The sequence below is a fragment of the Miscanthus floridulus genome, chromosome 18 (assembly GCF_019320115.1).
Source record: "Miscanthus floridulus cultivar M001 chromosome 18, ASM1932011v1, whole genome shotgun sequence".
Lineage (NCBI taxonomy): Eukaryota > Viridiplantae > Streptophyta > Magnoliopsida > Poales > Poaceae > Miscanthus > Miscanthus floridulus.
In genome coordinates this window covers 3074156-3145395 of record NC_089597.1, presented here as the reverse complement: position 1 = coordinate 3145395, position 71240 = coordinate 3074156, and the positions used below count along the sequence as shown (strand labels likewise).

The window sequence follows — 71240 nt, the reverse complement described above, 5'->3', positions numbered from 1 at the left end:
TAGTGACATACTTCTCCACATCGGTAATAGGCATTGGGATTGTTGGGTGCACCACTCTTCACAGAAGTATTGTTAGGCACTCCCTGGCATGTTGTAGGATTGCTGGTCTGTTGTGGGGGACGTTGATTTCCAAACTGTTGCTGAAACTGAGGGCGTTGCTGGAACTGGTTCTGCTGGGGATACTGACCATGGTTTCCCTGGTGAGTTGGTCCTTAATTCCTCTGCTGGAAACCTTGCTAGGGATAAGCACATGGGCGAGTGTTCCTTCTAGAAGCTTGCCCTTGGAGCCTTCTCTTCTTAGCTTCCATCTCCTTGCGCTTATCATCAATCACGATTGCGTGATTCACCAAAGACTAGAAGTTAGGATAAGTATTAGACATCAGCTGGAGCTACAGTCCATCATAGAGTCCCTTGAGGAAAAGGCGTTGCTTATCCTTGTCATCCGCTACATCATTAGGAGCGTAGCGTGATAGTTGTGCGAACTTGTCCCGATACTCCACCACAGTCATTGATCCTTGCTTGAGAGATCTGAATTCTTCCTGCTTCAGTTCCACTAGTCCATCAGGAATATGGTATGACCGGAAATTGTCCTTAAATTCCTGCCAAGTGATAGCAGGAGCATTGTTGGGACATCCAAACTAGAATGATTCCCACCAATCCTGAGCAGCTCCTTGGAGTTGCCCAGAAGCGTACAACATCTTCTCAAGGTCGTTGCATTGTGCTATATTCAGTTATTTCTCCACAGCACGCAACTAATCATCGGCCTCCATAGGGTCTGAGGCATGGGTGAACACTGGTGGATGACCTTTCATAAACTCTCCACGCTTATCTCTAACCTGGACAGGCGGTGGCCCTCTTGCAGGTTCATTGTCTAAGCACTGCATCATAGCTTGCATCAGCTGCGCTTGCATTCCCAATATCTGTTCCATGGTCACCGGTGGCGGTGGTGGATTTATAAGAGCATCACGCCCATGACCACGGCCTCTGCCTCTTCCTCCTCTTGCGGCCATCTGTTTTCCAACAAATGTGCAAAATTTAGAGATTTTTCCAATTATAGAGAGCTTACAAAAGATAAGAAAAAATGCTGAGAATTTTCTGGACAAGATTCAAATTTAGCATTTCAGTAAAACTGTTATAACTCGAGTTTCAGAGATCCAACAGAGGTGCACCAAGATTTATTAGAAATCTTAGGACATCAGCTACAACTTTTATTTAGACCACTTTTACAGATTCGGACTCACACATAGTCAAAAGTAGAGCTAAACCGAAATTGTTCTGAGTTCCAGACAGCGCAGAAACATCAACTTGTGTCAGCTAGATCTCCCAAACCTGAACAGCTATTGACGTGATTCCAGAGACATTTGAAAGATACAGAGGTCTAGTTATCTCCACAAAAATTTCAGAATTTTTATCATCCCAGATTTCGAGATACCAGAAAAAGAACACAGGCTGCTCCAGAAATCAGCACAGCAGAGATAAGATAAAGCGAAACATCTGCATTAAGATTTCATTCTAACTAAAAGTTCCAAACTAAGGAAGTTGTGGACATGCCCACAAACTTCCAGCAATCAAGCAAAATACTAAATCAACCAAGTTCACAAATTAAACATCTAATCAACCAATTTCACAAGACCAACAAGACTAAATAAGAACACGAACTAACGACGTGGTAATCTAGATCAAGGCATCTAACACCTATGGAGCGGTGTCAATCATGGTGAAGGACTGGCGCTTCTTCTTGTAGATGGAAGGCTGTCCAAGTTGTGCTTGAAGTTCATCCACTTGTTTCTGAAGATGTCTCTGTGCCCTCTGAGATGCACGCAGTTCTCCTTTGACTTCATCATCCACTTCCTGCATAGCGTGGACATGCTGCACCATTGCCTCCAGAGTTGGGTCATTCTCTGGTGGAGCTAAAACCTACCAAACACCCTCATGATCATTTTGAGGAAGGAATCTGAAGCGATCCTCCCTCATGGCCTCAAAGCGACGACCATGGTAGTGGATGTATGCATTCTATGCTGCATCCTCCATGCCATCCAAAGCATGGGCTCTCCTTGCAGGGGCACAGTGGACAGTCTCCACCTCATGTTCATTCTTGATATCGTTCCAAGCGGTGACCACCAGCTCTACCTTCTAGAAGGTAGCCTCCAATGGGTGCTGGTACTCGGCGCAGTGGTAGCTGATGGAGGCGTGCAAGTCGGGGAAGTAGTCGTCCAGCACGTGGGTGAGGAGAGTGTGGTAGTAGGCTGTCTCTAGAGCTAGCTTGCAGTAGTACTTGCACTTCCAGCCAATCTCCTTGTCCTCCACAGGGGCAGCTAGGGATGGTGCAGGTGTAGGGGAAGTAGCCATCGACTCCTCAGGTGTAGCTACAACAGGATAGACGGGCATGGCGACTGGCATAGGAGTAGGTGTAGGCGTTGTGTAGCCATCTCCTCGTCGTTGGAGATGATCACAATCTCCCTCTCCACTGGTGGGGCACGCGGGGTGAACATGGCACGATAGCCGGCGGTGCTGAGTCGAGCAGTCTTTGGATTATGAGACATCTATAGATTTAAAGTGAGATAGAATTAGAATTAACAATTTTAAATAATAGATTAAGGTATGAAAAGCATAAATGTTTTATTAAAATAACAAGAATAAGTCAGTAAGCAAGAAACCAGAGGAGCAAAGATGCTAAAACGACCATTTTCTAACTAGGCTTGTGTCCTACAGTCAACACGGCTTTGATACCAATTTGTCACACCCAATTTTAAGGATAAAATTGAATGCACAAAACTCATGTGTGCCCAGGAATCAATCACACACACAAGCTAACAAATTACATAAAGTACCATCACGGTGTCTCATACATCAGAGTTATAATAAAACTTAGTCTTATACATCACAGCGGAAAAATAAAAAGATAATAAAACTCTCATGGGCGTCATCACAGGGAAGGTCAACTGGTTGACCACAAGCCTAATAATCCTCCGGGAAGTCCTCATACCCGTTGTCATCTGTTACCCATCCGAGATTTTTATCCAAGTAAAGAAAATAAACAAGTGTAAGTACATTCCGTACTTAGCAAGCTAACATGGGGTTATGAAGCTCAAAAAGGATAGACTCTGGTTTACTGCAGATAGCATTTTTAATAGGTCAAGCTTCTATTCTCAAGTATTATCAAGTTATGCTTAAGCTCCCATTTAATTCCCATAAGAACATATATCGGGGTCAAGTGTACCATATATCATCATTGAACAACTTTAAATGATCATCAACAAGTAACCAGTTATTCTATGAGTTTTCCGGGCCGCTCATAACCGTGAGCACGGCTGTTATAACAGTTTGTTACCCTCTGCAGAGGTGGTGCACATTCACCGCGAGTCGTGATCCCCATATGCCCGGGTTAATTACTCCCATGTCACTACCAAGGTGAGCGGGCAGGGTACACTATGAAGCCATTTCATAGGTTTCCCTAACAAGTTAGGGCCGCTAGGTTTCCTTGGCAGGCAGATGTAGGGACCCCCTTTCCTATGGCACATATCTATCGCGGCTATACTCATAGGAACAGAGGCAGCCCTATACCCAACGTGGCAAGCCCCATTTGCGCCAAAAAGGTAACCTCTAACTAGCTAGCAAAGATCCTATTACTGAGCTAAAGTTAGAGCCATATGACTCTCCCGGTTGCACTGTCAGTCCCAGCTTTTGCCGACAGATAAGTCCTTATGGAGGGCCGGGAGCAACATGAACAAAGGTCATTTGCACTTTCGCCCTATGGAACAGTTGTTATAAATCATGTTACTCACTTTGTTCCATAGTATCATTCATGAACATGTGTATCAAGTTTAGTTAGAGCACTAGCAATCTACCCATATGCATTTAACCCATAGGATACAAGGAACAGGATAAACAATCACTAGGTTGTCCTTACGGGTATCAAAATTAGACACATACAAATGAGTAATTGATTAAAGTGAAATAGGACATCAAGGAAGGCCCATGCTATACTTGCCTTGGTTCACAAACTCGTGCTGGTCCTGCTGGTCGTCGAAGAGTTCTTGGTCTCCAACATTTTCCTCACCGTCTAAACGCGACCAACACAGCAACATACAACATTCCAAAAGCATTCATGCAAAGCAAACATTCCTATCATTAGAACAGTACACCAACAGTATTGAAATCAAGATAAAATGTTTGTAAAACTAATCTACGTCTCGCTACGATTACGTCAACGTGAAGTTCACGAAAAATGGAGCTAAAATGCGAAAGTTATGATTTAAACGGGTTTTCCTATAGCCATATATTTAATTAAATCTAATTATGAAATTAAAAAGTTCCAAACTTGACTAATAGTATCTTCAACATGTAGCTTATGAAATTACGAAGCTAACGCGATTTGAATGGATCAATTCGGAGCTAAAACGACCATTTTATAAGCGAAACAGTTCAAATGGCATTTCTATAAATACTGAAAACGTATTTTTGACTTAAGCCGTGGAGTTTACGCTTTCCAAACAGGATTGCGCATTCGGGGAAATACGCCTTGGACTGTGGGTTAGGACTTAGAAAAGTCTAGGGACTCTTTTGAAAAACAGCCACGCGAAGGGGTATCGGCTGATCACGGCCGTCGGATCAGAAACGAGCGGTTCGGATTAGACCTAGGGAGGGAGAGAGGGGAAATCCGGCCAGCCACAGTGACGCCGGTGGTGAGGCGCCATTGCCGGCGGTGTGAAGGTCTCGGTCGCGCGCGGTTAGTGGCTAGGGTTCACCAAACGGAGATCCTAGAGCACCGGTGAGCGCGGGGGAGGAAGGGGGTCGCGGCCATGCCGTTACGGCGGCTGGGAACGGCGGCTAGCGCGGTGGCCACCATGGCCGGCGACCACGGCTCACGGAGCTCGCGGCCAGGGCCCGAGAAGCCTAGAAATAAGAAACGAAAATCATGGGAGGAGAGGGGAGAGTACAGAGATGCTCACCACAGCGAAAATCAGAGCGGAGGCGGCTCGAGGATGGTGGTTCGCACGGAGGCGGACAGCGGAATCTGGCGACCTCGAAGCGACGGTTGCTGGGGCCTCCGATGCGTGAGCGAGGGCGAAATTGGAGCGGGGAGCGAGAGAGGGACGCGCGGGAGGGGCTCGGCTCTTTTAAATCGAGGCCGAGGAGCGGGTGATGCACCCACGATGTGCGAGGAGCGGGCGCGGTTGTGGCTCGACCGCCGCTGTGGTTGCGGGTGGCGCGGGAGGAAGGTGGGGGGAAGAGCTAACCAGTAGGCCTGGCTGGCAGCGGCTGAGAGCGAAGGAGGCGCGCCGGTTGGGCTGGCGCGGCTCGCTGGGCCGAGCGGCCGAGGTGCGCGGCGGTTGCGCCAGGGAGAAGGGGAGCTGGGCCGACGGTTGCCAGGGAAATGGCTTGCGGGCCGAAAACAAGGAAAGGAGGGGGAGAAGAAAAAAGAATTCTTTTCCTCTTTCCAACGATTTTCCAAATTTCATTTTCAATTAGATTTTGAATTCATTTGGAATTTGAATCAAAACCATTCGTCACAAAAATAAATATGCAGCAGCATGTATGCATCACTTGTAGCTAATCTTAATCTTATATTTGATTTTAGTTTTATAAAAATTATTTGTTTCCTATATTTCAATGCTCACCAAAATTGCTTAAATAAATCAATTTGGCTATTTCTAGAAAATGCAAATTTAGGGTGTTACAGATTGTGAGTGAGTGATTCTAGTGCGATTGAATTGTGAGATTGCATCGAGTGACACTAGGTGTTCGAGTTATAAGCCGGTGGTGCTTGTTACCCTTAGAGGTTGCCACCTCCTAAATGGGTTGGTGGTGAGTTCTCCGTCGTGAAGCACGCAAGAAGATTGTGCGGTGCTCAAGAGAAGGATTTGTGAGGGGTACCATGCTCACCCCATGGGAGCAGCGAAGAGCAATGCTAGTAGAGCGTGTCATTGAGCAACCCTCACTTGTGGGTAGGTTCTTGTGGTCCCCGATGTGCGGGCTTGGCGGCTGTTGCCAATTAGCCACCGAATCATCAAGTGAGCGGTTGACACAACGGGGACATAGCTTGGTGGCAACCAAGTGAACCTTGGGAGAAAATCACCGTGTCAACATTGTCTTCATCATCTTCTCGGTGGTTTGCATTACGCGCAACACAAGTTTGTATTACTTTCATTTACATTAAGCTTGTGTTGTTGCTCTTGTAATTAGTTAGCTTATGTAGCTTGTTAGTTACCTCCTTGCTTGTGTAGCATAGAAGTGACACCCTTGCGTGGCTAATTTGGTTTTAATAACCTTGTTAGTCACATTGCTTAGTTTGTGTAGCTAAGTAATTTGAGCTATCTAATTTGGCTTGTTTAGCCTTATTATTGAGCATTGCTAGTGAGCTTAGGTGGCTTTGTGCTTTTGCTTACTAGATTGTGTAGGAGCTCCCCTGATTGCCAAAGTACTAGTACATAGGTTTATGTGACCTTGCTCAAGAATTGATTAGGTGAGCTCTAACTAGTCCGGCACCTTTGTTGCCTAATTAGGATCTTCTCTAAGGTGCTTATAAACTTAGATAGAGGAGTGTAGTCTTGGCTAGACCGATAGTATTAATTTCACATTTGTTTTGGTTAGCCGGCGTGAATATTTTTAGAAAGGACTATTCACCCCTTTAGTCCATCATCTCTTGATAGTACGACCATGAACTTCTCTACATACCTATGACCACTAAAATGAAATGCTCTATAAATATACTTTTGCCTTGCGCATTCCATTCCATCTCCTTCAATGTTGATGCAACACATGCACCAACGTGATCACAAATAATATGATCCACTTTCATATCACCACATGACCATATTGGTTCATTCATCTTGACTTCACTTGCTCTTCACCGTTGCTTCGGTCCATCAGCGCCAAAGTCATCACTCAACTTGCCCTTCATACTTGCAACCGGTCCTTGATCTTCTCCACCTTGGTCACATGACTCAATGCCATGTTTCATATGCAATAAGCTCCTTCATCATATGTGTGAGCTTTGCAACATCATCGAGCCATTTTCACCTCTATGGCATATGTTGCTCACACACATATACATGTGGACTAATCACCTGTGTATCTCACATTAAACACAATTAGTCCACCAAGGTTGTCACTTAATTACCAAAACCAAACAATAATCTTTCAATGTTGCGCTGAAAGCATATGTTTAAAGTGTTTTAGATGTTTTAGAGTTATGTTGCAGTGTTTTATTTGGATGTTGCAAAAATAGATCCGGATATTGCATATGTTGCAAATATTTCGTACGTATGTTGCAAGTATTTCGTACGTAGGTTGCAAGCATTTGTTTAAAAACATTTCATCTATTTCAAACATATGCTGCAAGTGTACTGGATGTTGCATATGGTTCACACATGTTTCAAGCGTGTGTTCCAAATGTTTCAGTTGCTTCAGTCGTATGTTGCAGCAAGTGTTTGATCTGGATGTTGCATATATTTCACACATATGTTGCAAAAGTATGTTTCAGTTGTTTTAATCGTATGTTGCAGCAAGTGTTTTCATGTTGCAAGTGTTTCATTCATGTTTCAAGTGTATACTCTTGGATGGGACGGCCGAGTTTTGCGGTGCGCATCCGCAGGCGGGGTGCAAGCGCTCGGAGGAGGCGTAGGCGCAAGCGGTCCTCGTGTGCGCGATACAGAGTGGGCGCAGGCGGTCTCCACGTGCATGCGCGCGGGAAGTGGAGGGGGCACCGGCGGTCCCCGCATGTATGCGAGCGTGTGAAACGGAGCAAGCTCGAGTGGTCCCTGTGTACGCGTGGGCATGTGCGAGTGAATCGTTGGCGGCAGCGTTTCCCACGGGGGCGTGTGACATAGGAGGCGCGGATGTCCGTCCGGATGTTCGGGCGCTAGTATCTCCGCTCCTGTTTTGCCAACAATATTCGGGTCTGACTTGCCGGACCCAAGCCAAGCTTAGACCAAGTAATTATAGGTACGGGTTTGTGCATAAATTTGTGATTAGATTGAACTTTATGGATTACTAATATAATCCACACAAATGCATAATCCACACAAATTAAACCCATTTACGGGTTCACGGATAAACCCGCTTACATTCAGGCAAGGCAACCACCCTCTCTTGACTACGAGTAAATTTTCAATTCCCTCGCATACTTGCAGCCTACGAGTATGTAGCTATTTTGGTCCATGTAAAAGCTTATTGATTCCACACTAATGTAGGCCCATTACGAGAAATTCTCTTCTTTTTTCTTCCTTTATCTCCTTTTCATTTTTCCACTATTACATGAATTTTATTTATTTATATTTTTTCTTTTTCCTTCATAGTTTCATTTTTTATTTATTTTGTTTTATTATTTTTCTTCGTCTTCTTACTCCGAGGCTTAAGAATTATTCTTGTGCATATAAATGTTATTCTTCTAAATGGTGACATATATTATTACTATTTTAAATTTAGTTATTTTATTTATTTATTTTATTCTAATTAATTTGTTAATCTTGACCGCAATATTATTCTCTTAACTTGAACTATTATCAACTTCAATCCGAAATATTATTCTCCTAAATCTTGAATATTATTCTTCAAGACTAAAAGTAATCTTCACTGAAATGATCACACATCTCGCAATTCGCCTACAAAATAAGACACTAGCAATTTTTTCGTGTATAATTAGGCTATGCTTGATGTGTTAGAAGTATATATACGTATGGTTAGGCATAAAAGATAGAATCCTATAGAGATATACGTATGGTTAGGCATAAAAGAGGTAGAATCCTAGAGATATATAGATTTAGACCTTGTAAGAATTATACTATACTCCAAGAATCCAACTAAGTCACATACTAAAGTCCAACTATAACATATGCTAATCACTACTACAGAATTGGACATCATTGCTGGCTTCATCACTGCCAAATTTAAAAAACCCGATAGTGATAGACCATCACTGTCGGTTTTTGGCTAAAACCGACAGTGATAGGACCAACCGACACTGATATTCGGGTATTCACTGTCGGTTTATATCACTATCGATTTTAGCCAAGAACCGATAGTGATATTGGGTCATCATTTCTGGTTTTAGCCAAGAACCAACACTGATACTATCACTGTCGGTTCGTGGCTTTAACCGATAGTGATACGCTAAAAGAAAACTTCATAAGTTTCTCATATGATGTTCGATAAAGACGAACTTTATATCAAAATTGTAGTACTCGATGAGATCTACAACTTTATTGTTCAAACTTTTTTAATTTGAAATCGTTTGGATGTCCATCTGAAATAATCTATCTAACTAAAATTACGTTTGATTTCTAAAATTTAAAATTTGAATTTTTTCAAACAGCTTCAGATGGTGAAATGTCAAAAACAAAAGTTGTAGATCTCGAAAAGTTATGCAACTTTGTAGTTGAAAACTTTTTCATTTGAGATCATTTACTACTTGAAAATACTGTTTAAAATAAAAATTTAAAATTATTGAATAACTCTGATTTATATTTGTAATCTCTGTCTAAAACTTGTAACTAGTCTTTCTTTCTCATACTAACTTTAAATTTGATGATTTTTTTTCTAAAAATTTCTAAAATCATGCTCTGTTAATTTATTATGTTCTTACCACTATTATTTTATCCATCTTTTTATGTGACTGTGTTTTATATATTTGAATTTTGAATTTAAAAAAAATGGTAACTTTAAACGTTATTTTGGAATACTAAATGATTTAAGCTGAAAAAATCATAAACATAGAAGTTGTAGAACTTATCAAGATCTACAACTTTTATTTTGATCATTTCTTCATTTAATATAGTGGTAATAACATTGTTCATAAAATTTACATATCTCTCTTATAGTTTCATAAACAGTAAGAGGGATATGTAATATTTGTGAACAATGTTACTATCACTATGTCGGATGAATAAATAATTAAATGACCAAAATAAAAGTTGTAGATCTCGAAAAGTTATAAAACTCTGTAGGAGACAACTTTTTGATTTTTAATCATCTTGTCAATGAAAATTACGTTTAAATTTTTAAATTTAAATTTTATAAACGACCTCGGATGGAGAAACTACCAAAATGAAAGTTGTAGATCCCAAAAAATTATAAAACTTTGTAGTTGACAACTTTTTATTTGAAACCATCTTATCAAGGAAAACTACGTTTGAATTTCAAAAAAATTGAAATTTGAAAATTTTAAACTACATCGGATGGACAAACAACAAAAACGAAATTTGTAGATCTCAAAAAGTTATGAAACTTTATAGTTGATAACTTTTTGATTTGAAATCTTGTCATGGAAAACTATGTTTGAATTTCTTAAATTTGAAATTTAAATTTTGTAAACGACATCGGATGGAGAAACTACCAAAATGAAAGTTGTAGATCTCAAAAAGTTATAAAACTTTGTAGTTGACAACTTTTTCATTGGAATTCGTTTAGGATCCTAAATACTTATTTCAAAATTAGATAAACATAAAATGGCTAGGACGAAAATCTTATTTGGACATAAACAGCTTGCAGGTGGAGTGGTTAGGGGCCGAAGACGCGAGGCAAGACGACAGGGGTTCGAGCGTCGGTGGCCGCGAAGCACGAGTTTTCCGGGCAAAAAATCGCTTGACTTGTGACTTGCGATGCGCGACCGTGTGGCTGTCCATTGGGGCCTGTCCTGTTATTAAAAAAAATCTCTATTTTTTTAATGAATTTTTTGGCTTTTCTAAAAACCACTTCACTGCCGGTTCATATCACTGTCGGTTCATAAGAACCGATAGTGATGTCAATCGCTCATCACTGTCGGTTCAAAATCCGACAGTGAAGGGTTTTTTTTTGAACCGACAGTGATGTTAAGATCTAGGGTAGTGAATTGTATCGACTATGTAACGAACATAGTCGGCCACATAAGGGCTTAAGCTATTCCAAATCCAATTATTTATATATGTTGGTACTTATTGAAATGCAGAGGTGCTTTTGGTTTGGTCACCAAACGACAGAAAAGTTGGAAATCACCTAGATATTTCGAATGTACCCTGTTGTAAATATAATTTCAAGTACAAAATTTACATAGCAAGATTAATCGTGTTTTTCTACCCAACGCTAAATTGGAACTATTTCATTTGTATTGCAAAATGTTATATGAAAAGGAAAGGGAAAGGCAGAAAAATGTTATCATTTTATTTTTTATAATTCAACTTTGACAGATCTCCTAATACATTCTGATTTCGATGTTAAAACTGTGCTGCAACTTAAAAGATATGTTTAATTTTTACCAAGATCTAAATATAGATTCGGTGCACAAACTGAAAAAAGTTTGTCCGTTTTATTATGAAAGGAATCGATCCAGAAAACTGAATGCATGATCTTTGTTCGAAAACTGAACGCAGATCTTCGTTTTATTATGCAACGTAAAAGATATGTTTAATTATCTTTATTTAATTCCGCAAAAAATATGATTTAATATGATTAATATATCTTAGAAAAATCATATCTTTTTTGCGGTATTAAAAGAAGATAATGTTTATATGAGAATTATAGATCTCGACGAGATCTACAACTTTCTAGTTTTGAGTTTTTCTATTTGAAGTTGTTAAGATACTAAAAAAATTAATGGCATATTTAGACTTAAGGGTATTTTCGACTTTTCACACCTGCGGTTGACACCGTTATAGCCCAATTTGATGGCAGTGGCATGGAGGGCAAAAAAAAGTTAGAGCAATGGTGCTAAAGTCCGCTGAACTTTTTCAATGGCTCACAGGGATTGCGATCTTTTTTAATGGCTCACAAGAAATTCCTCCCAATATGTTCCCCATTTGATGGCCCAATTATCAGGACACGAATTTAATGTAGTGGTGAGGGCTCATATGCCTTGGGCCAAAAGAATTACTAGCCCATTGGAAATTTAACTTATGTTCATAAACCATTTTTTATTGCTAAAACCAAGTCACTTTTTGGAAAAACTTTTGAAATAGGGTGTTGCCAATTTATTTCCTGAAAAATAAAATTTACCGACTTGTTTTCAGCTTTTCCGATGAAATAAAACAAAAGCCCAACTTTGATTACCAAATGCTTGATAAGCAAATTGAAATCGACGTGTACAAGATTGCAACAGCTTGTAGTCTGCCAACTCTGAACTATTAGACCCATTCAGTTAAACATCGAATTTGTTTGTCTAACAAATTATTGTGTGTTCTGCGTGTGAAGCACACACATTGTCCAGGCAAGCGAGGCAGTGAGGTCAAACTTTCAACCCCCTATTTTGACCGCAGCTAACGTCCGTACCATTCACACCAAAGAACATCATCATCACAAGTATCATTTAGGCGCCTCAGCCCTACACAAAGACTTATATGCAACAATGTTTTTGATTCGTGCTATTACTGGTCTAACTTTTACTGCTCCCTCTAGTAAGAAAAGGATGGTGCCTTTTTCTCTGAGTCAATAGGATGCTATTCTAGTCTGCTGAACTCCAGAACCATATTTTCAAATGTGGGAGACTCAAATCAGTGGAGTATTTAATTGTACTAATTTATATGCACGTGCGGCACGCAGGTGTCTTAAAAAATTTCTTCTAGCGAAGAAATAACAAGTAAACATATAAAAATTTCCATGGTCCAGACATTATAATGTGAAAATTTCCAGGGTCTATGATTGTGAAAATTCAATGCGAATCAATATTCATTACAAACATATGGCCCCATTCGGCTTGCTGAAACTTGGCTGAAAAACACTGTTCTGGCTGAATTGTTGTGAGAGAAAAATACTGTTCCAGCTAGAAAAAAAAACAAGCCGAACAAACCGGTTTCTGAGTAAGCCGAATGGAGCCATAGATATATTATAATGTAGTGTTACTCTGATACATTTTACAAAGAAACATAAATCATACATTTCATTCAGAAGAGATTAATAATTCTAACCCTATAGTTCATACAGAAAAGTAAAAACATGCGATATCGTTTATTTAATGGCATGCCAAATTTGACCTCTTCTTTGTCTTCTCTAAAATTAATCTTTCCTTTCAACTTCTCCAAAATGATCCACCACCTCTCTCCTCTTCACAAAATAAGTTGTCCACCTGTACGCAGTGATATTACTTTCTAATTTCTTCTTCCGCGCTCCTGTTGAAGCCACAGGCTTATGTTGAAAGCTGGCACAAAACCCACAACTAATGCACAGCTCAAATGTACTATGTTAGTACAAAGTAAAAAAAAGGCAGATCACTTGTATACACTCAAATGCTGCCAATATTCTGCCCAAATATTTTTTTACTACCAAATGGTTTACACAAGTAATCACAAAATAACTTAAACTTCAAACGGAGTAAATCAAACTAATTATTGTCCATGTGGGTATCTTTTCAACTCGTCTAGGTTCACATTCTTATTAGCTCACTGCATGTAAAAAAACATGATCTATCGTATTATGAACACTCGACCACACCAAATAAGACTTTTTCTTTCTTTCTCACAAACTCAATCTAATAATGAACGCAATGCAATACTCTACAGTACCTTTGCTGCCAAATGTATCAGCTCCTTTTTGGCCATCAACGATAGCAAAACTAAAAACATGCTAATCCAAGTCATGTATGGCAGTGGAGCATGCAAAATTAAATTGAAGATGCAAAAGCTTGAATTGAAGCATCCAATAGGATTCACACACCTGTCATAAGGCAGATCACTTGTATACACTCAAATGCTGCCAATATTCTGCCCAAATATTTTTTTTACTACCAAATGGTTGACACAAGTAATCACAAATAACTTAAACATCAAACGGAGTAAATCAAACTAATTATTGTCCATGTGGGTATCTTCTCAACTCGTCTAGGTTCACATTCTTATTAGCTCACTGCATGCGACATGCACGTGTTTCTAAAAAGTATTTCAAATGCAATGGAAGTGTTAATTGAATTGTCGATATACAATAAAGGTAGATGGCAAGTGCTTGATCGGGTCATGAGGTTGAAATCGTTTGTTCGTTAGGATGCCTCAACTGCATATATCGCTGCACTTTGACTTGGACACCCTTTTAAACGGCTCGTGTTGTCCCTATCTTATCCTATTTTCATACTTTTGTCGATCCATTCTCGTATGGGTGGATAACCCGTCGTAGTCTCAGTTGTGCTACCGGAGACTGTAGGGGGGTCGGAGAAGAGAGCAGTTGTCTTGGAGTGAGCTTACTATTTTCAATCCTCTCCACGCTCATAACAGAAGATTACATGGGCTTGCGAGGTCCAGCTCAATATCAGTCCGGCTCAACAACTCTTGGATTGGGCTTCGAAGCCCGCTTGGCTGTAGCTCCTCCTCCATCCTTCTCTGAATCGGAAGCCCCCGCTTTGCCTGATGATGCAGTCACTCCCGTGCTGCGTTAGGGATGGATACGGCGAGTCAGAGGAAGCGGCATCTCTGGACAGTAATAGCTGAAGAGCATACGCAGTTCGGTCGAATTTTTTACAATTTGGCCCTTTTTTTAAAAGTTTCTCATAAATAGACCCCTAGCGGAAAGAATTTAGGAAATGGACCCTTAGCTCGGCGTCAGAGTGACTGGCGCCGAGCTAGGCGCCAGCATCTCTGGCGCTGAGCTACCGGGCACGGTGGGTGGCCTGCCAGGGAGCTCGGCATCATTCACTCTGGCGTCGAGTTTTCTGCCATTTAACCCTAACCAGCCTCCCTGCCCGAGCATTCTTCCTCTTCTTTCTCCTCCCTCTCCGGTTTTCTCTCTCCCCACTTCATCCTACCTCACGAATTGGCATATTGGACCTTGGAAACCTTGTTTTGATCCATAGATCTTCGAGAGCAAGGTATCCTCGCTCCTCTCCTAATTTTTTTCGCATCGATTCGGTATGTATTAGTCGGATTTTTTAACATTAGAATCATCATTACTTAGGGTTTCATTATATCCCTCAATAGTTGTATTATACAATCGTAGGATGATTCCAATGCGTGGAAAAGGTAGCAAACATAGGCGCATGTAGTTATGTTATGGGTTCGTTGTTGTGTATCAAATGGGAAACCCTAGGTTTCAGGTTTAATGATAAATGCTTGTGGTTCTTAGAACGAAATCAGTTGTATTGTAGTTATGGTTCTCATTGACATTTATTTGTGATATTTTGATTAATGTTTGTTAAATTACATCCGTTTTTTAGATGCAAGAAATGTTTCGGAAGGAGTTTTGGTGAAAACGAGGTCATCCTCGAGAATTATACCCCGACGCGTCTAGCAAAGATGCCCCCGTCCCTCCAGACCTTCCTGTCCCTAACTATGACTGTGGTTTCCTGGCCCATGTTTTTCAAGCGAAACATCCGGACACAACGGCGCGTTGCTTCTACACATGCAGTCGTTTTAATGTAAGAAATTGTTTGCACTATCCTTTTTCTTTATTTGTGTAAGTTTGGTACTAATATTTTGTTGGAATCTCATTCTGTAGGACCATGAGAGGTGCTTTTTCTTTTAGTGGATCGACGGTGCAGACAAGTTTGATCCTAGGTACCTCCATTTTGACGATTGGTTTAGAGGGAGACATCCACGTGAGCACTTCAAGCGGTGGGTTCCACCCCCCTAACCCTTCGCCAATGATGGCTAAGGAAAAGCACATAGCCATAGTTAGACGACTCAAGCAACCTTCTCTGTGCGATTGCGGGGATCGAGCTGTGATAAACCCTGAGAATACATTGGAGTTTGTGTGTCCAAACAAGCATGAAGTAAGTGCAAAGTGTATATGTTGAAATCTTGAGGTATATGTGTTCTTGTACTAATGTCTCATTATTTAGGTGTTTTCAATGGCGAAGTGTCATTTTAAGGAGTGGTTGTATGGTCCTAAGAACCAATGGCCAGAAGACCCGCGGAGGGTTAAGGAAAAGAAGAAAGAAAGGGTAATCTACAAAACACCTGCTGTCATGTGCAAGGGCAACAGCGCACGGGCACGACGGCATGGTGCGGGCTCGGGCGAGGGAGCAGCAGCGGCAGTACGGCGCGGCGAGGGCGCGGGCTTGGCTATCGAAGTAGCAGCGACGGCATGGCACGGCGAGGGCGCGGGCTCGGCCATCGGAGCAACAGTGGCGGCGCGGCGTGGCGAGGGCACGGGCACGGCCGCCGAAGCAGCGGCGGTGGCGTGGCATGGGCGCGGCGGTGGAGTGGGCAAGGGCGGCGGCGATGGCACGGGCAGGGGCAGGGGCAGCTTGGGCAAGAAAGGAAGAGGAAGAGGTATGGGCCGGATAGATATTTCCGAGCTCGATGCCATAGTGACTGGCGCCGAGCTCCCTGCCACCATGCCCGGTAGCTCGACGTCAGAGACGCTGGCGCCTAGCTCGGCGCCAGTCACTCTGGCGCCGAGCTAAGGGTCCATTTCCTGAATTCTTTCCGCCAGGGGTCTATTTGTGAGAAACTTTCAAAAAAAGGGCCAAATTGTAAAAAAAATGAGCAGTCCGATAAGTGGTGCGCCGGTGCACAGATCAGATTCTTAGCATGTTCCTTGGACCTTTCGAAGTAGTGTACGTTCTGACTGGCCTCTAGATCGATCGATTACTCGTTCAGCGCTTCGGCATCATGGATGTTACCGAAAGCAAACCATATTTTAATCCCTCCAAGGTAATTCTACGCCTCCATGAACTATCGCTAACCAACCGCAACGCAGCAGAAGATTTCGTTAAAACCAGGTGGCCGGATTGTTAATTGTTTTACCTTACGCCCCTCGATTCTGAACTGATGGAGCCTCATCCGATTCTTCTCGAGGAACTCCATGTTCATCTCCGGGTATGGCTCAGGGCATAGGTACCTTAGCGCGCTAGAACGTTTCAGAACGCCGCATGAGCACGCGGCAACTTTCGTGGTAATTCAAGAGAAGGCGCAGCATGGGGGAGCGAAAGAGATGCTTACATGATGGAGCGGAGGTTGAGGGACTAGAGGTATCTGGGAAGCCAGAGCGGAAGATGCCATCATCGACCATGGCGAAGTTGAGCGGTGGCACGAGCGCCGCCTCATTGCACGCCACCGCCGGCGGGAGCGGCGGGGCAAGGGGCAGATGCTTGGGGGTGGAAGATGCCATCATCGACCATGGCAAAGTTGAGCGGCGGCACGAGCGCCGCCTCATTGCACGTCGCCGGCGACGGGAGCAGCGGGGGCAAGGGGTAGATCCTTGGGGGCTTCTCGTGCTTCCGCAGGCCTAGGCCGCTCATCTCCATGGCCGCGCCTCGTCTTCCGCTGCCATGGGGGGATTGACTCACTCGACCGGGAATCTGGGATGTGTGGTGGACTTCGAGAGCATGGAGGCGGAACCGCCAAAGGGAGCGCGATCGCCTTGCTCGGAGTCGGCGTTTGATCAATCCAAAGAGAAGGTTTGTGAAGCAGATGGGTGATGCGGTTGATGGTGGTGGTGCGAGCCATGACTATGGGGTTTGTTGCCATGGTTGAAAGCTCTAGTTTGGTTTTGGTTAATTGATGAAACCCTAAGTGCTAACCTAGTTTATCAAGATGATTATGAGATAGGTAGCACTACTCCAAGTGATGAAGCAATGGCGAAGATCATGACAATGGTGATGGCATGGTGATGGTCAAATGCTTAAACTTGGAAAAGAATAAAGAGAAAAACAAAAGGCTCAAGGCAAAGATATAAAATGTAGGAGCCATTTTGGTTTAGTGATCAAGACACTTAGTAAGTGTGATCAGATTTAGGATAGATAGTTGTACTATTAAGAGGAGTGAAACTCGTATCGGAATGTGGTTATCAAAGTGCCACTAGATGCTCTAACTCATTGCATATGCATTTAGGATCTAGTGGAGTGCTAACACCCTTGAAAATGTTTGTGAAAATATGCTAACACTTGTGCACAAGGTGATACACTTGGTGGTGTGGGCACATCTACAAAGGAGGTGGTGTTTGCAGGGTTGAGATGGGTTTGGGGAAAATGAAATGCCTATTTTCTATTGCGCCGGATGCAAATTCTTGTGGTTGGCACATTGGATCAAGGGTGAAGAAGTTAGAAGTAAAAACGAGTTGATCGCGAAGACGCTGGCGTCAGTCAACTGACCGGACGCTGGGTCTGAAAGCACCGGACGCTGGTTTTTGCGTCCGGTCAAATTGACAGGTTTGCACAGTACCGAGGGTATTGCACCGAACGCTGGTCTGTGTCCGGTCAAGGTGGACCGGACGCGTTCGATCGAAGAAATACGCCTCGGGGAGCTTACTGGAAACGACCGGACGCTGAGGATTCTGCGTCCAGTCAGTTTTGCCGGAGCGTCCGGTCAGTTAATAGCCGTTGTGATCTGGCGGCTCAAGTTTAACTCAGAATGACATGTGGCTTACATCTGTGGACCGGATGCTGTGTCCAGGGTCCGGTCAGTATGACCGGAGCGTCCGGTCAGAGCGCGTATTGCCCAGTGAAGAAGTACAACGGCTCTATTTGATGGGGGCTCTATTTATAGCCCCATGACCGGCTCAAGGGATATCTCTTGCACATTCTCATTGATATAGCAACCTTGTGAGCTTAGCCAAAGTCCTCCCACTCATCTCCATCATTGATTCATCATCTTTGTGAGATTTGGAGAGAATCCAAGTGCATTGCTTGAGTGATTGCATCTAGAGGCACTTGTTATTCGTGTTGCGCTGTGGATTTCGCTTGTTTCTCTTGGTGGTTGCCACCACCTAGACGGTTGGAGCAGCGGTGGAGGATCGGCACGAGTTGGTGATTGTTCGTGGCCGTCTCCGGTGATTGTGAGGGGAGTTGTACCTTCTCCGGTGGAGCGCCGAAAGGTAACTCTAGTAAATTACTCGTGTTATTGAGTTACCTCACTTGTGGGTCGGTTCTTGCAGTGTCCTATCGTATGGACGAGGTTTGTGAAACACCTCTTAGCTGCCGAACCACCAAGTGTTGGTCGACACAACGGGGACGTAGCGTGTTGGCAAGCACGTGAACCTCAGGAGAAAATCGATTGTCTCTTGTCTTTGGCATTCTCCCAGTGATTGGCTATATATTCATCTTGTGATTGGTTCATCCCCTACACGTCGGTATAATCACCTTACTCATTTATTTACATTCTTGCAAACTAGTTGACACAAGCTCTTTAGTGTAATTAGAATTGAGAGCTTGCTTTATTATTTACATTCATCTAATTGAGCTCTTTAGAGTAGCAAGGTTGAGAGCTCTTAGTGAGTAATTACATAGCAAGTTTGTGTGCCTAAGTAATCGTTGCAACTAGAATTGTTGGATAGGTGGCTTACAACCCTTGTAGAGCTAGAACAAGTTTGCATTACGCTTTTTGTCATACTAATCAAATTGCTCTAGTTGATTTGTAGATTTTTTAATAGGCTATTCACCTCCCCTCTAGCCATATTAGGACCTTTCAGTGGTGCCGGGCGACGAATCCAGGTGAACTCGGCGGTTTCCGATTTTCTGTATCATGGTTGAACACGACGGTTTCCTATTTTCTCGATTCGAAAAAGGAAGTACACGCGAGCGCGGGTACCGTGGGCGGGTAGACTTCTTGACGGTGAAAAAAAATCTAACGCAAGACGCACAAGACACAGATATGGTATGTCAATCAGCCTGCTGGCTCGTTGATTTTAGCCAGAGCTTATCAGCTAGCCAACCGTATTTTTCTCTCACAACAAACCAGAATTAACCGGACTTATCAGCCCAAAAACCAACTAGCGAACAAGTTCAATGTAAAGAGTTTCCGACCTGTTTCTAACTGGGTCCGCTTGTCAGATTAGATCTAAGAGACAAGAAGCAAGGTGGGTACAAAATATTTGGGTGAAAGCCTATTTCTAATTAGTCCGCTCCTTTATAGCCTCATAGGTAAATTATATAGGAGTATATTGTAGTCTCCCTTAGTGCTAAGATGATATAATTACAAAAAAAAAAAACACATAATCTACCATATACGAAGATATCTCTAAATAACTGTAGCCGATTTCTATTTCCACATTTGAGACCGACAACTACTCTATCCGTTCCAAAATAGGTGTGGTTTTTGCTTTTTAACGAGTCAAATGTTTTTAACTTTGACTAAATATATATAAAAATATTAATATTTATAGTATATAATTGATATCGTTAGATAGATCATTGAATCTATTTTTATAATAAACTTATTTAAATATATAAATGTTGATGACATTTTCTACAAACTTAGTCAAACTTAAGAAAAATTGGTCAGTACGAATACCATAATAACACTTATTTTTGGACGAAAGGAGTAGTCGGTACTCTCACGTTGTCACAACAAATGCGTGCTTATACACAGCATAATTTAGCTCGGTAGTCGCTAGGTTCTATGTGTAGAGCTCGTGTCTGTAAACGTTTCGAAGACAGAAACACATCGCGAACTACAGGACGATGCAGGATGTCTTCGTGGCAATTGCGCGTGGGAGCCTCTTTGGGTTTGTAAGTTTGTTTATGTTAATTTTTGTCCTGTTTAAGTTTGAAGTAAATCCCCACCAAATCTTCCTCCCCTAAAATCGGAAAGTGATTTGTGGTGGACCCCCAAGTTTGGCAGTCAACCAGTGTTCAGACTACAGAGTAGTAGAGTTTGACTGGAAATGGTCAGCATACTGCATCTGTTGCCGTCCCCTGTAGACAGACTATTGAATTGTGCTTGTCCTTACTCGCCGGTGCTGAAAACTAGCTACTGTGCAGTCTACAGCATTGACCGTTTGGCGTTCGCTGCTTTGCTTGGAACGCAGCGTGTTGACGGTGGGCCGCCGCACGGATCCGTAGTTGGAAGCCATGTCCACTGGTGGGGTGGGGTGTGGCTCTCCGGGACACGTCAGGGTAGCCAGCCGGCCGCGAATAGTTGACACACGGCCTTGGTTGACTTTTCAGGGCCGCGGGCCCGCGATACAAATCACCCATTTCATTTTAGACATGTGCTCAATAAATCACTACTCTGATTTTTGTTCGATTTTGTTTCTTCAATCATTTCAGTTGCTCTAATCCACCATTGAATAATTTACGTTCTGAGGTTCGTTTGGCTTATAAGACGTACTTTTTCAGCAAATGAACAGTATTTTTCTCTAAAAAAAAACAGCCAACGGTATTTTCAGTCACAACTTATCGGTCAAACGAACAGTGCATTAGTTTTTGTTTCTCCACATATGAGATTTTTTTCTCTCTCGAAAGATCCGGCATTTCTCCAGCCAAATGGATCATACGTGAAAAATGATTTTGTCCGGGTTAAAATTTAAAGTATTGCCTAAAATTGTTATAGAAATAAAAGAATAGGTTGCACGTTTTTTTTATTTGTTCAAGTTCATGCAGAAACACGCAACTGCAAATCTGTTATGAACTCGAAAAACATGGTGCTTGGAAAGTTCTCTTTTTTTTTGAGAGAGGGGGGGGGGGGTGCGTTTGGAAAATTTCAATCATGCGCGAAATAGAAAATGGCACAAAAAAAAAAGGTGGAAGACCGCGTCACATTTTACACGCGGCCATCTCGAGTCGCCGGTCTCGCCGCTAGGTACGCACTGGCGCAACTAGTCCCTCTCGAGCCGCCAACAAAACTTGGTCCATCAAGAAGCCGCCGTACTTGCCGCGTCCCGCGTGCGCCGCGCCCCAGTACCCTGTACCCATGCCGTTCTCCTGCTTCCCCGCCGGCGCCCGAGGTGGCGATGCGTCCGCGGCGCCGCCATCCTCCTCGGCGACGTCCGTCTACTGGACCCACCTCGGCGGCGTCACGCTGACGTGGTCCCGCGCTCCGATCGGCCTCCTCCTGGCCGCGGAGCTCCGCCTCGCCGGGGACGACGGCGACACCGCGCCAGCGCGGTTCGCGTTCCGGCCGTGGCTCCCGTGGCGGCGGCGCGGGTCCAAGCGGTTCTCCGCGCCGGGCGGCCGCGCCGTCAAGTTCTCGTGGGACCTGTCGCGCGCGCGCTTCGCCGCCACGGGACGCCGGCCGGAGCCCGTGTCCCGGTATTCCCTGCACGTCACGGTGGACGGCGAGCTCGCGCTGGCCGTAGGAGACCACGCGCTGCCCCTCGCGTCGTTGTCCGCGGGGCTCCTCCTCTCCCGCCGGGAGAACGCCGTCGCCGACGACGGCCGAGGCGAGGCCTACTCGACCACCGTCAGCGTCGCGGGCGAGAGGCACGACGTGTCGCTCGCCGTGGAGGGATCCACCATGTGGGTCGCCATCGACGGCGAGAAGGCCCTCCAGGTGCGCCGGCTCCAGTGGAAGTTCCGCGGCAGCGAGAGGCTGGACCTCCCGAGCGGCCGCCGCATCCGCGTCACGTGGGACCTCCACGGCTGGCTCTTCTGCCCGGACGCGGCCGCCGTCTTCGTCCTCCGCTTCGAAACCTCTGACGCGGACGACAAGGACGACGTGGACGAGGACGACGACGGCGCCAGCCCGCACGTAGTGAGGCAGAGTTCTTTCAATTTCAGGAACCACCACGCACACGGCGGCGGCGGTGGCGGCGAGAGCTGGTACAGAAGCGACAGCGATAGAAGTGGGTGGAGGCGCGGCCCGTTCAGGTCGGGCTCGGACACATCGCCGTCGGTGTCGGTGGCGTCGACGTCGGCGGCGGCGTCGGCCGGCAGCGTGGCCACGGTGTCGGAGTGGGCGGCCGCGGAGGAGGCGGCGGCGCTGAAGGACGGCGGTGGGTTCTCCCTCGTCGTCCAGCTCTGGAAGAAGAGGAGATAGTGGTAAGTGCGTCGCCACTCGCCAATCCATTGCACTGCCTGCCTAGCATTGCTTGGAAGAAGATCGATCGATCTCGCTCGTGCTTGGAATTTGGAAAGCCAATGCATGTCGGACCGGAGAGGAAAGATTTTGTCGAACTGGATGATCAATCTGCGAGTAAAGTTTTTGATCTGCCGTGCTTTCTGTATGCGACTCGGTCCATAAAAGGGCAACGAACCTCTTTTGCCTATTTAATTCAACTGAGATTATATATATAAATGAGCTATCACGGGTACACTTCGAGTTTATAGCAAAATGGAATGGATATTGTTTGTGATACAGCTCTAAAACCTTCAGCCATAAGTCGTTTCTAGCAGTGCATTAGCTTTGTTATTTGGATTACCCTTGACTCCGTCACAACTCCCAAGCACAAGTTGTGCTGTGACTGAGAAAAGGTCAAGAGCCACGACTGGTGCATTAGCGGCGCGTTGCTCTAATTGCAAATTGCAAATTAAATTTCCCCTCTCACTCATTTGCCCATGCCTGATTCACCCTTCTATTGTCTTTATAATACTTCATTATCCGTCTAAAATAAATCAATTTCTAAAATCACCGCAAGTCAAACTATTTTAATTGAATAATATTTTTAGAAAAGAATAACAACATCTATGACATAAATAGGTATACTATGAAAGTATATTTCATAATATATCTAGCGATGGTAATTTGGTGCCATAAATATTAGTGTTCTTTTCTATAAAATTTGATCTTACTTAAAATAGTTTGATTTTGACCTTTTTATCATTTTAGGTACCGAGAGATACCTAAATTACAACTTGGATTTTGGTACATTGTGGAAACAATTATCCTAAATTGCAAGTAGAGATGATTCCAAGCGACACCATGAATGGCTGAGCTTATAAGAATAGTGGAGGTGGTTTTAGAGTTCTGAGTTCTGAGGTTCTCTAATATCCTCTAGTAGATTAAAAGAGGCCCGATAAGACAATAAGTAGCCTAGTTGTGGTTATGGGTGCAAGGGAGCTGCGATGAGGCAGCACACCCCTAGCTATGGGCAGTGTCGAGGCAGAGGTGAGAGGAAGCCAATGGTCTGTTCGCTTATCTGAATTCTAGAGGATTCTGGATGGTTTGGAGGAATGCTGGATGAATTTGTAAGAGAAAAACACTGTTTCGGATGAAAAAATAAGCGGATCAAGTCGAGTTTAAGGGCACGCGAACGGAGCGTGTGGGATGGGTAGTGAGCACAATTCTAGTGGAGGAGCTTGTAAGCTAAATTAAATATATCAATAAATAAATTAATGCATATGTGAAGGTCGGGCCTGGTGCAAGTAGTAGAGTCTTATCGTCAGTGACCGGAAGGTCCCGGATTCGAGTTGCGGTATCCTCGCATTGCACAGGCGAGGGTAATGCTTGCCACTAACACCCTTCTCCAGCCCCCGCACAGAGCGGGAGCTCTCTGCACTGAGTATGCCCTTTTTTTACAAATTAATGCACATGCAGCCTACTATATGTTACCTGATGAGTGTAAGCTGTTGCAAAATGAACTTCCGCTAATTGTCATTTGTCCTTCTTAAGCAGAACAAGAGAGCTAAATAGACGTACTAAAGTAACAGACTAATATAAGTGAAATATTACAATGCAGTTGCGTGCAACACAGGGGAAACAACAGCAGTACTCATTTGAAGCGGCCAGATGAGCTAAACACAAATGCTAATTAAGTTTTGTAATAATGCGTTGAAATATACTCCTAGCATCATCAGGATGGAAGCAGCTAGAATAAAAAAGAAGCTAATGCAAGTTTAGTCGTGGCGTAGATGAATGTATGTAGCTAGACCATGCAGTGATGCAGATGTGAGATGTGTGTGCATAGTTGCAACTTTCAAGTGTGCATACATGCTACTCAAGACACAGGCTCTCTTTGCAAATCTATTTCGAGCAAGGGGAGCCGGCGCCCAGGATGGCCTAACGTGGCTCCACCAGTGGAACCAGGGATGAGAGGAAGTTAAACGTAGGAGTAGAGAGTGTTGTTGTGGCACCTATGCCTACAGAGAAGGTACTGAATCGAGGAAAAAGAGAAGACACCAGCTATTGGATGGAGAATCAAGGGCTCGTATTGGTTGTGTGATGAAAACTTCATTTTTGAGACACCTGAAATATAATACTTTTTTAGTTGAAAATGTTGATCCAATCGCCCATAAATACTAGGGGTCTTAGGATTTTTAGGTCAATTTAAGGGAGGTAAGGAAAGTCAAATGTACCCCCACATCAAAGTAAAGTGTACAATCTTTGATTTGATTGGCCCAAATATGAGGAAAGAAAGAGGTAGGAGAGATACATTATCCTTAGGGTCCGTTTGGTTGGGCCAAAAGCCCAATCAAAGGGGCTGCTTTTTCAGGCGACTTTTTCAAAAGCAGCAGCTTTTCCGTAGTACAGTTTTGAAAGCTGGTTTGACTCTGCTTTTTGGCTTTTGGCATTCTGCTTTTCGAAATTGGTGGAATAAAAAGCTCTTCCATAGTTGTTTCAAGAGAGATAAAGATAAAATGTATATTTTATACTTGTTTAACCAAACAGCTTTCAGCTTTTCTACCGCTCATAGCCCACAGTAGCTTTCTCACAGCTCATAGCCCACAACAGCTTTTTTCCACGGCCACAGCTTAACCAAACACACCCTATAATTAGTGATGAAGGAGCCTTAGTTTACCCTAAACCCATTACATTCATGGGGGCAAACTTCAATCATCTCTTATCCTATTTGGAAGCAAGTACCTCTCTATTACCAAGAGTACCTACTGCATCATCCAAAACACGGCACCTGTCGGAAGCTTTTCCGTGAATGAATACTGCATCATCCAAAACACGGCACCTGTCGGAAGCTTTTCCGTGAATGAAGCGTTAAAAGACACTGTTTATTGTTGTTTTTTCCTCCAAAATGTCGCTCGCGGTCGCAGTTTGCTAGTGATGGCGTATTACGTGCGATCGCCGTCATCTGTGATTAGTAAAATTCACTTCCGCGTATAGAGATAGAGATGTCGACACTCTACGTCAAAGATTTTAAAAAATTTTGGCTGTACACGCTCAACAGCGACATGTACCCTTTTCTGGCTTTCTCGAACGACAGTCGACAGAGATGCCGCCGGCTGCATGCATATGCACCGCGTCGATATTCAAATCCGATGGTCCGTTCCACGGGTCTTCCAGTCCCGGGCAAAACAACAAACAGCCTGCTCAGTTGGCTGTTTCGTATCATTGTTGGTTTGTGAAGAGGTACTGCTAGTTGGTTTGTATGAGAGAAAAATACTATTTCGGCTGAAAATTTATGATCGTTTACGATAAGCCACAGCCAAACGAACGGGCCGAAAACCCAACCCCTATTTTGATCTGCAACGCCGTACGTATGGTGTGGTATTATTGTATGATCCACAGTCCACAGAGGGCGACCTCCTATTTTGTTTGAAAAAGCCTCCATGACTTCCTCCTCCGGTCTGACCACGCTGAGGCGGCGAGAGTGAACGCACGATCGGACCGTCGCCCTGAATTTTTTACATCTTGGTCCTTTTTTTGAAAGTTTATCACAAATAGACCCCTGGCGGAAAGAATTTAGAAAATGGACCCTTAGCTCGGCGCCATTGATGCTGGCGCCGAGCTAGGCGCCAGTGTCTCTGGCGCCGAGCTGCTGGGCACGGTGGAAATGCCTGCCAGGGGGCTCGGCGCCGGTCACTCTGGCGCCGAGCTCGACGCCAGTCACTCTGGCGCCGAGCCTCCTGCCATTTAAAAGTGCATGCAGTGCAGTGGCGAGTAGTACATGCTCACTTTTAAAAGTGCATGCAGTGACGTAGACTGATATAGCGCATTCAATTGGACTTGAAGAGTCACATCAGAGTAGTACATTCAACGGGGACCGTGCAGCGCATGCAGGAGCTGCACTTCAACATATTCAGGTTTCATATAACTATACCACTCAGTTTCACCCACCCCAAGCAAGAACAGAAACGACAGGCCTAGTGCTATATTTTGCACAATGTTAAAAGATGACACATACATTGTACAGTGAGATTAATAAAGTCACTCACTTGCTGTTCAATGTCCACTACTGCTGTCTTTCAGCATCCATTGACCTTAAGGCCTCACTAGCCTGCTGACGAGCACGTTCCAGTTCCTGCTGTGCTGCTAATTGCAGAGAAGCAGCCTGCTCAGCCTTCTGATTAACTTCATTAAACTGAGCTTCTAGGTCATCTTTTTCCTGTAAATGTGTAGGAAAAAACACTAAAGATCAACTTCTTCTTTCAATAATTTAGTATATTCACGAAACATGAGAAACAGGTAGCAAAGAGTCGATTACACCACAACAATCGTTTAATCAAATTGTACTAGTTTATTCTCAAACTAATGTGCACATAGGACAACTGAAAATTCCATATTTAGGGAGAGACTGAGGCAGTGAAGTAAAAGATCTACTATTTTTAAGTTAAAGTGAAGATAGGACAAATCAAAAATTGGTTACTTCTTACCTTTTGTATATCTTGTATACGTTGTTTTGCATGCTTGTGAAGCCTCAGAAACTTGGTATCCAGATCAACATATTTGTCGTCGCGTTCTTTTAGTTCTTTTTCTATTTTTTGTTCAGCTACATGCATGGAACTAATGATGAATTAGACTCGGAAACAAAAAAAAAGGGGGGCAGCAAGGACTAGGTTGTATTACAGATTATAACGACATATGTCATGACCTCATAAATCTATTCCAGCTTTCAATTTTAGTTCTTATTATCTACTAAATATTTTTCTCTATATTTTATGTTGAAACTCTAGTGAGTTGCCGTTGCTTTTATTCAAAAATCTTATTTCTTTTTTGATAAATAAGTATATTATAGGTCCTAAAATGCACTTTAGTTACTCAACAATATACAACCTGTTCAGCTGGGGCTGAAACGATCGTTTACGACCAAACGAATAGGGTGATAGACAACCATTTGGGGCTCTAGATATTGAATTTCTTCTATCGAATAACTTTATGTGTATTAGTAATTTCTCCTTGGCACCTCTGCTGTTTGTGCCATGTTTACTTTCGATTTTGCTTTTAGAAATCCACGGATTCTGTTGTTTCCTTAACTTTCAATCACATTCGGTCTTATTTTTAGTAAGAGCAGAGGAATAAGACTGAAATCACTGAGATACGGGCTTAAGACTGACCCTTGATGAAGTCCAATTTAAAACAGTGAGGGTAGATCATATTAGCATATTTAATTTCTCAGTGATACAACTATCTTAGCCACTTACCTTTCCTTGTACTGAGATGTAATCTACCCGTACAAGAAACAAATATACGCAAATAAACAGGGGCTAGCTGATGTGACTCTTCAAGTAATTAAATGCGCTGCACCATCTGCTCATCTGCATGCACTGCACGGTCCCCATTGAATGTACTACTCTGATGTGACTTTTCAAGTCCAATTGAATACGCTGTGTCAGTCTATGCCACTGCATGCACTTTTAAAAGTGAGCATGTACTACTCGCCACTGCACTGCATGCACTTTTAAATGGAAGGAGGCTCGGCGCCAGAGTGACTGGCGTCGAGCTCGGCGCCAAAGTGACTGGCACCGAGCCCCGTGGTAGGCATTTCCACCGTGCCCAGCAGCTCGGCGCCAGAGACGCTGGCGTCTAGCTCGACGCTAGCATAAATGACGCTGAGCTAAGGGTCCATTTTCTGAATTCTTTCCATTAGAGGTCTATTTGTAAGAAAAAAAAAAGACCAAGATGAAAAAAAATTCGGACCGTCGCCGTGGCATACTGCTCGTGCTCCCGTTAGCTGTTCCCGGTCTGCGAGTTGGATACTTCACCACCGGCAAGTACACGCGGTAAAGGGTGGGGGACACGCCGAGGGGGCCGGCAGTGGGCTTCTGGAGCTGGGCCGGCAGTGTAGGAAGTGAGGGAACGGCGCGCAGTGTGGGCTGATTCGGCGGAGTCCGCGGACCCCGGTGGCTGGGCTGCCTCGTGCGCCGAGTCCGGGCCGTCTCGTCTGCCTTGGCGCTAGCCAGGCCGCAGGCCGCGGGCGACGTGGCCGGCACTTGCGGCGCCCGAACGTTCGGACCAACGACGCCGTATTCCACCCACGAGCTGCTGCTCTACTACTAGTAGTAGACTACTACTGCACGACGCCGGAGCCGCAGCGCAAGAGGATCTGCACCCAGTTTTACCTTTTCAATCAACGAACGATATTTTTCTCTCGTACCAAACCAATCAACAGCCAAAACAAGCTTAAAACGAACAGGGCTTGCTCTGCTGGCGTCAACGCCACGCGTACGCGTACGTGCCGCCAACTTTTGCTCAGCTATCATCAGGCAGCGATCGCGTACCTGGGATCTGGATGGATGCAGCATTCCACGCGAGGACCGATCAATCTAACCTCGCTGCGCTTACGGGTACGGCCGGTCGGTCAGCGAGACAGGACCAGAGTGACGCGCATTAAACTCCGCCGGAGAATGCGTTGCATCAGCATCAGGGAGGTGGATGACCAGAGACCAGAGTGACGGGCACCCATGACGGACGGGGAGCTGAACATTTGCCCGCTGTTCCTGTTGGAGAGCGTCGGTGGGTGCGTGCATCCGAGTACAACGCCATGCCACCCCCATACCTACAGTACGTGATTAATTAGTGCTACAAGGACACTTTCCCTTGGCCTTCTGATTGAAAAATCCTGGACGTCATCTGCACAGTGCAGGCGGCGGTCTGGGTAGGAGCAAGCGCAAGCGCAAGCGCAAGCGCAAGCGCGAGCCAGCCAGCGAATCATTGGTGGCCTGGCCGCGGGGATTAGTTGGGGGTGCAGTGCACCGTGGCAGACGCGACTGCGGCAGCTGTAAAGGCCGCCCTACTCTACTCTCCATGGCCATGTCCGGTGTCCGATGTCCCATGGGGGCGGCCGGGCCAGTTGCGCGGCATACGGCATGCTTCGTCAGCTGGCGATGGATCAATGATTCGGTCCGGTGGCCGGCGGGGGGACAAGTGCGGAAAAGGCGCTGTCCGGTGTCCACACAAAGGAAAGGAAGCCCATGCCCCATCAGCATCCATGATTAGCCTTGCCGCCGCCGCTTTGGCCTGCCCAGACCCGGAGAGGTCTGAATCGGATCATCCTGCACTGTTCCGATGTACTCCTAGAATCCACACAACAAAGATACAGTATCGACTCACGTTCTTCAACCTGCCATGCCGATTGGATTCTCAGCGCCACTAAAACGACGCGTTCGTACACCGCAAGTGCGCCGTCCCACTCGACCCACCGGCACACATGGGCTAGGGCTGTTCTCCACGAATTCGCGTTAGTGGATGCATTCAGTCACCACTCTTCCTATATGCCTAGCATCGCCAAAGCGTATGTGCTGGGCTTCGATGCTTGCAAGTGCAGGCTCTGGTGTTGGATCCAAAGACGAGGAAAAGACGAATGCATCCCAAGTTGGTGTTGGATCACTCGACCAAAGAGAATATGGCCAAATCAAGCAAAAATACTGTTTCGGTTGATTTGTTGCGAGAAAAAAAATACTGTTTCCACTGAAAAAAAAAACAGATTATCAGAGAAGCGAACATGTCACGTCGTTGATCACAACCTACTATGAGTAACCACCAAATAGTGGTGGCAACTGGCAACAAACACACAATCACTAGCTCGTTCGGCCCACTGGATGATATCACTAGAGCCTAGCAGAATTAGTACCAACAACCAGAATTAAGACCCGAATTAAACACGGTTAGTGTACTACTCTTTTTTTTTTGGGAAACAAAGTACTACTCCTAGTAGGCACGCACTACTACTAGCAAAGATTGAAATAATAATATGCTGTTTAGTAAAAATCAGGTAAGAAAACTATAATAAAAGAAGATAATGTTCTGGAGGAACGGAGCCGTTTACGTGGTGGACCCCGACGACGTTGACGTCGAGGCGTCTGCCAGCGGCGGCGGTGGGGAGGCGGACAGCGGCCGGGGCATGGTCACGTTCTTGCGCCGGCCCACGGAGAGGGACCGGAAGAACGTCGTCCTCGGGCGCGGCGGCGCGGGCGAGGCCTCCTGGCGCGAGGACCGGCTCCGGACGCCGCCGCCCTTCCTGGAGGCGGCGGCGGCGGAGGATGGGCACGACTCGGCGCCTCTGCGGCCGCGCACGACGGCGCGGCCGTTGCCCGGGATGACACAGGTGAAGACGACCCCGATCTTGGCGAGGCGGTTGACCCAGCGCGGGATGCGCGCGCGGCCGGCGATGAGGCGGCGGCACGCGGCGTCACAGAAGTGGTTGCAGTTGCGGGACACCAGGTTGTAGGCGTCCCCGGGGAACTCGGCGGCGAGGTCGGACATGAGCGCGCGCACCTCGGCGCGGCCCAGCTCCGTCGTGCCCACCAGCACCGACTCCCGGAACGTGTAACCCGGGCACCGACGCGGCACCACCTCGAAGATCCCGCTGCTCGCGCCGTCGTGCGCCCCGTACGCGTACTCCACGCCGTGAACTGCACCACAGCAGCCAGTCAGGCGTCAGCACAGCACAGAGCGAGAGAGTCGTCGTGTTAGGACGCGCCGGCGGAGGAGGAGGGAGGGAGGGGACCCGTGGGTGGGTGCCTGGTGAACGAACGTGCCTTGCACGCCGGAGTGGTAGACGCCGAGGCCCAGCCACCGGGCGTAGCCGTTGGCGGGGGTGACGTCGTACACGTTGAGGAAGACGGGGCTCGACGACGACGGTGCCTCGCCCGCGCCCGCGCCGCGCTGCTGCTGCCGCGCTGCCCGCACCGTCGGGGTGGACCCCGCCGAGGAGCCCATCGATCCGCCTCGCCGGCGCGTCTCCCGTCGCGTCGGCGGCCGGTGCTTGCACGGCGAATTCCACAAGTAGGTAGGTAGCTAGCTTGTGCGCGGCTGGCACTGGTCGCCCGCCCGGCTGGGCGAGACAAAGGTGGGCGGGGGTGGCGCAACTCGCGCCCCGCACGCGCGCGCACCCCGGCACCCGCGACCCGCCTTAGGGCTCGTTCGTTTGAGGCTAATCTAGCAGGAATTAATCCCGATGAGAGTTAACTATATAATTTAGTGAAGCGCTCCTGGCAGGATTGGTTCCGGGGGTTGATTCCCTGGGAACCGAACGTGGCCTTAGTGAATACGAGTACGACTGAATGGTGGCTGGGGCGCCGAGCCCGTACCAGGAGCTGTAGTAGAAACAGCGAAAATCCCGCGCTGGGCGTCGCCTTCCCCTGCTCGTTTTGCTGGGATGCGATGATGAGTGTCCCGGATGCGCGCGCTTTACTTAATTGGCAGTGCGAGCTTGGAATAGGGAGAGCATGGACACTGCTGTCTGCTGATAGGCAAGTTTGTTGGGTGCCGTTGCAATCGGGGCGTGTTTGGATTGAAACCTGGGTAGAAGATGCCTGGCCTGTAGCGTGACTGGATGCTGCCTGTGCGGTGTTTGGATGCAGCCCTGGTGAGCTGCCTGTCCCAGGCATCAGCCCCCAAGCTCAGGCGCACGAAAACGGTCGCCTGGGTGCAGCTGCTGGCTTGCCTGGACTAATCACCCGTCTAATCACTTGTTGCCTTATTTACTGCTATTCTTTGTATTAGGGCCAGTTTAGATCCAAAAAATTTGGCAAAATAAGCACTGTAGCGTTTTCGTTATTATTTGGCAATTAGTGTCCAATCATAGTCTAATTAGGCTTAAAAGATTCGTCTCGTGGATTTCGTCTAAACTGTGTAATTAGTTTTATTTTTTATTTATATTTAATACTTCATGCATGCGTTCAAAAATTCGATGTGACGGAGAATCTTGAAAAATTTGGCATTTTGGGAGGTAACTAAACATGCCCTTAGCTGGTACTGTGTACACGAAATTCCATGAAAAAAAAAACGTATACCAATAAACCTGAACTAATGAGAAGTCCAAATTGTGTTTTTTAGAAATATATTACGTTCTTCTTTTCAGGATCGAAGACTATTGTTGTCCCGTTCTTTTATTATTCACAAAAGATACACAGGTTTTGTTCTATTATTAACTATTGTTGTTCTGTTCTTTTATTATTCACAAAAGATACACAGGTTTGCTAAAAAAAATTACATCCACGTTATTATCACATAGGCATGGAAATGATCTTTTACTGTTCATAACAATTATTTTTTTTCAAATCCAGATTAAGATTTCTTATATTGATTACTTATTTTTTATTTATCCTCACATTATTTAATCAAAAGTATTAAAATCATATATTATACTAAAAGACATAATTTATCAATATATTTCCTATTTAATCTTATTAAACATGATTATCTAATATTAAACACGTGACAGCAATTTACTAAATTATATATTTTGGTTAATCAGATTATAAAAATACATGTTAACTATACAGAGATAAATAAAAAACACATTAATTTAAGCATATTATAAATTAAGAAAACTCACTTATCTGTTTTTATTTTGTCACCGTATGTTTATTTGTGTATATTTGAGGTATTATTAATTAAGAAAATGAATTAATTACCTCTCCAGCAGAGAAGAAAACACACATGATCTCTATTCATTAGCTTTCTCAGGCCAGGCATCTAACCAAACGAATAACTCTCAACTTGCCTGGCCAGGCAGATTCTCTCAGAATTCCAGGCAACTCTCAGGCAACACTTTTCTCCAGGCAAGTCATCCAGGCTTCCAACCAAACATGCCCTCGATGTTTCCTTCCACAGGAATGAATGTCTGCCTGGGCCGGGAAGGAAGGAGGGGGTACATCACTGATTCTTTCTTTTCCCTTTCTTTTATCTTTTATAGGTATAACTATGAAGCGTGTCCGTACGTTACTATGGATAACTAAATCTTTTGTACTAAAAACATATGGATCATACGATAAGATAACAATACTGTTAGATTAAATACCAAAGTTAAAGTGACATTTAATTTAAAAAGCAAAGTTCGTGAAATTAACACAGTCACAGAGCGCGCGATGTCGCAGGCTCACAAACTCTACTGTATAGACTTTTTCATGATACGGATAAGATAATATTTTATATCGATAAAAAAATTCTACGATATCTATTTCTTTTGTGCGCCATTAAAACTATGAATAAGTTTTGCTGTATCTCCATATAATTATGTACACACAGGTTAGAGTATATATGCAAATAGGTTTATGCCCGTGCGTTGCTACGGGACAGCTAAACTTTTATACTAAACATACGGATCGCACGATAAAATAACAATACTGTAAAAGTATATGACCGACGTTAAAGTTACATTTAATCCAAAAAGCTAAGTTCGTGAAATTTACACAGTCACAGAGAGCGTGGCGTCGTGGCTCACAAACTATACTGTGTAGATCTTTCCGTGATGCGGCTAAAATTATTTTTTATACCGGCAGGAAGATATTTCTGATATACATTTCTTTCGTGCGTCAACAAATCCACGAATAAGTTCCACCACATCTTCATACCATCCTGTACATGGCGCTAGCAAGCGAATTAGCCATAACTTATGTAATTAGTTTTATAATTAGCCCATGTTTAGTCCTCCTAATTGATATCTAAAAATTCAATGTGACAGAAAGTAAAGTTTAGTCTAGGATCTAAACACCGCTGACTCTCGACTCCTGCTGGCTGCTCACTTGCACCACCATGCCTTTGTGTCTGCACATATATACTCTAATGCCAAAACATCTAAGATGGTCTTTATTGTCCATCATTTAAAAATATCATAACTTTAATGTTGCCATTTGTGTATGCTGTAGGATTGGGATGCTTTGTATTGATCCATGAGGGTGTCCATGAGAGTCAAAATTTTTTATGCCATTATGATGTCTAAGCTTACCAATCAAACAGAGACGAACTTGATTGTTAAAATATTTTCAACACTGCTTTCATATACTCCCTCTGTCCCAAAATAGAATTCATTCTTGTTTCCCGAGAAGTTAACTTTTTTTTAACTTCGACTAATTATATATAAAAGAATATTAATATTTATAATACATATTTAGTATCATTACATAGAACATTGAATATATTTTCATAATAAACTTATTTGGAGATATAAATGTTGCACGTATTTTTTATAAACCTTGTCAAAATTGAGAAAGTTTGACCTGCACGCATCCCATAATGACTTATATTTTGAGGTAGCGGAAGTATATGCTAATGGGAGTAGTCAACTGGAAGTGGTGATAAACACAACAATACTTTCATATTATATGCTAATGGGAGCACGAAAAAACGCAGGGAAATGGACCTATATACTAATGGTGGAAATATTCGTTTAGAAAATTGCAGAAGGTTCACCAGTCTCACCATGTATAATCTGCACATCTTTTATTTGGCACCACTGATGTTTCCTTCCATGCATGATTATTGTTTCCTTCCATGTATGTGGCCTTAGGTGATCGATTTGTTTTCTTCAAAGCAGGTGGGGACCAGCTGTAACAGAACCGACCAATTATACGAGATTAAGTAAGGAAATCTTCCGCCGAAGCAGATAATTTAGCAAACTTAAGCCCGTATAACCCGGTAGTCCGTGAAACCACAAAGGATTTCAAACCAATCGACATACAAACCAAGATCGTACAAGTTTAGCAATCACCGTCACATATTACATAAAGTTCACAATGACAGTTGGATACATCGGAGTTTAGAACATAAAGTTATTACAACCCAAGTTCAAACTGAAATAGCGAAAGCAAATAGTTTTAAAGCCACATACACTTTTGGTTCAGATACAGTGCTAGTAGCTAGTCATCTCCAACAAAAGCATCAGATGAGAGATACGGAGTGACCATTGCCCTTGGTCCTAGTTGTCGCCCATCGTCGGGTATAGGCAGTTAATGCAATAGCCGTAGTACATTTGACCATCTGCAACAACAATGGGAACAACGCCCTAGGTACGAGAAGATACTCAGCTAGACTTACCCGTCTTAAACCAAAATAAAGCGACACCAAAGATTATACAAGACTTTCTTTAGTGGGCTAGCTGACTCATTTGCGAAAAGCATAAGCTATCATGAAGAAACCATTTTAAGTACTTTGCATCATCTTTATTATGACCTATCCATCTAGGTAAGCACCTATACTATAGCAATCACTTAATTAACCAATAACATCCAGTTACCAACTTAGATTTAGTATATCCCATACCATCCAGATAATCATTAGTGTTCCATCATAATTACTACGATGCTGTAGCTCGAGTCAAATGCTCACTATCCAGGAGCGATGACGATTCGAATCGATTCCTAACCAGCTGGTGATTTATTCCTCGCATAAACCATACTCACCGATCAAGTGAGCTACAGATCACTAATGACACTTTTCAAGTAGCCGCGGGATAACAGTCATGGACCGCACTACCTAGGGACCGCCCGACAGCCAGGACGCACCTTGGGCTCACTCTTCGCGTCTCCGTCATACCCTCTTCAGCACCAGTCTGCCAATCTGAGTTTATCCCGGCTTGAATAGTGTCACTAGCTTCGCGGTCGAAAGGTACTTTATTCGGCTAGCTAAATGTGAGGTATACGTTAAACATTATAAGAGGGACGAGCAACGATCAGTCCTTAATCGACACAGACAGAAAACTAACAGCACCCCAGAATCCTATCTGGTTGCCTCCAACTTTTTCGTCCGGTCTCCAATTATCCATCCCACATGGTTAATTCCAGGATATCATTCTTTCCATAGCTAAATTCTTCTAGTAACCACCTATAAATGTAGGTGACCGGAAATCACCAATCGCTACTGGTCTAAGCAAGGCTAAACAGTTATTCGATCCCGACCTAACAGGGTAAAAAGGTAATAAGGTAGGCAAGGATAGTAATAAATGCATCAACGGTTTTAATCAACTCCTACAACTTAATGCAACAATATATAAACTCATATATAGAAAGAATTGCTTTTATAAAGTAGGAGACTTAGAATGCTCCGGGGCTTGCCTCGTTCGAACGAACTAGGTTGATGATCCACACACTCGGGCAAGTCATCTCCTTGCTCCTCTTCCTCTGGCACCTCCTGTGCCTGGATTTCTTGTGGATCTGTCCCGGTCTGCTCTTCCTAAACTGCTACTAGCAACTCCTCCTGTGATCCTGTATGATATAGATGTATAAGTGCTCATGCATAGGTGCATCGGAGAGATGACATGTAATGATCATGATGCTTGGAATGTAGATGAACATGTTTAACTTTATTGGACATAGTAGAAGTAAAGCTTTTCTACAAGGTAGCCAACATCATCCAAGAACATGTACTACTATACTACTACTACAACCACTGTACTAACATGCTAAGTCACCACAGCAAGCTAAGATGCTTCAAAGATACACCAAAACAAACATTATTAACTAAACATGCATTAAAGAAGATTATTTTATTTCATTTTAAACTAGGGCTACAACAGCAACATATATTTCTGGTGCTCATAAAAATCTGAGAAAATTACAGTAGCATAGTACTACTCTAAGTAGACTACCATAAAATTTTCATAGCATTTGGAAAAGTAAAATAGCCTATACAAAAATAACAAGCTATGGCATAAATATGAGCATGAAAATACTTTATATTATGAAAAGTATCAAACAATAGATTTAATATTTTTCCTATGTTCTACACAGTAAACAATCACTGCACAAAAATTATCATACACATATTTTATACAATTTTTGCTCTCTATTAAAATAACAAAAATCATCAATTAAAGGCACTTGAACTACACATCAATATTTCTCTACAGAACATGCATGTCATATATTTTTCATAGAAAGTACATCTCAAGAATAGATCAACTAAATTGGAATCATATTTTCTGATGTATATTCTATTTATTAAGCATTTTCCAAGAAAACAGCAAATACAAGAATTAAATAAAACCCTATACAAAAGTATCACAAAAACCACATGCAATATTTTTGTTTCATCAAATTTGGACCAATATTTCTCAATTTATGAATTTCCAAAGCATTTGAACAAAATTTAGAAATTATTTCTTTTATTTTTGAAAAAACAGCGGGCCTTAAAACGCTGGGTGCACCCGGTGCAGTGCACCTAGGTTCGCGCCGAGGAGCTGACGCGCGGGCCCCCACGGTTCAGCTGGACCCACCTGCCAGCCACTACGGTAGGGGAGGCAGTGCTGACCGACGTGAGCTCACCGTCGACAAAGTGGCCGGCGACGAGGTCACCACCAACGTGACCACCGTGCCAGGGCGGACACGACAGTGCAAGCGGTAGGGCCGGAGGAGCTCGAGAGCGAGCTGGCCGGCGGCCATGGCGGCGCGGTGGCGCGGCTCACCATCGGCTGGCCATCTCCGGCCAAGAGGTGGTGTGAGAAGTGGCGTGGGAGCTCCACCGAGCTTGGGCGGTGCTCGTGCGCATGAAGGGAGGTCGAGGATGGAGCAGAGAGGGGGAGTCCACGGAGCGGAGCTCTCCGGTGAGCTCAGCCGTTACTCTGGCGAGGGATTCCCAAGGATGGGAGGCTTCCCACGGCTTACCAAGACAAGCGCGAGATGCGTGAGGTGGAGGAGGTGCTGAGGTTGAGGTGTAGCGGCTGGCGGTGAGCGGTGGTGGCCGGTATGGCCAACTCCGACGAGGCGCGCGCGGTGGCGAAGCTTGCCTGCGTGCGCGGGAACTGCTGCTGCTGTACTACGGCTAGCGGAGTGGAGAGGCAAGTGGGGAGCGTGGCACGATCAGGCAGGTGAAGGCGAGCGCATGGAGTGGCGGGGCCCGCTAGGGTGCCACCCGTACGCCATCGCCGACGAGCGGCGGCCACGCGGTGGCAGTCCTCTGTGCGCGGTCGGCGCAGGCGCATGAGTTGGCGCGGGCGAGCGAGCGGCGGGCTGGCTTCGACCGTGGGCCGAGAAGCGAGGGCGCGGCCCGCTAAGCCAGGCTCCCTTCTCTTTTTTTTTAAAAAAAATTCAAACAGCCCCAAATTCATCATTTTGAGCAACTTAAAAGCATTTTCAAGATTTGGTGTAAAAACAAAAGTTGCTCCATTTTTCAAGCTCTACAACTTTGCCAAAAAGAGTAAGACCAAAATTCAATTAGATTTTGAACTATAGATTTAAAGTTAATTTAAATCAAAAACCCTATTTTTAGAAGATTATTTTTAAAAGCAAAATTTTAAGATAACTTTGAATATACACCTTGCTCCAAATCGCATCCTAATTACTTCTAAGTGGTCTAAGTGATCAACCTAGGTACACACATGGCAAAACAAATATAGCATCCAATCTATTAAAACAAAACTATGCAACATACATGTTTCATTAGTATGTTTCAATTCTATATTTCATGTCATGCTTATGAATGCATAATAATGATTATGCTCATGATTTGCAAAATGCTAATGCATGCTTAACACCAGGGTGTTACAGCCCTCCCCCTTATAAGAATCTTGTCCTGAGATTTTGAGTTACGAACCATTTGTTATAAAAATCCTTATAAGCGTTTTGCAGATATTCTCCTGTTTCCCACGTCGCATCACCATCATCGTGATGACTCCACTGTATCTTATATGTTCTCACCACTTTATTCCGAGTGACTCAGTCCTTAGTGTCCAAAACTCGAACCGGTTGCTCATGGTATTCCAAGTCTGATTTGATCCGAATGCCCTGAGGTTCTATTCTCTCTTCCAGAACACGCAAGCACTTCAACTATGATACATGGAAGACTGGAAAGATCAAACCCATCGCTTCTGGTAACTATAACTTATAAGCCACGGAACCCTTCTTCTCTATGATCTTGTATGGTCCTACAAACCTAGGAGCGAGCTTTCTCTTTACTCCAAACCATTGTACTTTCTTCATTAGAGTAACCTTCAGATAAACGTAGTTACCAACTTGAAATTCTAGCGGTCTCCTTCTCTTATCTGCATAACTCTTCTAGCATGACTATGCCGCTTTCATGTTTTGTTGGATAATACAGACCTTTTTCTCAGCCTCATCAACAAAATCGATTTCGTAAAACCTTTTCTCTTTAGGCTCAACCCAATTCAATGGTGTCCTACATTTCCTGCCATACAATACTTCAAATGGAGCCATCTTGATACTCTCTTGGTAATTGTTGTTGTAAGCAAACTCTGCCAAAGGTAACCATGATTCCCATGAACCCCTAGACGATAACACACAAGCTCTAAGCATATCTTCAAGAACAGCATTAACTCGCTCTGTCTGCCCATCTATCTGTGGGTGGTAAGCTATACTACGAACCAAGCTAGTACCCAAACCTTTATGAAGATGCTCCCAAAAATGAACGGTAAACTGTGACCCATGGTCAGACACGATAGTCTTTGGTATACCATGTAATCGGACAATCTCTGCAATGTACTTCTCAACATACTGAGGGGGTCGAAAAGCGTTCTTAACTGGTAAAAAGTGAGCTGATTTGGTAAGGCGATCTACAATCACCCAAATCGAATCATTCCCCTTTGGTGTGGTGGGAAGACCGGTGATAAAATCCATACTTATATCATCCCATTTCTAATCTGGTACTGACAAAGGTTGCAACATTCCTGCAGGTCTCATGTGAAGAGCTTTCACTCTACAACACATGTCACAACGAGCAACATACGCTGCAATCTCCTTCTTCATCTTCGTCCACCAATAACGAGGTCTCAATTCTTGGTACATTTTGCTACTTCCAGGATGGATAGACAACTTAGAGTGATGAGCTTCATCCATCAATTTGTTCTTGAGCTCTCGATCTTTAGGTACAACCAGACGGTCCTTAAACCATAACACTCCTTGTTCGTCCACTCTAAAGTGCTTGGTCGGTTCTTTCTTCATTTTCTCCTTGATATGGAATATTCCCTTATCTGTTTTCTAACCCTCAATGATCTTGCTCTCCAAGGTACAACTAACCTAGATATTATGCAACACAGCAGGATGCAACAAATTAAACCCATCTTCAAACAACGGTTGCATAGCAAGAGATTGTGACTTCCTACTTAAGGCATCTGCTACTACATTTGTCTTTCCCGGATGATAGTGCACATTCAGATTATAATCCTTTATCAGCTCTAACCATCTTCTATGTCGCATATTCAACTCAGACTTAGTAAATATGTACTTGAGACTCTTATAATCTGTAAAGATATTGCACACATTCCCAAGCAAGTAGTGTCTCCAAATCTTTAGAGCATGCACAATGGCCGCAAGCACTAAATCATGTGTAGGATAGTTAACCTCATGCTTCCTCAACTAACATGAGGCATAAGCAATGACCCTTCCATCTTGCATCAGAACACATCCTAAACCATTCTTTGATGCATCGCAAAACACATCAAACGGCTTCTCTATATTCGGTTGCGCCAGAACAGGAGCAGTGGTTAGCAAATTCCGCAAGGTGCAGAAAGCTGCCTCACACTCTATTATCCAAACGAACTTATGATCCTTCTATAGTAAACTTGTCATTGGCTTGGCAATCTTCAAGAAGTCTGGTATAAAACGACGATAGTAACCGGCTAATCCAAGAAAACTCTGAACCTTATGAACTGTGCTTGGTGCCTTCCAATCCATAACCTCTTGTATCTTACTAGGATCCACTGAGATTCCATTCTCAGATAACACATGACCGAGAAAAGAAACTGTCTTCAGCCAGAACTCATATTTACTAAACCTAGCATACAGCTGGTGATCTCTGAGTCTAGTCAAGACCATTCTTAGATGCTCTGCATGATCCTATTTGTTCTCTGAGTATACAAGAATGTCATCAATGAACACAATCACAAACTTATCTAACTCCAGCATAAAGACCGAATTCATCAGATACATAAAGTATTTAGGAGCATTTGTCAAACCAAAGGACATGACAAGATACTCGTACAAACCATATCTGGTGGAGAACACGGTTTTGGGTATATCTTGTGGTCTAATCTTGATCTGATGGTACCCTGATCTCAAATCTATCTTGGAGAACACCTTGGCTTTTGACAATTGATCAAACTAGATATCAATCTGAGGTAGAGGATACTTGTTTTTAATTGTCACCGCATTCAGTGGCTGGTAGTCCACGCACATCCGTAAGGAGTTATCCTTCTTCTTCACGAACAGTGCGGGACATCCCCATTCCGATGAACTTGGACGAATTAAACCCTTAGTCAACAGATCTTGGAGTTGTTTCTTCAACTCGGCTAATTTATTTGGAGGCATCCGATAAGGCCTTCTTGAGATCGGTGGTGTTCCAGGGATTAACTCAATGGCAAACTCAACATCTCTGTCCGGTGGAAGACCGGGTAACTCATATGGAAACACGTTCGAAAACTCACATACTACTGGAATATTGGCTAGAAGAGTAGTTTGGACTGCACAAGTTGTGCTGGCCAGATCTATTCTCCGAGGTAAGGTTACTTGAAATGTACCTTCTCCAATAGGTTCCTTGAGAGAAATGCTTCTTTCTCCAATATCAATTACTACTCCCATCTTCTTCATCTAGTTTATTCCCATAATCACATCCAGAACTAGCTCTGGCATAACTATCAAGTTAAGCTTATACTACCTGTCTGCTATACTCAGGGTTACCCCCTGGATTATTTGATTAGTTAACATATCAGCCCCAGCTGAACTTATTCGATAAGCACATTCTAATTCAACTATCTTTTGCTCATACTTTCTTGCAAATGCTTGACTTATGAATGAATGAGATGATCTAGAATCAAACAAAATGACTGTAGGATGATTGTTGATAGAAAACATACTAGCTATCATGGGCTCTCCTTCTGGGATGTCATCAATGGTGGTGTGGTGCACACGAGCTTGGTACTGATTCTGCTGCTTCTTGGGATATGGGCAAAACTTTGCAAAGTGCCCAGGTTGATTGCAGTTGAAACACGATCCTCTTACTTGAGTAGCAGCTCCAGATGAACTACCTTGTCCAATCTTGGCTTGTGGCACCGCCATCTTGAATGGCTTCTTATTCCTCTGAGGTTACTGGGCATTCTGATTCCTCCGCTAGGGTGGCCTGAACCTTGCACCAGGGGCAGGTGGACGATACGCAGAACGATTTGCCATCAGGGCCCTTGGTTGGGATGGACCTGACTCAAAAGCCCTCTTGCGAGTCTTAGATGTAGCATATACATTGTTGTTCTTTTCTTGCTTTAAGCAGTCACTAACAAAGTCATTGAAACCAGTTCTCGTGTTGGTACCCACGTGCTTCATTATCTTGGGATTAAGACCTCTCTTAAAACTAGCGATCTTTTTGGTATCGGTATTCACCATGTCAGAGGCATAGCGACTTAGATTGTTGAATGCATGTAGATACTATGTCACAGTCTTGGTGCCTTGATTCAGTGCTAGAAATTCTCCAAACTTCATTTCTGTCAAACCAGGTGGAATATAAACTCCACGAAAAGCCTCAGTGAATTCCCTCCAAGTAATATGGGCATTGGGGGGAAAAGTGGTGTGGTGGTGCTTCCACCACATTCCTATAGGGCCTTGTAGCTGATGAGCTGCATACTCAGTCTTCAACACTTCTGTCATCCTTAGAACACGAAACTTATCTTCCATGGTGTTTATCCACTCTTCTGCATCCAATGGCTCTGTCGCTTCTTTGAAAATTGGTGGTCTGGTGTCCATAAAGTCCTTGAAACTGCTATACTAATTCACTTCATGTCCACCTAGGTTTAACCCATGGCGGGTGTTGTCAGCAATGTGGCGCAATGTAGCTTCCATGTTCTGCTGCATGCTCTCCATGTTGCGTTGACTTCTAAGGAACTGTGCGAAGAACTATTCCGCGGTGTACGGTGGAGGAGGAGGTGGTGGTGGATCATGGTTCTCATTCCTAGGGGCACTGCCACCTACCTTAGTAGCGTCATACATAGTACGATGAGTGTTTGGCATCTGCATATTTCAGCAACAGTAATTATTAGGCGATGTTGTAGAAATTGCAGGTGAATAAAAAATTATGTCGTACTGAATTCACTATAGAGAATAAATTCATACAATAAAACAGGAGCACAATAAGTCATTCCAATTAACACAACATCACTAATTAGATTACTTAAGCACACACATCGCGTCCATTACAACCAAATTGCCAGCATACATACACTGGACTTTTGACATTCAGATATCGCCACAAACACATCCAAGTTTTCCAACATTACATCAAGGTCTTAGTCTTTCTACTCATTATTACATGCCAAACATGCCAACCATGCAAAAGGTCATCGCAAACGAACCCCTACTAGCTAGCGCAACAACTACTAGCCTACTCATCGTGGTCGCTGTCTAAGTCAAAGATGTCGACATTGTCACTATCAACATCATCGTTGTCATCATCAGCTGGTGCCTTAGGCTCTTCGGGATCCTCGTCCTCATCTAGATCCATCTCTGCTACTCTAGGAGGAACATAAGGGTGGAGCTGGTTATTTAGCTAATGAACCTCCTCATGTAGGTTGCCGTTGTACTCTTCTACATTGGCCAGCTGCTGCTCCAGCTCAACCTGTCGAGCTCTCAGAACATCTTCTGCAGACCAGGCTTCATTCCTCTGGTGGAGCACATGGATCAACATGTGCTCAGTGTTCCTGTTGGCGGTGGTCAGACGCTCAACCTGCTCTCTCAGTGCATGTATGTCTCCCTCATAGACTCCAGTCCTCCGGGTCGCCTGATCCCTCTGATGAGTCAACTGAGCCATCTCTGCATTGAGCCTCTCAATCTCGGCGTCGTGATCCCTTTGAAGCTGACGTCGGTCATCGTAGGCCTAACCAAGAGCACTAGACACATGTCTCAGGCTACCTTCTACTCCATCGAAAGCCTTCATCACTGCAAACATGGCGCTCATAGCAGGGTTATCACTGTTCTATCCTTCTGCTGCACCAATCTCTAGATATCTTCCTCTTGCTTGCTGCCATGAGTCAGTGGAGGGGTTGCCCCTCGGAAAGACTCCAACTATAGCGGCTACCAACTCCTGAGGAAAATGATCCATGATATCCCTCAGTATCCCAAAGGCTACCCTGTCAGCTGCTTCTTTAGCGGTCCTACCAGTTGACTCATAACACCAACCAGTCCACTCAGAACCATCACCTCGGGGATGAATAATGGCCTCCACAGTAACCAAGAGACCTTCCCCCAATTGCTCATTTGTCTAGAAATAGCGGGGCTCCATTCTATCAGGATAGCCTACATAGCTGAGCACTCTCCACAAGAGTGTAGGCATCCCAAACTCTCCAAGAAATGTGTGGTGCTGACGGGTATGTGGAGCAAGCTGATGGCGGGGAGCTCTGCCTCCGGTGGACTTGCGAGCGGTCTGCTTTGTGCGTGCCATTTGTAGCAGAATTTTTTGTTTTTACCCACGTGAGAACAAGGTTAAGTTGTCATTTTTATCAAAATGAGATAATCAAGTTATAAGGGAAGAAACAATGCCATGAATGATATGTAACAATATGATGCATGCATGTTCCGTACGTTCTCACAAACTTAGGAAAAATAACAATTGCTAGCGGCATAGACGATAGCATACAACAGTCTCTCATAAACGTAGCTAATATGTACTACACGATAGCACTGTTATGTACCTGCAAAAGATCCACTTCAGCCCAAACCCTAATAGTATGAAAAATATGCATGAAAGCAGTAAAGTAATCTACTCGCTCTACACGCATCCCCAGATACGTGTACAATGATAGCAACTACCCGAACCATCGTCCTATCGATGGCATTGTCACCACAGGACGGAATTCCCCACACATTGGATACCTTCATACAAACACGCGTATGGCATGTAAATAACCCGGCATCATATAAGCACTTCCCTAGATCGACAGTGTATCCGATCATGCTCTCACAACTCTCACTTACCGAGACGTAGAGGCAATGGATCCATACATTACCACTCAAGTGAATGGCACTCATATAATAGCACGCCGTATGAGCAACGAAATAGAAATATGATGCAAAGACCCCCAAGTCAGTACTTAAATAAGCCACCTAGAGTCCTTAACTGGGCATACAGGATATGACCACTGGCACACTATTAAGTTTTAAACCTTAGTTTTAAACACAATTTTGGTTTTAAATACTCATGGGATGGTAGTCCACGCACATCCGTAAGGAGTTATCCTTCTTCTTCTTCACGAACAGTGCGGGACATCCCCATTCCGATGAACTTGGACAAATTAAACCCTTAGTCAACAGATCTTGGAGTTGTTTTTTCAACTCGGCTAATTCATTTGGAGGCATCCGATAAGGCCTTCTTGAGATCGGTGGTGTTCCAGGGATTAACTCAATGGCAAACTAGATGCATGGAATGTAGATGAACATGTTTAACTTTATTGGACATAGTAGAAGTAAAGCTTTTCTACAAGGTAGCCAACATCATCCAAGAACATGTACTACTATACTACTACTACAACCACTGTATTTGTTGTATCTTTGAAGCATCTTAGCTTTTAATGCATGTTTAGTTAATAATGTTTGCTTTGGTGTATCTTTGAAGCATCTTAGCTTGCTGTGGTGACTTGGCATGTTAGTACAGTGGTTGTAGTAGTAGTATAGTAGTACATATTCTTGGATGATGTTGGCTACCTTGTAGAAGAGCTTTACTTCTACTATGTCCAATAAAGTTAAATATGTTCATCTACATTCCATGCATCATGATCATTACATGTCATCTCTCCGATGCACCTATGCATGAGCACTTATACATTTGCATCATACAGGATCGCAGGAGGAGTTGCTAGTAGCAGTTTAGGAAGAGCAGACTAGGACAGATCCACAAAAAATCCAGGCACAGGAGGTGCCAGAGGAAGAGGAGCAAGGAGAGGACTTGCCTGAGTGCATGGATCATCAACCTAGTTCGTTCGAACGAGGAAAGCTCCGGAGCATTCTAAGTATCCTACTTTATAAAAGCAATTCTTTCTATATATGAGTTTATATATTGTTGCATTAAGTTGTAGGAGTTGATTAAAACCGTTGATGCATTTATTACTATCCTTGCCTACCTTATTACCTTTTTACCCTGTTAGGTCAGGATCAAATAACTGCTTAGCCTTGCTTAGACCGGTAGCGATCGGTGATTTCCGGTCACCTAAATTTATTGGTAGTTACTGGAAGAATTTAGCTATGAAAAGAATGATATCCTAAAATTAACCATGTGGGATGGATAATTGGAGACGGGACAGAAAAGTTGGAGGCAACCAGATAGGATTCTGGGGTGTTGTTAGTTTTCCGTCTGTATCGATTAAGGACCGATCGTTGCTCATCCCTCTTGTCATGTTGAATGTATGCCTCACATTTAGTTGGCCGAATAAAGTACCTTTCGACCGTGAAGCTAGTGACACTATTCGAGCCAGGATAAACTCGGATTGGCAGACTGGTGCTGAAGGGGGTATGACGGGGACGCGAAAAGTGAGCCCAAGGTGCGTCCTAGCTGTCGAGCGGTCCCTGGGTAGTGCGGTCCATGACTGTTATCCCGCGGCTACTTGGAAAGTGTCATTAGTGATCTATAGCTCACTTGATCGGTGAGTGTGGTTTGTGTGAGGAATAAATCACCAGCTGGTTAGAAATCGATTCGAATCGTCATCGCTCCTGGATAGTGAGCACTTGACTCGAGCTACATCATCGTAGTAATTATGATGGAACACTGATGGTTATCTAGATGGTATGGGATATGCTAAATCTAAGTTGGTAACTGGATGTTATTGGTTAATCCAGTGATTGCTATAGTATAGGTGCTTACCTAGATGGATAGGTCATAATAAAGATGATGCAAAGTACTTAAAATGGTTTCTTCATGATAGCTTATGCTTTTCGCAAACGAGTCAGCTAGCCCACTAAAGAAAGCCTTGCATAATCCTTGGTGTCGCTTTATTTTGGTTTAAGACGGGTAAGTCTAGCTGAGTACCTTCTCGTACTCAGGGCGTTGTTCCCATTGTTGTTGTAGATGGTCAAATGTACTACGGCTATTGCATTAACTGCCTGTACCCGGCGATGGGCGACAACTAGGACCAAGGGCAATGGTCACTCCGTATCTCTCATCTGATGCTTTTGTTGGAGGTGACTACCTACTGGCACTGTATCTGAACCAAAAGTGTGTGTGTCTTTAAAACTATTTGCTTCTGCTATTTCAGTTTGAACTTGGGTTGTAATAACTTTATGTTCTAAACTCCGATGTATCCAACTGTCATTGCAAACTCTATGTAACATGTGACGGTGATTGCTAAACTTGTACGATCTTGGTTTGTATGTTGATTGGTTTGAAATCCTTCGTGGTTTCACAGACTACCGGGTTATACGGGCTTAAGTTTGCTAAATTATCTGATTCGGTGGAAGATTTCCTTACTTAATCTCGTATAATTGGTCGGTTCTGTTACAGTAGAGCAGTTTCTTTTTCTATCGCGCCTTTTCTTTTCTCGCTCGCCCATTGGACAACATGAGAGGTGGGATCGATCACATGGGGTGACAGACGGACGAACCAAGGCAATTATCACATCAAAACGGTGTCCACACTTTATTCTTTTTTGTTGTAGTTGTAGGAGATAATATGGTATGTGGGGGCATACTGCATTTTATGATGATTCAGCTTTCGGTGAAGTGAGAAGTGACCGACCCCTAGTGCCATTATTTGAAACTTGTGTTTTCGTTAATGCCACTTCTATCATAAAACCGTCAAGTTGCTGTTATTTGGTATGCTCCTCCCAACTCTTAATAAAATTTTGCTCACATAGGTCAATTGTGCTAAGCAATTGAATTAAGTTGCACGGTAATATAACATATGGGAGTACGTGACATGAGGAAAATATAAGTTTAACACAATCGCACGTGTACGACACATCTTGGATGGCCAGGTCATACTGTCCGGCTAGACTAGGCGCATGCCATGTTAGAGCATAATTTTTAATACATTTTTTAATGAGAATTACAAAAAAATACTCAATTTCAAAGGAATTACAGAAATAACGTGCACACATTCGGCTTGCGTGCATACTTGTATAAGTATCTTGGTCGTGCACACATTCGGCTTCCTACGGTGCAACAATCGTTGTTCTCATGGGGAAACGAGTGATATGTGTTGTTGTTAGCAACTCTACTAGATTGGTTCACAGATAACTTGATTTAGGCAAGGAAAGTACAGGACCTCAGAGGAAAGGGTGGTTGGAATCAACAAGCAAGGGAATAAGGTGCTAGGATATAGGTCTAGAAGGAACTGGAGATAGGAATCCGGGTACAAGAGAGATAGAGAGTTGAGAAGAAGATCAGTAACTAGGGAGAGGTACTATGTTTTCTCGTAATTGTTCGATGCCCTTCCTCTTGCCATCCTGGCCCTTTGTATTGGCTTGGCCTTGCCTTTGCTTCTGTCTGACAGTCCAGCCCCACCTAACAGTCCATCTTACACATATCCCTGACATTCCATCTTACACATATCCCTGACATTCCCCCTTCTTAAAATTCGGCTTGCCCCCAAACCGGTGGAGAAGTTAGGATCCACTAGGATCCCAGGGAAACTGCGAGCACCTGATTTGGATCAGAAATGTGATCTTGATCCCCATAGAAGAAGGTAATTGGAGAAGTTCCTTTGCCTCTGCAGTTGGAGCAGCATGCAGAATGACATCACACGTTTGTTGTCCATGTCTTTTCGTCATCCTTGAGTGATGAATCACACGATCACATTCAGTTGGAGTAGAATAGAAACAAGGATGCCATCGACAAGAGCAGGCAACAAATGTACTCATCTTGCTGGCAATTGAATTGGTTCTGAGTAAAGCAGCATTTTCCAAATACTTGTCATATACAAGGGTTGCGAGGGAATTGCAGTCCCAGCAAGTGTGTATATAATTATATGTGACTGTAAAATCAGCTTGTCCATCCATGAGTGCTACCAGTGCAAGCAAATGGCAAGAACAGCGAACAATTGTAATTTGAAGAAGTCCAGTTTCCATCAAAGTTGCTGACACACCAACAACGTGCATTCCTGCTACTTCAAGTGGACAACACTGAAATAGTTGTTGCATATTAGATGTTACTGTAACAACGAGATGTTCACCTTCCACCAGAAATTCTCTTTTGAGCATGTATGCACGTGATAGAATCATGCCCCATTGACCAACACTAAGTGGCAGCATAGCTCTTCTATCATTGATGAGATGCAGAAGAATTATAGCCAGAGCCTGAAGCTTTCCAGGAAACAACTGAATCATGTATACCCTTAACCATGTGCATGACAACTTGATATCGTTGAGTCCAGCAACTTGCACTGCATTTTGAAGTAACTCCAGCCAAAGTTTCCAGCACTCTTGACAGCTTACATAATGGAAGAATGGAACTGTAGACTGGCCCAATGAGCAGCTAATCACAAAACTCACGATAACTGAAACCATGTCCCGTTGCTTTGGGGTGGGGGCTATGGAGGCTTGTACTGCACAGCAACCCATCCTAAATAGATCAGTGACCAGAAACCCAAATAGAGTTGAGTGGAGTTCACAAGCATAGTATTCACTGAAAGTGATGTCTTCAAGTGCACAGGGGCTGCATAACCACAGAAAAATGGCCAAGGGATTGGCCTGAGATGGACTGCATCAAAACTGATATCAATGCAGAGCTTCATCTGAACAGATTGACCTTGTGTAGGTGTCAGCCATGGTTGAGAAGCTATACTAGTATGAACTATAATGTGCACACTAGAAACACCTCTGTCACAATCTCTTCCATGATTAACTATTTTCAGCTTGCTAAGAACAGATGCATTCATCACCTCAGGATCAAGCAATGATATACCAAGAGGTACATGAAAAACAACGAATCTCATTGGTCTCATCAAGCATTTCCAAGACTCTACAAGTGCAGGAAGCACACACCAGATTTGTTGTTGAGTTGATACATACCATGGGGGCTTCCAGAGTCGGCCAGGGTGACCCGTGGTAGAGTTCCTCACAGCCATGTAGAACGACAGCCATGGTGTAGGTCATAACTCAGCATCACAACCCGTCAACCTCAGTTCGTCAGGTGGTGGCCATGGTTGGTGTTGATCGACTCCCAGTGACATACGACTCGACAGCTCGAAGCCAATGCAGATGTTGTAGAAGATGTCTGCATGCAGTGACAATTCCTCGAACACCTGGCATGAACCCAAGCTGGCATGCTCCAGAGATATCGAACTCAACATGGCAGGGCTTGGGGTTGAGGCACCTGGGAGGCCGCCGAGGACGTCGCCAAGGCCACCGGTCGTGCTCCACGGTGCCATCTCAGCGCCGACGAAGACGACGTTCATGCCGGTGGAGCGCCGACGACGAGGGACGGGGACCTGCCCGTGGGCCTGCTACTACCTCGAAGCCGAGCACGCACGGGCCCGCATGCTGAGCATGTGGGAGACGGCGATGTGCTCGGAGTAGACCCCGTAGGGCGAGTCGGCGGCGGCACAAACCTTGAGCGCGACCAGTGGGTAGGGCGCGGCGCTGGCGGGGTGTGGCGCGCGGCGGGCATGCCCCGACGAGGATGCGGGGTTGGAGACGATTGGACTGGAGGAGACGGAGAGGATTTGGCCCTTCGCGAGCATCATCTGCGTGCTCCGACCCACGGAGGCCTCGGCCTTGGGCTCTGGGTCCGGCTCGGCGTCGGCGTTGTAGTGGATCTGGTCGGCGAAGATGGCGGCATTGGGCGCGGGGTAAGTCGTGGCGTCGCCGCCTTTTCTAGACACGAACTCCTCGCGCGTGAGGATCGAGGCGTGCACGGTTATGAAGGAGCTAGTGGAGAAGGCCGCAGAGCGGGGATGCACTCGATGTCAACGAGGCCGCACTAGGCGAGCTTCTGGACGACGTCGAGTGGCGCGTCGGGGTTGGTGGAGGTGAACTGGTGGACCTATATGTCGGTGAGGGAGTCGGCTCCCGGGAGCAAGTCATGGTCGGTGGGGTCGAACTCGAGGGTGATGTCGGTGCCGTCAGCAGCATCGGTGGCGGGTGGCTCCTCCATGTGGGCAGGCTGCTCGAATAGCCCACCCCAGTTGTCGGAGCAGTTGTTGGCGGGCTGCTCGAAGAATCCGCCCCAATTGTCGGCTACCACCTCGACTCCGTCCGCAACAGACAGAGACGGAACGAGGACGCCCGGAGAGGCCTCGCACGCGGCGTCCTGCACGGTGAATCTCCGATCCCACTTGCGCTCGAGAAGGTCCTTCTGGTCAGAGAGTTGCTTCTAGATGGTGGCCTGCTCGACGGAGAGCTTCTGGATCTCCTTCAGCAGAAGTTGCGTGTCGGGGTTCATTGTTTCACTCCGCGGGGCTCGGCAGGTGTAGTGGAATTGGATCGGAGGCTTCGGTGGCGGTGGCGGTGGTGATCGATCCAGGACGCCTATTCTCGGCTTGACTCGCGGATCTGAGGAATTTCAGGAACTCAATCGCGCTACAACAGCTCACTGCGGCGCGACGAGATCAAGCAACCACGACAAATTGTGAATCAGAGTAGAAGATAGGAAACGCGGAAGAGAATCGAAAAGCTCTGGATACCAAATGTTAGCAACTCTACTAGATTGGTTCACAGATAACTTGATTCAGGCAAGGAAAGTACAGGACCTCAGAGGAAAGGGTGGTCAGAATCAGCAATCAAGGGAATAAGGTGCTAGGATATAGGTCTAGAAGGAACTGGAGGAATCCGGATGCAAGAGAGATAGAGAGTTGGGAAGAAGAACAGTAACTAGAGAGAGGTACTATGTTTTCTCATAATTGTTCGATGCCCTTCCTCTTGCCATCCCGGCCCTTTGTACTGGCTTAGCCTTGCCTTTGCTTCTGTCTGACAGCCCGGCCCCACTTGACAGTCCATCTTACACATATCCATGACATTCCATCTTACATATATCCCTGACAGTTGTACACCAAACTCTAACCTCCTCTTAACGAAACACGAGCCGGGGGGGGGGGGGGGGGGGGGGGGGGGCGTTCTCGAAAAAAAAAAGCTATGTACCAAGAGCCAAGAGGTAACAATGTCGTATGACATGCAACGAAAATGCCAAAGAAAAACCAGCCTTGTGTATACAGCGATAGCTATGAAAGCATCAGCAGCCTTACTATTCCTCCAACACCCATGTACAACAATCCTGGAGCTACTCCCTTGTCTAACCTGTGTTTACGAATGTTTCCTGTACTAACATCATCTTTGTTTCTTGCCGCCAGCCAAGATCCGAGAGATTTGAAGCCCTCGGCTAAATGCCTGATTAAAGAGCAATCTCGTCTGGAACTCCGAGACAAATGGGAACCATGCCAGCACCGCCACCGGGACGAAGATGACGATCCCCATCAGGTATTCGTACCCCCTCGAGAGGGCCTTCACAGATCCCCACAGCCCACATGCCTTGATCACCGGTTTACTTGCTTGAGATATCTGGTGTAAAGGTCAGAAACGGATTGGAGTCTGAAATGTTTTCTATAGCAATCAACCGTTTTACAGAAAACATCGAATACTCACAGAGGTACCTTCCAGCTGGCCAATAGTTTAAAGTCATTTTTCATCTCAACAGTTTTTTAGGCATCATACTTAGCATATGACATTTAGGAGATTGAGAAATGAAATTAGAGGGGTGATACTGATGGAGGTACCTGCAGAATGGCCCATCCTGTGGGTGCAAATGCAAGGAAGCTTGCGAATATGTCACCGACTGTAAGATGCAGAACAGTGAAAAGAACTGCCAGTGTTCCAACAGATCCGATGAACAAGAACAATTTGAGAAGCCGGAACATAAGCTGGAAATCCGCACTAAATTTCTTCCTACCCATGGATACCACCTAAAGAAGATTTTGATCAGCAACTTAACAAGGGCAGCTCATTTTGAAGAACTTAAAGAAGACAGTAACTAGATGCACACACAGCATATACATGTATTTCAAAGCTACCAGGGAAATAAAATTCACCTTTAGGACCATCACCACAGCAACAATAACCAGCCAAGAAAGACCGTAAACCTGAAGTCACAAATCATATTTTTAGTGTACAGCCACAATAATAGCGTCGAATAGTTCTCTTAAACAACAAAAGAACTGTGTGGTGGTTTATCCACAAAGCCTTATGTTCATTGAACTCTTTGAAGAAAGAAACTCAAATGAAAAAAGAACTTACAGAGATGCTTTTGTTGCCAGCAGATATATTCAGGTGGTACATGATACCGTATTGGAATATGAAGAATCTGAGAGATAGTATGATTTCCCAGAAACGGCCCAGTAGACCTGTGGACTGTAAATGTTCCTGCTCCTCTTCCCACCAGGATTCCCAAGCCTTGTTAGCAGGAACCCCAATGCCACCTCGACTGCTAATCCATTTGGTCCAGTCATCCCAGTCATCTACTATTTTCTGCCACTCAAAACCTGATGGATTGAAGAGGAATGGAGCAAATAGCCAAGTTATGACCAAGAACCACATGGATGATGTCAGAAGTATATAGGCAGTCGAATCTGTAGCAACATCGCCATACAACTCATAGACTACTAGCAGTAACATCAGCTCAAGCGCTTTCACAAAATGGCTTCTGGAGTACATTCTGTAATTCTCAGCAAACCTTACATGGCGAACAACAAAGCCTCTGCCGGTTGCCCTATATTTTGCACCGCCATGGAGAATTGTGCGGCCAAAATAATGTGACTTGGTCCCAAGGGAGAAAGTGAAGAACACTGAACAAAGCTGAAGTTGCATGATTATGAAATCCCCTAGGGCACTTCTGAAACCTCTTTCTAGCCCAATCTCCATAAACATTGGCAATGCCATCAAAAGACCTAGCTGCACAATAGACTGAGATCCCATAGCCGCTTGAAGTGCACGGTTCCCTCTCATCCGTGCTTGTTTCATAATTGCAAACTCCAGTCCACTTAATGCTAAGTACAGTCTTCCGTACAAGAAAACATAAACTATTATCACAACCATCTGCACAACATTAAGACAAGAACATGAGAAAACATGTGATGGAGGAGAGCTGTTGCTAACAAATACTGTAATGCAAGCTGGTGCCATATATACATTACCATTGAGCTAATATAAAATCCAACAGTTGTAAAATAGCACGAAAGCATCCGGAAGAAGTCAAATCGATGACCAAGCCTGTAGATATCTCTGCTGAGTATCTGCTCCCCATTTCCGCAAGCCACTTTGGCCTCAAAGAGAGAAATTTGATTGAGACCTACATCACGCCCTTTTCCCACTTGGATGTACTCATGATGGGTGACATTTCCTCTTCTTAGAGTCGAGTTGAAACCTGAAAATAATATTCAACTCCATGCATTCAAGAGCAGAAATGGGTAACAAACAGAAATACATGAAGAAAAACTTTTGTTGAGAATGTGCCTGAGCGCACGTTTCATTAAGTCACATACCAGCAAAAATGTCTTCACTTAAATTTATACCACAAGAAGCCTTGCTGATGCCTCCTCTGGTAATATGAAAAATCCTATCGAACACATCAGGATGTCCATAGTGAAAACGTACCCTGCACAGATAATGAAGTGCGTTAGGTACAGAGTATTTAGACTACAAAGTGTGGCGCCTTGTGTCTTCTCAGAAAGTAGCCCAACAGTTTATCCAGTCAACATGCTTAAACTTGAAAAGCTTCAATGCAGAAAAATTTTCAAGCAACTGATCTATTTTCTATTTACTTGTAATCTGAGACATGTTCATGCGTGCTTTCAAGTGCAGAAAGAATATCCTTAGATGATCATCTCGTAATATTTTCCTCAGGAATAGTTGCCATAGATGCTCAGCAGATCCAATATTGTATTGCAACATATAAGACACTCGGTGTTACATCATGATAATAATTCATATTGTTTCATTCCAATATGACATAAGAAAATGATTCATACTTACTTCAATGGATTAGCTAGGACCCTCTGTCCTATTGTCACAAAGCTGGTTTCCTGGTTGCTCATAAACCATGCAAGTGACGACACACTACAATCCACAGTTATCAAAAATTAGTTGCTGGTGTGGAAATTATGATGAAGAAAACACAATGATAACCGCAAAGTTTCAACCTACCCTCCAGTAAATATATGCTCACGCACTCCAAGAATCGTAGGTTGACGGACACCATGGTTTTCATTAAACTCTTCCAGCAAATTTCGCATTTTGAAAGCCTCCTCCAAATAGTTGTCCTGAAGATAATTCATAAATACAACACATATTGCAAGATATACCATGACTTGTACCATAGCCACTCAATTCACCTGATTCATATCAATAGTTTGGAGTGCTTCACCCCGTGTAAAAATGATTGCATGATTTTGATTTTCTGGTTTGCCTTCACCTAATTTTGCTGGTCCTGGCAGTTTTATACGGTATATTTCCTTCACAGATACAAAGTGTACGCATTATTGAAGTTGACACCATAGGTTTGGAATGGTGGAAAATGACTTGTATTCATGGTTAAGCTCACCTGATCATGATTGTCGAGAGCTTTTACTAGAACTGAATAAAAGACCTTCTGCACCTTGTCACCTTCTCTCTCTTCTACTTCATCAATGAATGCCACACGCAGACCAGGGTAACTGTTGTTTCAAATTGAAATTACCTAAGCGATTAGTTTTTTTGTGGGAGACTTCACTATAATTCAATGTTAACTACTGAAATAAAAAAAGCAACCGAAGTAGTCTCCTTAAATTGGAAAAAAAAACATTTTGGATATATCATATCTAGTGATTGGCAAAATGATCTAATTCTTATTTCTTTCTCAGAAGAAACGACTTACTTCACCATCAAGTTCAAGATATCTGTTGCACGTCGATCACCAGATTGTTTCTGATTTCCATATATCTGGCAAGTAGCAACATATGTAAATTTCATGTCTGCTACAGCCTCGAGTTGAGAGGACAAAGATCTTTGGCTTTTCTTCTCCTCCTCTGCTGGATCTGCAACTGCTTTATACCCTTCCAATATCTCTGCAAGAAATACAGAGCACAGATCAGTAGCATTTTTTTGAAGGCACTAAAAAAATGCACCACCTGGAATTTGAACAAGCTTACCAGATTCAGAAGCCATGTCAAGGAACGCTTGAAGCTTCAAAGCCCTCCTATAGTACATCATGCCTCTAACTACTCACATATTAAAAGAAAAACATATATCTGGTAGTTAGCGAAGTCATCTTTATTAGATAAGATAAGGCAGATGATGATCAAATTACCTGTTCTACAGAGTGTCTGCCCTCTAAGAGAAGCCCAATGACGAAGTTGTAGGACATTTTCCTCGTTTCCCCATACTTCACTTTCTCTTTTGCAATTAATTCTTTCCATGAAATTGTTCCATTCATCTACATCAGGAATCAGGATAAAAATGGGGGGAAATTGGTAACATAATAATAAATAATCGAAGCCTCAAGATTGAAGGGAAACCAAAGAGAAATGGAACCTGGATAGATTTTTTGTAGGTAGAATATAATTGATACACCATCTTCATTCTCCAGATCAAGATCACTTTTCGAATATACAGTTTCCTCACTATAGTAAGGAGTCATAACACTGCCAGGTGCATAGAGTGACATAGAATTATGTAGAGTTCAATCTTTTGCACTGAAATTCTTATTACAGAGTACACTTAAACCTAACAGGGTTAAGAGATGTTGTCATGGTGAATTTATACTTTCTGGATATAATACGTTTAAATGCCAAACATACAACATGGTTGATACAGAAAATCAGAAAAGTTTTTTTATGTATTAGATTGCATCTGAAAAAACCATTTGTGTTTCTTCTGTGTTGTTCAAGGGAAAAAAATATTTGTGTTTCTTCAAACAGAAAAGAGTACACTTTGGTCAACACAAGAATAAAAATGGGATCAGGGTTTGGTGATGGTATTTATATTTCCCACATTGGCTATTTGGCTTGTCCCTTTTCTGGACGTATTGTGTTCTACTTGAAATGAATCAACAATAGCCACATTCCAGCCATTGGTTTAAATAACACATATGAAGTAACTTCTTAAAAAAAGACAGAAGAGTAACTTCTGCTCTAGTAAACATCACAACTCAGCCATCAGGTCTGAAATCAGGACTGTCTGAATCGAGCCAGAGCAAAATTGGCAACAGATGTAAAACTCACAGGACTTTAAGAATGTTTCAGAAGCAAACCAGCGTCATTATGACATCACCAGAGGATTTATGATGAAATAATTGATAATTTTGTACGGCAAAGGAAGACCGAAGTTGACTTGGGTAGAGGCAATAAAATGAGACTTGAAAGGATGGAATATACCCAAAGACTTAGCCTTAGATAGGAGTGCTTGGAAGACAGCTATCCACGTGCCTGAACCTTGATTGCTTCTGCTGGGTTTCAACTCTAGCCTACCCCAACTTGTTTGGGACTTAAAGGCTTTGTTGTTGTTGTTGTTTGTTGTTGGCCATTGTCTGGTTTGTTTCACAAAAACTTTTACTGTGGGGATCTCCCCCACAGTTCATTTGTCAAAAAAAGGGTCACCTGCCTCAAATCCAATATCCACACTAACTTGTGCATAGTCCAAATGTAGTTTTTTTTTTCTCTTTATTTGAGGGCACACAGTTTGAGATTCAACTTCATTCCAAAAGTATTCATGTAAACTTGTGAACAACAGATCATCATGATTTTCAATTTTTTCATTTTAGGGAATACTTTTTCAAGAGAAAAAAATTAGGGAATACTAAGCAGAGTTGGGAACAGACTAGGATTCAATCAAAATATTTGAAAGACAGGAAAAAAAATCAAGGTTACAGGGATAGAATACCAGCTAGTTAACACCTAATTGGCCTCATTAAAAATGCATAATAAGTTTAAATGCATAATAAGTTTTAGTTCTCTCATTTTTTAAGAAATTCTTGAACAGGATCTTCTTGCTGCGAGTCAAAAGAAACAGAAGAATTATGATAATGCGCTACCATTAGACACTACAGCAATTTTGCAATATTGTGAACAAGTTGCTATATGAGAATAACCTGAATGAGAGCATTTTGCGTACTCTAGGTGCACGTGGCATGTCCATGAATAGTGAATTAGTGAAAAATGCTATTCTTCGACGAGCTTCTAAATTTGTTGGGACGTCCATTGCAGATTCTTTCACAGTCAAAAGAAGGTACAGTCGCTTAATCTGTAGACAAGTGGAGTTTGTGAACACTGTTATACAAGACAATATACTCTAAGATGCACGCTTGGTAATAAAGGCAATCAACAATTTGCTTATATAACCTGTTCTTCCCACTGTGCTGAAACCGGAGGAGGGAAAACAATTGCAGGCTTTGTACCAGAACCCGCAAAAAGCTGTCTTCTCGGAACTGAATCCTTGTTACCATGACCAAACTCAGCCAGCTCTCTGAAAATGATAAGAGGTAACAATAATTAGTTGCCTATCACATGAAGATGTGTATATAATTATCAGGAGCTCAACAAAGAACCTAATCTCATTAACCATCATATCTCTTGTTATCACTTCTAACATGTCTTGAAGCAACAGCACCACATTATCAAACTTTGAGGAATCTCTTTCTTTCTGCAGGTGACCGTGTAATGTTAGCATCACAATCAATACATGAATTGATCGTCTGTCTTAAAAAGTTGAAACACTGAAATTGCCAAATAGGAGAACATTGAGTAAAGTAGTAAAATTGCATTACCAAGGTAGATACAAGCTCTACAAATTTCTTGCAAAGAACTGGGAGTGCGCTCATTCTAAAGTTGGCAAGGAACGTATTCTTTCCAATATTAGCTTCTATTTCTTTGATTATAATACCAATAATCCTGTTGATGTTAATGAACAAACATTCCAAAAGAGGATCAGCAACTGAACATGGAGTTCAAAGACATAAGTGCACAAACAGCCATGCAGTTGAAGAAGCCAAACACATATGCCTTCAGTACCATTTAGGTTACGTATTTAAAAACAGCTAAAGCTTAATAACTAGAATCATTCCTTTATATTATACATCTATGGTGGTGCTTGTCTGTCCTTCTCCCTGGTTCATTTTGGAATAGTTAGTTCCTGAATATTGAAATATGAATATGTGCATCCATATGCAGATCAGCAAATGTTGGATTCAATATTCTTAGTATAGGATTTGTAACCTTGGCTCAGTGGCTCACACATGCCAAATTACATATAGTAATGTAAAGCTCATATTCTGATATTGATTCTCGAATCATTAGTAAGAGTGAAAATAATTCAGTCCAAGATACTGGTTATATGACTGGAGGCTTGTTTTTTAACGCAATGGCAGGAGCTCTGCCTTTCAATTAAGAAGAAAGCAAAAAAGAGTGAATTACAGGAGTGACAAAGGGGCACACATGACAGCATCCCCCCCCCCCCCCCCCCCCCCCCCCCCAGCCTGCCAGAACACAAGAGACACAGAGTGCCAAAGAGCCAAAAGAAGGCTTCTAGGGAATTTTATCTCCTACAAAGGAACAAGTATATTTGGCTTAGTATGTTGCCAATATTTAGCTACTAGGAAACATGTAAATTAATTTATTATAAAGTGCCTCCAGATAAGCACCTTTGGAACTGATGCTTGTGACAGGCATGGTTTTGCAGACAAAAAGAGTTCAAAGTTTCCTACCACATTTACTTAGCTGGCTTCACATTTACCATTTCTTAAGTTTTTTTTTTCCTGATTGCTCTCTTGTAGAACTTATTTGTGTTCGATCTTAACCATTGTGCCACTAATCTTCTCCTAATACAATGGTTTTTGTGGCATGTCTAAATGAACATAGTAGTATCATTAGAAATAAAAGGATAACAAATACATATAGTGACATTGTTGAAGGAAAAGGTGCCTAGCACCACCTTATTTCCTAGTCTCAAATGGAAGTGCTTATTTCCTAGAGCACTACAGTGGAAGCAAGTTACAGTTTTACAGAAGAATTTCGAGTGACAGTGTTCCTTTTGTCGTGAATAAATATTTGAATAGTATGAAAGAATTCGTTAAAACAAACAGCATGAAAAGAGTGGAAAATATTGGAAGATACCTTTTTTCATTTTCTCCAACTACCAATAAATTAAGAACAAGTTTGAATGACTCATAACATTCCAGTACAGCACATTTCATGTACTCATCAGCACATATACGTTTCCAAAGATCTGAATCTCTAGGTCTAAATTGTGCTGCCATGTCTAAAGCTATAGGTATCTGCATCAAAAAGAATAAATAGCTATCATATGTATTATTAAAAATATGCAAACAAGTTACAAATCTATTTCACCAAACCTTGCTAGCAAGCAAGAACAGCGGCCACTGCATCAATTTGAGGCTGGGGTCTGACGAATAAGGAACCACTAACAAGTCCATCTCCCTATGCATCAAAAGGTTCTCAGCTGCACAGCAACAATAATATTTTCATACTAAACATGAGGTAAGTGCCTCACCTATCACTTATAAGATCTTCTTCCCGGAAACTGCATATTATTTCATTCCACAATTGAGCAAACTTGGCGGCTTCAGTTCTCTTGTTGGGAGAAACCTGTATGTTCAATAACTTATAATAAGAAGTTACCTTAGTTTATTAGGGGAATCATGCCAAAAAATTCAGTCATTTGAAACCTCAGCAAAGCGCTTTGAGAGTGAAAAGCGCCTGTTTCTGCTTTTATCTGAAGGCACCAAATATGTGTTGAAGGCTCCAGGCAAAGAATGGAATCGTGATCTCAGCATTCCCAATGTTCGTATCTAATGCAGATAAATTAACAGCTCATTTAGAAAGTAGATTGGTATTATTCAACTGTTAAATGGTATACACATGTCTAACTATTACAGAAGGCCAATAACATTTTTTTAAAAAGAAAATGAGAACATTAATAGAATGTGGCAACAGTTAAAGGAGTGAATCAGATTGTGTGTGCAACAAGCCATCAGAATAAGTCTCTATGCTGAACTTTATTAATACAATATGAACAGAGTATATGTCATTAAATAAAACAACAAAAACCTTGAAAATTGATCATAAAAGAGATAAAGAGACCAGTAAGCCAGAAAACAGATCCTTACAAACATAAAATTGCCTTGTGAAATTCAATTGAATTTTAAGGCTGCAGAAGCATTTCAACTGTTAGGACATTTCAGTAAGATTTTTCCATACAGAACATGTTTTGCATAAAACTTTGTTATATTGTATACAAATTGTTTCATTTGTAAAGTTAAAGCTTATTGGTTAATGCAACTCCCTGTGATTTTAATTTATTCAATTACCCACTTAATACAGAAGTCATTGCAAAAAAAGAATCATTTGGTAATCAAACTCTCTACACATTTTAATGCTCGACAAGTAACATAGACAAATTTAGGTTCATTATTACCTCCCCAAGTCGCCCAAGTGCTCCAGTCATGCCACCAAATATTGTAGAGAAGATGGCGTACCAAATCTGTGTATCCATCAAATAGACCTGCAATAGTTAAAGGCAACAAAAATGAATATTAGGGTTATAGTTCATGTTTCAAATCAAAGGAGAAGAATAAGACAAATATTACTAGCCAGATAATATATATACAAGTCGGGTAAGTAAATCAAAGGCTATGAATAAGATGATAAGTAAATCAAAGGTGATGAATAAGATGATATTACTATACAGATAATATATATATATATATATATATATATATATATATATATATATAAGTTGGGTAAGTACATACAAGTAGAACAGGAGCCCAGAGCGACATGATGGCACCAATATTATAGGATGCTGCGAAGGTAATAGTTTTATATTATATAAAGGAAAGGAGTCCCTCAATGAAGACCCTACCCAAAAAATAAAGAATGAATGAAGGAAATAATCAATTACCATTTGGAAAAAATTCATGCCACTCATAACGAATATTATGAACACCCATTACGTCCTTTGTTGGTTTTATCAGAGGTTGAATCTGCAAATTAAGATGAGTTTTAGATCCAGCACATAAAAGAATCATTGCAAAACATCTAATTATAGAACTTACTTGGACAAAGTAGCTGAACGAAAATTTGGAGCATAACAGCAAAATCCAAAAAAATGTATACCTTTGAATTGAACAGAAGAGAATAAGCATCTCAAGAGAGAAGACTAGTAATAATAAATAAATATTGAAAATAAACAAAGAGTATATTAACTTACTTAAAAAGTGAAACTTGGCTTTCGTGCATTCCACGGCCAACGTAAATTCGTTTCTGCAATTTTTTGTGCAATTGGGATGGTATAACAAGTGTATGGAACAATAAATGGTGCATGGAATTATTTTTATGCAGCAAAACCAAGGAGAAATCTCCGAAACAGACTTTCTAAAGAAATCTCACATTGCTTGGGTGCATGCTATGGAAATAGTTAAGTGTACAGAATGTTTTGACCGACTTGACTGTGGAAGCATTTATGCAAACATTTTCAGATACTGCTGATTAGACATCTACATTTGCTGAAGTAGCACATAATATGACCTCCTTTATTAATTATGTTGCTCTAACAAATGCAATAGGTAATGCTTGGCTGAAGAAATATTGTTAGAGAAGAGAATTGCAGTATGCTTTGAAGAACTATACAATTACCAAAACCACACTTAATCAGACAAAAGTCAAAAGATGAGATAATTTCTTCCTTTACACTCGTAGTCCTTTGACATTTTTTTATGGGACTGTTTTATGAGCTAACTCTTGTCCAAGTCCAACTACAAACACTAGGATGCCTGACAGATAACACGAGATTGGCATATAGTGGGCATAACAATCCAAATTGACAATAATTCACGATACTCTTGTAAATTTGACTGTCATTCGAATAATCAAAGAAATGATCAAATGCATTTTTGCAAGATTGACCAAATTACAGATCTAGGGAATCTATGAACAAGAGCATGAATAAGTCAGTGACCAAATGCATTCCTTTGCAAAATCAATTGAATCCTGTCCAAATAATAGCTTAAGACTTTGCCAAGTAAAAATTTGTTGTCTCACAGCAGAAACTTTGGGAAGAGCTTTTTACAAACATGTTGCATAAGTAATTTTTGAAAATATATATACAACAAAAATAAAGAGACTAGATTGAATTGAATACCTGAGACCACCACAAAAGCAGTCTAACAATATGCCAGTCTGAATTTTCTATCCACCTTCGGAACATTGGAAACAGGAAGAGTGCTGCACTAAGGATATTAGGTATTAGGTACACTGCCACAGCCAGGATATATAGAGGTGGCACCCCTTTGACATAACGGAGATATTTATCTAAATCCTTGAGTGGTAATAAGTTGACTTTAGATGCTGTGCTAATGTAGAAAAATGGAAGAACCACAGCCCACACGGCACTAACTATCATCTTCAGAATACTTCTCAAGATGTCAACGAACTTGCATCTATGACTGCCAGGAAAGTTCAGAATTAAGTCCAAAATGCCTGCCATCAATTATAGAAAAAGGTCAGTCATACTTTGAACTAGAAACATTTCTTAACGTAATGGCAGGAGCTCTGCGTTTCAAATAAGGAGGAAGAAAGTGTAATATTGTGTTAAAATATCTGAGGACACGTAAGCTCCAAATTCAACAGAACATGACCGCTCCATGCTACATATAATTCTCAAGACAGATGACATGAACTGATGATATTGGAAATTTTTGGGGATCAGTAGAAGGTATCAGCAGAAGGTTGGACAAGCGATTTTTTTTAACAAAAAACGAATTCACCAACTGAAAAGTTGTAAGTGGTAAGGCTAACAGATATTATCAGATGTTCTACAGATTCCTTCTAGCAATAATTAGATATCAGTCATTAGTCCGCATTTGAATTCCATTATTTGTTCAGGATCTATTAACTGAGAAGTTCATCTGACACCGTTTTAACAATGAAGACAAATTCAAATAGTTCATTCCACCCTAAAAAACACACTTTGTCAATCACTTTACAGAAGGTTAAAATACAAAGAGTGAATTAAAGAACATAAGGCAACAATGGCTTTGGTTTCCATAAAGATATATAGTTCAGAAAAACTTGCTGCCTATCATGTTGATATGTACATATTTAAGAAAAATTTTGGTCAGCAAAAGAATGTTAAACGAGATTGTTTAACGGGTGTGTCCATGCAAAAATACTAACCCCAGCCATGGAATCGGCTTGTAATCGGATCTTTTTTTTCTATCTATCAATGAAATGACACGCAGCTCTCCTGTGCGTTCGAGAGAAAAAAAAAAAAGGCATGTTAAAGGGGAACATACTTTGGAGGAACTGTAGAAATGCTGCGGTGACGAATACACTAGATAGAGAATACAAAAGGTCTTTCCGAAGGATTTCGGTCACTGAATAATCATTCCAGGCAAAAATCAGCATTGCCTGTTCAATAAGTCACTAGAAGATTAGCAGGTGTCAAACTGTAGTCAAGATAAAAGAACATCCATATGCAGTTTCAGTACAGTACCTGTAGAGCCAAAATGTAGAAAGTCCACATTCGGTCAAAACTTCGGAAGATGTGCCAAAATGTTCTAGTCTCAACAAAATTTGTCTTCCCCGTACTTTTTGTGGAATCCTTTTGTGGTGAGCTTCCAGCCTATAAATAACGTTTGTCAGAAAGCAATTCCCAATCAAATTTCTTGGCAAGAGATATTGGCTGAAACCATATGGATATCAAATTTATACCGTTGTTACAGGCCTTGAGTCATGCACGGATTTGAAAAAGTCACCATCATCCCGCATAGGCCACCCAAGTGAGAAGCAATCAGATGTCCTGAGTGAAACAGAGTAGGACTTGTTAGTTGTTACACAACGCGAAGGACTGGTTATCCATAGAGCAGAGAAGAAATATTTCCCTTTTATAGAAGAATGGCTAGAGCGCCCATTGTGATCTTTTTAATATTCTTTGTGTCCTTTTTTTGTTTCATGAATTCTGTTGCTTACACACTCTTTTTTAATTCTATTATTAATATATTTTAACCAGTAGGGGGCTACCCCTCCTGTTTCTTAAAAAAAAACACAACATGAAGGAGCAGATATGTACTAAGTAAGAAAATAAAGCAGTGAACAGACCAGAAGTACTCATTTAGATCATCATAGTTAGACCACGCAGAATGTGGCGTCTTCCCATGTTGTGATTTGCCTGCCTCCTGCAAATAATCACAATTGTTCGTATTTAACAAAACTAATTGCGCATTTTTCTATGTGATGATTTATCAAAGTACCTTTCTGATGACTCTATAGAAAGGCGTAACTACTTTCTTCAAGAATGCCTCCTCATCCCCACCATAAGATGGCCTGATATTCTCCCCAGTCACAATACTAACATTTCCAGCTAGCAGACCATGCAGCTCATATGCCATCTGAGCAAATCGAAGATGGCATGTCACAGTGTATAAACTTTATTGCACCGAGCTTTGCCACAAAATATGATAATTAAAAAAGTGTATCATACATTATGGAAGATGTAGCAAAGACACTCCGGCATAAATCTGATATTTGCTGCTTCACCCCATATAAGAAGATAAAGACCTAGGTATAGAATCTTCCGCTGCTGAATTTCCTGTGGTTGTGCGCCTTGAGGAAATCTGCAGTCGCAAGATCATCAGTACCATTTACAGTAAGAGTATTTTTTCTCTGATAACAATTGTAAGGAATATTACACCTTAAACTATGCTTCCGTGACAAAAATTTGCACCACTTCCTGTAATTGTTGAATAGCTTAGTCATGACCACATCAACAGCTCGGTCATCAAGCTGTTCGAATGATAAAGAAAAATTCCAGTTAACTGAGAGGCATGAAAAACAAAGGGCTTGATTAGTATTCTCTAGTAATACACTTGAGGCACATGCATCCAATCTAATACCCAATCAGTTGTGTAATGTGTCTGTGTGTGTTTGGACTGAGCTATAGTTATATTCTTCACCATATGATAGACTGCAACTAGTCAATAATCATCTCACATTTTATATGCAGCTATTTCAAAACTCAGTTAATCTGATGCCATGGCACGTTTCTAGCCAACAAAATTTACTTCAGGAGACTTACAAGTTCGACAACAGAAGAATAGTCGCATAATATATCAAATTTTTCACATCTTTATGGTCAAGCCACCAAAATGAATTGTGCAAAAGAGCAAACCTTGCTGAGTGGATCGGGCTTTGGCTCGAGCCTAATGTGGACATTAGCAAGGAGGAGAATCAAATGCTCTCTTTGATTCCGCACACTATCTCGCTGCACATAAGAAGAAAGCTAATGTTAGATACAAATGTTTTTTTTTTAGGGGATGTTAGATACAAATGTAACCAGGCTTTACTAGGAATATGACCAAAATGATCCATATTCTATCTACAGTAGCACAGGACCAAAATTCCCATAGTAATAAAAAGAGCAAGCAAACTGAAATAGAACCAGAAGACCTGAAAGCCAAACATAGCTCTCAACCAATCCAACAAATCAAGGTCGCCACCCTTCTGCCTCTGCGGCTCGAATGTTGAAGGCCAGGTCAAGCCCCGAATGTTCCGCAGGGCTGCAACTGCTGCTTTGATCTGTTAATATTGCACTATTTCATTAAATCAGTACAACGGCGTTATTCTTTTAGAGCAAATGCATTCCACAGTTATGGATTGTACATACCTCCTCCAGCTGCATGATGGACTGGGATGCACTGGCGGCATCAAGGGGGAGGATATTGAATGGTGTGTAGATGTCTTTCTTCTCTTGCACATCCTTGTGCAAGCGAATAATCTGTGCAGGGGAATATTAGAGAAACTCATTAGATATATTGCAATAGAACTAATCAGAATAGATGGCAAACACGAACCTCAGGATTGAGCTCCTCGACTTTCTCATTTTTATTGACGGCGCAGAGTACCTCGAAGAGGACTCCAGCGGTCTGGTAGGCCTTCCCAAGTTGAGCCCTGCAAGCGGCATTGACATGGGACATGATACGCATGGGTAGGATTAGATTTATACATACATTGGAGAGCTCTGGTTGGAAACTTGGGAATTACCTGTCAGCTTGTTCCCCTTTGTCAAGTGCACGAACATAGTTCTCGTAGTACTGTTGGTAAAAACTCTCAATCTCGCGAGCATCACTTTTCTTCACACGCTTAGCAAGACTAGGGCTATTATCCTGTGTTGTTGCAAAAGAGTGAAAAAAATACATTCTCAATAGTTCAAGAGCAAGTTGTGAAAGATATAACAAAACTAATACAGTATTTGGTTTGAGGAATCTTTCCATTCTAGTAAAAATCAAAAGGCAAGCTATTATCATGTGTTGTTTCAACATAATGTACCTTCATTTTTTAGGCTCACACAGGCACATATATTGTTCAAGACGAGGGCCACTTTATCAGTGCCAAAACCTACCATATATATGTTGCACATAAAGAGAGCTAAAATGAACGAAAAAATTTCTAATTGATATGATGCTTGAACTACATGTTTAATAGTTCAATAAAATAGTAAAAAAAACATTGCTAATACACACAAAAATAAATATTTCATTCAGTAGTGCAATTAAATAGTTAAGGATATTGTATGGTACACACAAAAATAAATGTTTCATTCAGTTGTGTGTGGGTGGGGTGGGGTGGTGTGGGCGTGTGTGGCGGGGGGGGGGGGGGGGGGGGGGGGGGGGGGGGGGAGATAATAAGACGTCATTTTCATTTTAAACGATCTATAAATTTAAATTGATGATTGAACTTTCAACAAATTGAATGAATAGAGTAAAGCTACAAACAGCAGGAACTGGAAATTAGGGAGTAGACTGTAGACATTAGAGAAAAAATACTTAAATTTGGAGGGTGTCGGCGTGTAGCTATAATGGAGCAGACGTGTACAGGAGTGGAACTGTGTGAAGGCCAGAGATCCAAAATGGAGCTGCCGGCCTACGCCTTGTGGGCTATCTCAGTGCTGCAATGCTGTCAGGGGCTCAGGGCCCAGGGCGGCGCGGCGCCCCTGCTCCGGCTGCGCCCTGCCACTTGCTACCGATCGGCTTACACGAGAATGACAGTGTGAGCACAGAGCAGGGAACAGGCGGACAGGCCAGCAATCCGAGATGAGTTATCGAGGACTGAGGGCGTCAGGCCGGCGGTGGTCGATGGTGGTGGGAGCGAGCGAAAGGGGCGATCGGAGCTATGGTGTCGGCGTCGGAAGGGGCAAGGTTCCCGTTCCCCCTCGTTGGACTTGGACCTGATATTTCATATGGGCCAAAAATCTATACATGGTAATAGGAGTTCTCGGGTCACGACTAGGGCCATGGCCCTAGTCGCCCTAGGCCCAGGCCCGCCGTCACCAGCAATGTTTTCAGAATTATTATCCAACTGTGACGAATTTGACAGCAGAGTACAGATTACAATACTGGCAAGCTAAAAACAACAAGCAATAAACGAACTGAAATGAATAAACACAAAGGAGAACACCGTACCACATACACTATAGCATGCAAGACAATATGGAGCAAGGGTGTGTCTCACCTTCTCAAGACGTTGGAGCAGAGCTGTCTTGAACTGCCTAACGCCACGGCCGATGGAGTTTTGATCCAGCCGGTGCGCCTTCTCGAAGGCATAGAACCGACCTAATTTCACAGGGAAACTATATATCAAGATGAAAGCATCAAAAGGCTAACAACTTGCAACTATCTTGCAGGAAGTACCACAAGCCTATTATCCAATGCAAGTCTCAATTCCAGTAACGAGATACTATTCTAGCCAAACCGATCTGGACATCAGTTTATTATTTAAACAAAAAATAAATGTACGCGCCTATTCTATCCAAGTCTCAAATTCCAGTAACGAGATACTATTCATGGCAATCTGACTGCAAACTGGTTTATACAAAACCGAGAAAGTATGGGCAGGACCGCAGGACAATCATATAGTGCATCCAATCTGTGCTCTGAAAGACAAATTGCCCCCGAAACGAACAATTGATGCATACGGATGGCCACATAGAAAACGAACTATGTTACGTGCGGGTGTGAACATACTCCGAAATTTCCTCTCCGAAGCAGGGAGACGTGGCTAAACTAGAAGAGTTCGTAGAGAAACCACATCAACTCTTTGTCTGAACACACTCGGATGATCACAACGATTCAGCAAAACCTCTTCGAAAATCACGAATCAAGGCGTGCATGTGGCCCAAAAATTCTCAGAATAAACTCGTCGAAACGCACGAACCAAAAAAGTTCGAAGCAGACAACCAGGCTAAAAGTTCATCAGGAGCGCTCGATTAATTCATTTCGTCGCGAAATTCAGACCAAACGCGTCAAAACCGCACGCGAGTGCACCACAATAATTCCCGAGAGCAGGAATGCAACATACAGAGGTAGGCGACCCGGGGGCGCTCGTGCTCGATCTCGGCCGCGACACGCAGGATGGGCGCGATGCTGTTGAGCGTGGATGGGACGACTTCGTTGTCGAAGACCTCCATGGAGAAGGTGGCCATGCCCGCACCCCTCGACCCGCGGCGGTTGAGCCCCGACCCGAGCGCGGACGTGGGCGTCACCGGCTCGTTTCCCGCGGCGTGCCCCGCCGCAGCCGACGACGGCGGCGGCGGCGGCGGCTCGTCCCCGCCACCGCGCGGCGCCGTCATCTTCGCCGCCGCTCCACCACCACCACCCCGCGCACGCTCTCCAGGCGATCCTCCTCCTGCTGCATTGGGCTAGGGTTAGCGCCAGAGAATAGGGGGATTCGGGCGGGGAGAGAGGGAACGGACACAAACCCCAAACCGCGAGGCCGCCGCGACCGCGAACGCTTCGCCGCCTTCCGGCTCCGCCTCGGCTCGCCTTCTCGGGGAAACAAACGGAGGTGACAGGGGAGACGGGTGAAGAAATAGAGGGAGCGGTCTTGCGTGCCCGTCGTTATTTATACTTCGATCCGACGGCTCAGATGAGCTTCTTCTGGGGAAAGCGGGCCGCGGAGGAGATCAGAGCCGTCGGACCGGTTGATGGCTGAGCTCCGCCGCTTGGTGAGGCGGTCGCTCTGCCTGGACGGTGAGCCGAGCGTCGAGGCGGGCCGTTGGAACACATCCCGCCTTTTGTCACTTAACAATTCAGTTACATACCTTGCCTTCTAGCGCTGACACCTGTGCCCCACAATACTCATTTGTGAAGGGTAGTGCGTTTTTACGTACAGAAATAATTGTAAGGCTCATGCGTTCTGTTCAGCCAGTTCTCGGGCCCGGTGTCAGTGAGTCGTTAGAACGTACTAGTACCGTGTGTGTTCCTGCCGTAAAAAATTCCGTGACTCCGTTTCACCGCCGAGGGCCCGAGGCCAAAGGCGAGAGGCGAGCTGCGGTGTCCGGCTGGACTTTTGTCTTCTTCCGCGAGAAACGGGAGGAACCTTCTCTTCTCTCTGTCACGTGGGGGCCATACGGTTCAACGGTCACGTGACTCGCGGAACTGGCTAATCTGATGTCTTTGCATAGCTGCGTGACCAAAGTCTAGACTCCAAAGCATACGGATGTCATCTGGCTCTCTACTCTTGCTAGGCTTGAGTTTAGCAAGAGGATTAAACAACCAATCTATCATAATAGGTCATGCTTTTGGTATGACCCATATCTATATCCATATTTAAAGTCCACGAAAATAATCCATTCATATATATTTAATGCTCACGTGACTTCTCTTCTAAGCCATTTTGATAGTTTCATCAGATAATTCCTTCATGCATCAACAGTGAAAAATAATAGTTCATTTCCTAATAAAGCATAGATGGTTCATATTCTTGTTTCACATCTAAAGCACTACAAAGGAGATAGATGAGAAAAAAAAACTAATTATAGTGCATCAAGAAGGGTCGCACTTAGCAACCACAACAGGTGTACTTGCCATCCTCATGATATCAGCAACTTAACAAGCCAACAAGGAGGCT

General features: G+C 43.3%; 4 protein-coding genes across 7 annotated transcripts; 2 read left to right on the top strand and 2 right to left on the bottom strand.

The window, feature by feature from the left end:
- Positions 1–15742: 15742 nt before the first annotated feature.
- LOC136523167 (uncharacterized) lies at positions 15743–16300 on the top strand. Its single transcript, XM_066516942.1, has one exon. It carries the CDS (start codon positions 15743–15745, stop codon positions 16298–16300), a length of 558 nt encoding a protein of 185 aa, XP_066373039.1.
- Positions 16301–21459: 5159 nt separating this feature from the next.
- LOC136522824 (uncharacterized) lies at positions 21460–24347 on the top strand. Of its 2 annotated transcripts, none has more exons than XM_066516626.1 (2): positions 21460–22594; positions 24232–24347. In XM_066516626.1, exon 1 carries the CDS (start codon positions 21528–21530, stop codon positions 22590–22592), a length of 1065 nt encoding a protein of 354 aa, XP_066372723.1. In that variant the 5' UTR covers positions 21460–21527; the 3' UTR covers positions 22593–22594; positions 24232–24347. The 2 variants fall into 2 exon arrangements, with proteins under 2 accessions (XP_066372723.1, XP_066372724.1); XM_066516627.1 differs by lacking the exon at positions 24232–24347 and adding an exon at positions 23382–23530.
- A 2178-nt stretch (positions 24348–26525) lies between these two features.
- LOC136521470 (deSI-like protein At4g17486) lies at positions 26526–31808 on the bottom strand. 3 transcript variants are annotated; one of them, XM_066515215.1, is made up of 4 exons: positions 31202–31808; positions 30490–31075; positions 27098–27227; positions 26526–26829 (listed from the first exon to the last, which is right to left on the bottom strand). In XM_066515215.1, the coding sequence occupies exons 1-4, from the start codon at positions 31380–31382 to the stop codon at positions 26677–26679; spliced, it is 1050 nt and encodes a 349-aa protein (XP_066371312.1). In that variant the 5' UTR covers positions 31383–31808; the 3' UTR covers positions 26526–26676. The 3 variants fall into 3 exon arrangements, with proteins under 3 accessions (XP_066371312.1, XP_066371313.1, XP_066371314.1); XM_066515216.1 differs by lacking the exon at positions 27098–27227 and having other exon boundaries at positions 26689–26829; positions 31202–31800; XM_066515217.1 differs by lacking the exon at positions 26526–26829 and having other exon boundaries at positions 27195–27213; positions 31202–31800.
- A 20672-nt stretch (positions 31809–52480) lies between these two features.
- Positions 52481–70201, bottom strand: LOC136521025 (callose synthase 5-like). Its single transcript, XM_066514745.1, has 43 exons — positions 70090–70201; positions 69690–70019; positions 68844–68944; positions 67377–67498; positions 67187–67283; positions 67000–67110; positions 66783–66911; positions 66505–66597; positions 66028–66119; positions 65818–65950; positions 65588–65725; positions 65436–65512; positions 65049–65136; positions 64831–64959; positions 64631–64745; positions 63478–63815; positions 62548–62600; positions 62393–62453; positions 62239–62320; positions 62090–62139; positions 61753–61839; positions 61004–61126; positions 60829–60923; positions 60671–60755; positions 60432–60592; positions 59087–59210; positions 58868–58962; positions 58662–58785; positions 58412–58563; positions 56857–56966; positions 56633–56758; positions 56475–56543; positions 56201–56390; positions 55889–56000; positions 55680–55799; positions 55492–55607; positions 55321–55404; positions 54831–54943; positions 54483–54712; positions 53587–54384; positions 53382–53432; positions 53070–53255; positions 52481–52854 (listed from the first exon to the last, which is right to left on the bottom strand). Exons 2-43 carry the CDS (start codon positions 69958–69960, stop codon positions 52624–52626), a joined length of 5862 nt encoding a protein of 1953 aa, XP_066370842.1. The 5' UTR covers positions 69961–70019; positions 70090–70201; the 3' UTR covers positions 52481–52623.
- Between the last annotated feature and the right edge of the window lie 1039 nt (positions 70202–71240).

Excerpts from the sequence above, each read along its gene's own strand:
- LOC136522824 (XM_066516626.1), top strand. The coding sequence starts at position 21,528 with ATGCCGTTCTCCTGCTTCCCCGCCGGCGCCCGAGGTGGCGATGCGTCC.
- LOC136521025 (XM_066514745.1), bottom strand. The coding sequence starts at position 69,960 with ATGACGGCGCCGCGCGGTGGCGGGGACGAGCCGCCGCCGCCGCCGCCG. Across the intron at positions 64,746-64,830 it reads TCTACATTTTGGCTCTACAG|GCAATGCTGATTTTTGCCTG; the intron begins GTACTGTACTGA and ends CTTATTGAACAG. Across the intron at positions 63,816-64,630 it reads ATTTCTACAGTTCCTCCAAA|GCATTTTGGACTTAATTCTG; the intron begins GTATGTTCCCCT and ends AATTGATGGCAG.
- LOC136523167 (XM_066516942.1), top strand. The coding sequence starts at position 15,743 with ATGGCGAAGTGTCATTTTAAGGAGTGGTTGTATGGTCCTAAGAACCAA.
- LOC136521470 (XM_066515215.1), bottom strand. The coding sequence starts at position 31,382 with ATGGGCTCCTCGGCGGGGTCCACCCCGACGGTGCGGGCAGCGCGGCAG. Across the intron at positions 31,076-31,201 it reads CTACCACTCCGGCGTGCAAG|TTCACGGCGTGGAGTACGCG; the intron begins GCACGTTCGTTC and ends GCTGTGGTGCAG. Across the intron at positions 27,228-30,489 it reads ACGTCGTCGGGGTCCACCAC|TTCCATGCATGTAGCTGAAC; the intron begins GTAAACGGCTCC and ends ATTCATCATTAG.